The sequence below is a fragment of the Orbicella faveolata genome, unplaced genomic scaffold (assembly GCF_042242905.1).
Source record: "Orbicella faveolata isolate gen_17 unplaced genomic scaffold, um_ofav_v1 contig_12, whole genome shotgun sequence".
Lineage (NCBI taxonomy): Eukaryota > Metazoa > Cnidaria > Anthozoa > Scleractinia > Merulinidae > Orbicella > Orbicella faveolata.
Window position 1 is genome coordinate 11139235 of NW_028301539.1, and position 69759 is coordinate 11208993.

General features: G+C 38.9%; 8 protein-coding genes, 1 long non-coding RNA gene and 1 pseudogene across 11 annotated transcripts in view; 5 read left to right on the plus strand and 5 right to left on the minus strand.

Annotated features, from left to right (window-relative positions):
* The first annotated feature begins 5217 nt into the window (after positions 1-5217).
* Positions 5218-7193, plus strand: LOC149116621 (uncharacterized; annotated as a pseudogene).
* Positions 7194-7349: 156 nt separating this feature from the next.
* On the plus strand, positions 7350-7940 carry LOC149116622 (uncharacterized). The gene has a single exon (XM_089283469.1). It carries the CDS (start codon positions 7350-7352, stop codon positions 7938-7940), a length of 591 nt encoding a protein of 196 aa, XP_089139595.1.
* A 5338-nt stretch (positions 7941-13278) lies between these two features.
* Positions 13279-17108, minus strand: LOC110063038 (tetratricopeptide repeat protein 36 homolog). The gene is made up of 2 exons (XM_020769991.2): positions 16774-17108; positions 13279-14233 (listed from the first exon to the last, which is right to left on the minus strand). The coding sequence occupies exons 1-2, from the start codon at positions 17066-17068 to the stop codon at positions 13965-13967; spliced, it is 564 nt and encodes a 187-aa protein (XP_020625650.2). The 5' UTR covers positions 17069-17108; the 3' UTR covers positions 13279-13964.
* Positions 17109-17166: 58 nt separating this feature from the next.
* On the plus strand, positions 17167-25759 carry LOC110063039 (type-1 angiotensin II receptor-associated protein-like). Of its 2 annotated transcripts, XM_020769992.2 has the most exons (8): positions 17167-17510; positions 17694-17728; positions 19053-19164; positions 19584-19650; positions 20830-20860; positions 21881-21908; positions 22918-22987; positions 24290-25759. In XM_020769992.2, the coding sequence occupies exons 1-8, from the start codon at positions 17466-17468 to the stop codon at positions 24382-24384; spliced, it is 483 nt and encodes a 160-aa protein (XP_020625651.1). In that variant the 5' UTR covers positions 17167-17465; the 3' UTR covers positions 24385-25759. The 2 variants fall into 2 exon arrangements, with proteins under 2 accessions (XP_020625651.1, XP_089138475.1); XM_089282349.1 differs by lacking the exons at positions 17167-17510; positions 17694-17728 and having other exon boundaries at positions 17749-19164.
* A 1371-nt stretch (positions 25760-27130) lies between these two features.
* Positions 27131-29627, minus strand: LOC110063047 (uncharacterized). 2 transcript variants are annotated; one of them, XM_020770001.2, is made up of 3 exons: positions 29484-29604; positions 28752-28830; positions 27131-27851 (listed from the first exon to the last, which is right to left on the minus strand). In XM_020770001.2, the coding sequence occupies exons 2-3, from the start codon at positions 28792-28794 to the stop codon at positions 27379-27381; spliced, it is 516 nt and encodes a 171-aa protein (XP_020625660.1). In that variant the 5' UTR covers positions 28795-28830; positions 29484-29604; the 3' UTR covers positions 27131-27378. The 2 variants fall into 2 exon arrangements, with proteins under 2 accessions (XP_020625660.1, XP_020625659.1); XM_020770000.2 differs by lacking the exon at positions 28752-28830 and having other exon boundaries at positions 29484-29627.
* Positions 29628-30656: 1029 nt separating this feature from the next.
* On the minus strand, positions 30657-33100 carry LOC149116623 (uncharacterized). Its single transcript, XR_016205410.1, has 2 exons — positions 32849-33100; positions 30657-31083 (listed from the first exon to the last, which is right to left on the minus strand). It is a non-coding gene; the product is annotated as an uncharacterized LOC149116623 (long non-coding RNA).
* Positions 33101-36031: 2931 nt separating this feature from the next.
* On the minus strand, positions 36032-40067 carry LOC149116624 (uncharacterized). The gene is made up of 2 exons (XM_089282362.1): positions 39952-40067; positions 36032-39874 (listed from the first exon to the last, which is right to left on the minus strand). The coding sequence occupies exon 2, from the start codon at positions 39844-39846 to the stop codon at positions 38929-38931; it is 918 nt and encodes a 305-aa protein (XP_089138488.1). The 5' UTR covers positions 39847-39874; positions 39952-40067; the 3' UTR covers positions 36032-38928.
* An 8660-nt stretch (positions 40068-48727) lies between these two features.
* On the minus strand, positions 48728-52432 carry LOC110063045 (uncharacterized). Its single transcript, XM_020769998.2, has 2 exons — positions 52138-52432; positions 48728-49375 (listed from the first exon to the last, which is right to left on the minus strand). Exons 1-2 carry the CDS (start codon positions 52360-52362, stop codon positions 49022-49024), a joined length of 579 nt encoding a protein of 192 aa, XP_020625657.1. The 5' UTR covers positions 52363-52432; the 3' UTR covers positions 48728-49021.
* A 1283-nt stretch (positions 52433-53715) lies between these two features.
* Positions 53716-54946, plus strand: LOC110063028 (membrane progestin receptor gamma-like). The gene has a single exon (XM_020769982.2). It carries the CDS (start codon positions 53768-53770, stop codon positions 54818-54820), a length of 1053 nt encoding a protein of 350 aa, XP_020625641.2. The 5' UTR covers positions 53716-53767; the 3' UTR covers positions 54821-54946.
* A 5760-nt stretch (positions 54947-60706) lies between these two features.
* LOC110063025 (anoctamin-7-like) overlaps positions 60707-69759 on the plus strand; it is a 24921-nt gene continuing 15868 nt past the window's right edge. The window contains exons 1-13 of the mRNA XM_020769979.2: positions 60707-60968; positions 63451-63574; positions 64696-64835; positions 65170-65277; positions 65553-65613; positions 65691-65833; positions 66885-66995; positions 67302-67380; positions 67699-67835; positions 68295-68429; positions 68725-68794; positions 68970-69082; positions 69610-69717. Of these exons, the coding sequence (XP_020625638.2) occupies positions 60957-60968; positions 63451-63574; positions 64696-64835; positions 65170-65277; positions 65553-65613; positions 65691-65833; positions 66885-66995; positions 67302-67380; positions 67699-67835; positions 68295-68429; positions 68725-68794; positions 68970-69082; positions 69610-69717 (1341 nt within the window). The 5' untranslated portion in view covers positions 60707-60956. The remainder of the gene's footprint in view (positions 60969-63450; positions 63575-64695; positions 64836-65169; positions 65278-65552; positions 65614-65690; positions 65834-66884; positions 66996-67301; positions 67381-67698; positions 67836-68294; positions 68430-68724; positions 68795-68969; positions 69083-69609; positions 69718-69759) is intronic.

Here is a 69759-nt window from a genome sequence, read left to right on the forward strand (position 1 = left end):
AGTTTGAAGAGCTCGAACAGTTCTGTTTTCAGTGAACAATTTCTCGAAATTAGTGCAGACGATAGGGCTAACTGTAGAAATGAAAATCCGTTTTGATCTGATTTTGATTTGATTGGATATTTGACTTTAAAATCAAAGCCAAGTTAACATCAATGGATGTTACCTGTTTCGCACCCAATCGAGTTTGCGTCCACCGAGCGGTTCGCACCCCTGTACTCATTATAAACTTCCTATTTCGAGCTCGCCTTCACCTTCAGTGGATTAAAGAACGAGAAATAAACATGTTGTGTGTGATTATGTTTCATTATGCCAACGTGTTGTCTTTTTTGCTAGGTAAGAGAGAGAGATATTTCAAGCACCTGATCGCTAGTTGATGTGGGGCGCGAACTCGCTCAGGTGCGAAACTCCAGCTACTATATCAATTTCTTTACATGATCCACGATGATTGAGAAATTGACCCCGGCCACTTAAAAAGTTCTCGTATCGTCACTAGTACAAATTATTGACTTAGATAAAATTAATTATAATTGTATCTAGTTTTCTTATTTTATTTCTTATAACTTCAGAAGGAGGATAGATAAGTAAAAGTAGATACTATTTCTTCCTGTAGAAAGGACATGGACTATCCCCTGTCATTAAAAGTCAATTCACGCAATCCGAGTTATTGTCTAACAGGTTTTTTAACTCATGGATAGGCAAAGTTGAACATGCTTAACCTATTTTTTCGGCCGCAAACATTAATAGACGCGGCTCGGGAAAGGAGCCCGCGCTCCTCTCCTGAAGGTACCGCTGGACACGTGACGATTCTTTTTTTAGTCTTAGCCCGTCAGATAACCGCCGGCATAAATTATCTCCTCATATCAATGGCGGACGATGTGGAGTTGATGAAAGTGACATGCGAGAGAACTTAAGAGACGTTTAAGACCGAAAGTGTAAGCCTCCAGAGGCCAAAGCTGAACCAAGACAAAAGTTGCGTTAGGCAAAAATATGGGTTCTGTCAGAGGTCTGATATCACTAATAGACCTTTTCGGCATTCCACTTCAGTGTGTGTGAACCTGATACTACCAGAGCGAGGTTGGGGTGGACATTTTCATACATTTGCAGGGAGCATACAATCCACTTTAGACTGAATAAAGAATAGTTTATCTGCAAATCTTTGTCTCCCGCTATTGTCATCTCTTACGATCTCTTTTAGGGAAAACCGCTGCCCACATGTCCAGCAAACTAGAACCTAGGCCCCCAGGATCGCGCTTTACAAAAGTTTTTTTGTCTGGCAAGGGAGGCAACTCTGCTACACCCAAACATTTTGAACGCAATGCCATAACTCTCGCGAATCTCTAAATTGCTTCGCTCCCAGGAAACCAGGCAAACAAAACGACGACGAAAGATTTTTTGACAACTTTGTCGAATCAGTTGGTGTCGAATACTTTCACGACAGTCCCAGAATTTTAGCGCCTTTCGCATCGCATTTATGATCGTACCGTTACCCTTGGCCGATACAAATGTTATTGCAGAATCTCAAACTTCCGACTTATATTAACTTGCGGTATTTTGTTTCCTGCGGAGATCGGGCGACGTCGGATGTACAACAAATGCTACGAGCTGTCAGCCCGGTTTTTCCGGCTCTTTTTTCACGCGCGAGAAAATCGAAAATACCCTGAATACCAGATGCTCTCGCTTGCCAACAAGCTGGAGGAGGGTTTTATCAAGATAAGCTGCGTCAAAAATGAAAAACGTGTGAAAGAGGGAGGGGAGCGCGAGCACAAACAAAGTTTTACAAGGGGTTTAAAATCAACACCTTACCTTTTAGTATACCAGTGAGACAGAAAAGGTATCCTTTACGTATACTAGTAATACCTTTCAATGAAATGAGGTACCCTTTCGCATACCTGTTTAACAACACAGCATCCCTTCTCTAAACTCTTGGAACTGAAGTTAATGAACAAGCTACGGGAGAACATCAAGCATAACAAAATACAGCCATAAGGCGTGTCTGTTCTAAATATTCTAATTAAAGGCGCTTTTAAATACCTAAATAACAGATTTCCCTACCCCTTCATATACCTCAATTTGTGAAATCTCTACCCTTTTATATACTTGAAACCTGAACAAGGGACCCCTTTTGGGCGGAGCCTCGCTGCATAGGCCATAACAAGGAGTACCTTCTGGGCGCGGGAGGTATCGGCGAAGGGTAACGGCACTAACGGCCACTGGTTCGAGTGAAAAGAGATATAAAGGAAAGACAAGACAGGCAAATCTTATGTTTTGATAGAATATGTGTACAATAATTGTCGGAATTCGGTTTCAAAAAAAAAGAAGATCAAGGTGACTCTCTTACCTTGATCTTCTCTTGGTTCTTTCGAGGAAGACGTGTGAGTGATTCTGCAGTGTGACGCCCAAGAACAGAAGGAAAACAAGCCATACCGCAGCCTTTTAATATTTTCAATCAAACTGAAAAACATGTCTACTGATTGTTCCGATGACGGAATAAGCTCCGAGGAAGGTTTTTTCCTGAAGATGCTGCAGATGACAGCAGACGGATAGCCATACGCGTGTACGGCGTTGGTAACAGAATTGATCTCACATGATTTCCCTTCTGTACGTGTTGAGCTAAGCGGATTAGAAACACGATTTATCTCAAGGGTACATGGAGTACTAATGTTGTCTCTTTTCGTGATTGTAATTGAAACAGGATGTTACTAAGACAAGTAGGGGGATTGGGAACTTACATAAAGAATCATATGCATGGAGTCGACAAGTTAAAATTGTTGTGTCCAATTCTGATACGGATTTTCTTAAGTTCTTGATGATATGATAAAGCTGTCATTGACATAGCGTTTCCAGCCTTCAGGAGGAACTATTACAGATGTTGTTACTGATTCTTCAACAACGTCGATACAGAGGTTAGGGACGATTGGAAAGGCAGGGCCACCCGCTATATCGAACTGATTTCCATCTCCCTTGGCCCAAAGTCAACCCCATTTATTTCGAACTCCATATTGGTAGGGTTGAAAAATAACTGACGTGAGACCATGTTGGAACTTAGCAGGAAAATTACAGTTTGGTCTTTACATAGCACTTTAATGTGCCTTTCAATAAAATGCGGACTCCAGAATTCAAAGCTCAACCGACAAATGCGTTTTTTGCTACCGGCAATCAAATGTTCGGCGGCTCCTCCTAACTCCCGACTACTGCCAGTAGCATGAGATGTTCCAAGTTAGCCGATCTGGACCTCTCTTTTTTAATTTATTCAAAACGGCCGCCAATTAAAGTTCGAGAAATGATGACGTTACTAGCTAAAGGCGTTCGAGTAGGAGCTCGGAGGGGTCTAAGGCGGCTAATCGAGTGGGAGGTCGGAGAGGACAAGTAAGAGGGAGGGGTCTGGTGACGAAGTCGGGGGCACCGGTTCCAGGCGCGCTCGAGTGGGAGGTCGGACCCGCTTCGAAGAGGCCGGCCACCCTCTCGGAGCACCCCCTCTGGCCACCCCCTGCTCGGGGGTGGGTTGACGTCGTGGCCGGGGGCAAACCATTTGGCTATTTACAAGCGTGGCCGAGGATTTGAACCCGGGACTACCGAGAAACAAACGGCCAGGTAGTGATCTGAGTGGGGGTGCTTACCATTTAGCAAAAAAATCCGGAAATTTTGGTTGAAAGTCAAATGGAACAGTAATTTTCCGGAAAATCCGTTCGGAAATTGTAGACTATCTTCAGAAGTAGTCCTCTTAAGGACGGTGCCTACTTTTGTTAGTGCGCACATGTTCTGCGCATCACGCAAGACATGCTTTATGCGCCACGCGCGCGCTGGGTTGACATTGACGCAATCGACTACGCTACCAAGTACACGACTAAAATGAAAGCAAAATTTTGCTACTGTGACCACATCAAGTTTAATGAACCTGTACTTAAACCAGGAACACCAGAATAGCAGCATATCGCTAAACACTAACGGTTAACGTCTTCCAGCTGAAAAACTAGCTGTTATCTGTTGAAAATTATACTGAAATCGAACTGTAAACATCATGGATACTATCCATGGTAAACATGTACATGCAGATGGCGTAGTGTGCGCGCAAAACAAGTGCGAGATACGCAAATGTTTTACTTACTGGGAAGGTGACAGGAAAAATGTAACGGGCACCATAAAACTTTTCAAAAAAGATCAATAAGTTTAAAAAACGCGTGGTTACCCCTACATTTTACGCTATGAAATGGAAGTGGCAAGCCTATTCAACACGTGATTAGTTTCTGGTTGAGAGCAAAAGGTATTTAGATTGTATTTTAGGTGAACAAGGGGAAGGCTGTCAGGGACGCCAAAAGCGCTGTTGCAACGATTTTGTTATTAAAAACATACCAAAAATGGTTCTTATGTTACCATTTACCATGTAGTTTTAAGATCTTTATAACTGTGTTTGCTTTTCTGTATGCGAAGGCGAATTCTAAGGAAATCTGTGAAGAAATATGCTTTCCTTCTTTTTTCAGAAAAATGTTGATGTCAGCATTTTTGCTGAGATTCAAGGCTAATTATCTCGAAAAAATGCGTGGTTGCCCCCATTTTTCTTTGTGGATTCTAGTAGCCTTTACAAGGATCTATTTTTTCCGCATGATCCTAACTTGGCGCAAAAATCTTTGTATTGAGTAGGCACCGTCCTTAATGACTTTTAGGCTGATTTAGCAAGAGAACGGGAACGTCACTTGACGACGGCGCGCCCAGTACAAATACCCAAATATGGTTAGATGACGACTGCAGGGCGCGCGGAATAACCTGGATTCTGTTCTAATTCTGTTCTAATATTTGGGTGTTTGTTCTGCGCGCGCCGTCGTCAAGTGACGTTCCCGTTCTCTTGCTAAATCAGCCTAATAACCGAGAGTGAGATCATTACGGGAAAATCTCAAACTGAGGCCTTGCCGTATTGACCGAGCGATAGCGAGGTCAATACGGTAGGCCAAGGTTTGAAATTTTCCCGTAACGACCGAACGGTCGAGGATATTATATGGCTCATGAATAAACTCATGAATAGAGAAAAAAATCATTCGAACGGAAGTCGTCAATTTTCATCCGGCGATGCGCGCGTTTACTGATTTGTACGGGTCCGCAAGTGATCCCAGAACCGCAATTGATCCCGGACCGCAAATGATCCCCAAATTGGACCGCAAATGATCCTGGACCGGAAATGATCCCCGATAGGGACCGCAAATGATCTCGACTAAAAAATAACGAATGGCATGGATGGTGGGATGGGTCGATAGGGAATTGGCGTACGTGAATACCGATGTTTTTATTAAAGCCATCCTATAATTATAATGGCTTACAACTTGCTTTTTTTCATACTTTCGGCTAAATTTTGTTGCTAACTACGATATTATGAATATCACCACTCAATCATCAAAACACGACTTGGCTTGCATTTCTTTGCAATTCTCAGTAAAATTATGATCCGTGCAACATACGCTACATATTCTCATTTGTTAAGCATTGATGTTTCGGTGTTATAGTTAAATCACATTTTATCACCCATTAACGCCATTCGTCTAAAGTTTTAAACTAAAATCTAACCATGAAGCAACTATTAAGGAAGACGCTGTCACCTGAGTAGACCCTCAAGCCCACAACGCTCACTCTGTAAAACACCTAGTGTGTAGCACTGGAAATTTGAACAAATTTATTTTGTAATTTTTCCTTGGTCGTATTTTGGTTTTGATTCCTCGGAAATGACTACTTGAGTATTCTAAGAAGCCAAAATTCCAAGCTATAGTTATGAAGTTCAGCTTCATGACCAGGCAACGCCAAGGCTTGCGCTTCGTTTTGACAAGTTAGCTGTTTGATAGATGTTTGATACTATCGCCACCGGGATTTCGAGAATGTTTACAAGTATGTGTTTTTCCAAGACTTCTGATTCAATAGACCGTCTTCACGTAACGTGTTTTTATCCTCATTAGGCATAAGAGGCGCCATCTTGGAATAGCAAGCGCGCAAACACCACATCGAGGCTAACGTTGACCCGGGAAACAAAAACAAAGAGAAATCACAGCTGTTTTGCTCGCGCGTTCCTCTCTGTAGCTATTTTCTTCGATCAAAATTCTCATAAAGTACAAAGACAAGGAAATTACGACCCTTGAGGATATACAGAAACTCTCAGTGAAAGATCTGAGGGATATTTTGAAGAGTAATTCGGAAAGAGCCGGCGGAATAAAGGCGGACTTGGTGCTGAAAGTGTACGCTTTGATTATGCGGAACGTGACAACGCCGGCTGATAACGCCCAGGAAAGTGTGGAAATCACTGGCGACTTCAAATACGACGAAATCCTAAGACAAATCTCCGCTCTTGGATGGTCTACTGACTTGCGTCAGCTTCCAGAACTGAAATTTATTCAGCTGTACGATTACCTTGTCGTGTCTACACGCAAGTACCGCCACATTGTGCTAAAAGGCACAAACTACAAGAAGCTGAAAAGTTACCAATTTTTCTTCGAAGGCAACGTTAAACAGCTGGAAAGCAAAGCTTATCAAGGCAAGACCTATGTTGAGGCCAGCGTTCTTCCTTCAATGAAGAAGAATCCGTAGAGTTTTAGTGGAGTTCTCGCCTCAGTGTGACATTTTGCGAGCAGCGTGCACGTGTCCGGATGGACTTGGCAGACTCGACAAAGGCAAATGCAACCACGTAGGAGGCGTACTGTATGCTATCGAAGATTTCACAAGGAGAGGATTGCAAAAACACGCTGAACCATTGTCCTGCACGTCACGGCTGTCTGTATGGGTTGTGCCGCGCAACCAAAGTGTCGCAGCAAAGCCACTAGACCAGGTCTTGATTAGAAAGATACGATTCGGCAAGAAAAACATTCGTCCGCAACCCAAGATCATAAAATTTGACCCAAGAGCGCCAAATCAGGGAACAAGAGAGGAAGAGAGTTTCAAAACCTTCAGTGAAAGTCTTCAGAATTGTCTCCCTGCCAGATCATTCTTCTTGTTTCACGACATCAAGTCAAACTGTCTAGAGGCGTCTGACCCCGAAGAGCAAGAGGAGGAGCCAGAGGGTGTGCCCTTTACAGATAGTTACGATATAGCTACCAAGCACTTAAAATCTATGGTTGATGAAGACATTTCTAACTTAACTATCACCCAGGAAGAGATCCAGGAAACAGAAAGATTGACACGATGACAAAAGCAAAACAATCTTTGGTTTGAAAAAAGGAAAACTCTCTTGACAGCCTCAAATTTTAGAAAAGCTGCCAAGACTTAAAGTGGAACCCTCAAATAAAGTAAAATCAATTCTCTATTCAATCTTCACAACAGATTCTGTTCAATATGGCATTGAAAGTGAACCAATAGCAGTGAACTTATATATTAGGGAAATGCGAACAGCTGGGATTGATTTCACAATTGAGGAAGTTGGGCTACTGGTGTCTAAGGACAAACCATACCTAGGAGCCAGCATAGACAGAATTTTCACCTTCACGCACACCCAAGAAAAATGGGGAATGGAAATTAAATCCCCCTTAAGCAAAGCTAGCATGACTATTGAAGAGGCATGCAAAAATAAAACCTTTTTTCTGGAGAAACTTTCTGATGGAACTGTAAGGCTTAAAAGAAATCATGACTACTATATTCAAATTCAAGGGCAGCTCTACTGTTCTAACTTGGATCTGAAAGGTATTATTCTCACAGTGTACTTTGGAGAGGACAGGCCACTACTTCTGGAGAAGATTTGCTTAGACAATACTTGGTCCAGTGACTTTCTGCCCAAGATTGACTTCTTCTACAGAAGGGCACTTTGCCCTGAGCTTCTTACCAAACGAGTACAACGGGGAAAGATTCTCTACCTGCATGGTGGCTGGCTGGCTATTTCCGTTGTTTATTATCCAAAAAACTTCCAACACACCCAAACGAAAGCGAATAAAAGCGAAGAAAGGCGTCGTTTCCTGTACAAATTACACCAAATGTAACATACGACTCAACGTTAGCTTCGTTGTGGTGTTTGCGCGGCTGCTATTCCAAGATGGCGCGGGAACCGTGAAAAGGGCTATTAGCGTGCTTCCTTTAGAAACCAGGGCATTTTGAATTTCAGGGTTATGTAGGTTGCGTGACACAAAGTTACGATCGAGTTTGTTGAAAAATATACTTATCTCATGATTTTGAGCCTTTTTAGAAGTTAGAGCATTAGGAAAAGTGCTTATGTAAATGCTTGTTTGTTTAGTACTGATAATTAGTCGCCTGGAAAGCCAAAGTAAGTTCCAGATGTTTACACTATATTCCGGCCGCCATATTGGTGTACCACGGATGTATACCAACATGGCGTTTTCTTACTGGGCTCTGTAAATTTCTGGGAAACATTTACGACGAATTTCTGAAGTTTGGGGAAACGCGCAGGGCTAAAACTTGGAGAAGTGTCTTATTTAGTTATCTTCTATAGCGTAAATCACAATTTCTTAGCTTTTTCAATTGGTTGGTTTTCGATTTACTAATTTTTTTATTACGTGACAGTGAAAACGATCTGAACCGTTCGAAGAACAAAACAGCAGCTGTGAAATATTTTTTTGTAAAATGATAAAACATGTTTTTTAGTTTATAATTTTTGTATATGTTTTCACCTTCCTCTGATATAAACCCATGCCATTCCTTATTTTTTGATCGGGATCATTTGCGGTCCAATATGGGGATCATTTCCGGTCCGGGATCATTTGCGGTTCACTTTGGGGATCATTTACCGTCCGGGATCAATTCGGCATGTCTCTTTCACAGGTCACAGGTCACAGGTCACAGGTCACAGGTCACAGGTCACACTCAAAACACTCAGTAAAACTCGCGATATAACAATTACCCGAGATTCCCAAGAGGTTTATCGATGTTTCCATGCAACAAACCCTAACTTAAAATGTTTTACTGTATAATTTTAATGAAAAAAATTCTAGGGGTGGTATATGTACGAAATGGGTTGAAATGTAGCTTTCAGACATGTAGTGTTAATCAGTATTTTATCGTAATAAGATAATTCATTATGATAGCAAATTGAACTGTTTTATTTCTCTTTTTTTTGAAATCTTTACAACGAGTATGTACTAAACAGAAACAAGACGGTCCCCTATACCTCCTCTGAAAACAATTTCACGCATAAGTAATTGGCCTTTTCACGCATCACAAAAAATTCGAAAACAGTTTCACCTTCACAGAAAAAAAGAAGCAATCACTTTTCACGTAAACATGCAAAGGCTAAATCATGTGTCACATAAAAATACAAATTTTATCCACGTTTCTCAAAACATACAGAACCCTCCATTTTGATGCATCGAAATGCCGTGTGTGACACATCGTGACAGACTAGATTCTAGGCCCTCCTGGTTCACTGTCGCTGGGGTTAGTTTCTCAGTCTTCCAGCCGCAAGCGCGTGGAATGGGCAGGTTTTACATCTAGTTTGGTGTACTTTACGAGCTTTAATGATGCTAAAATCTCCGAAAAAAAGTGAACAATTATTCCCGCAAAAGTCGTTGGTTCACAAATCACGCGTAAGTAAATGCATAATTCACGGATCAGTGTAAGCCTCTTTCGTTTTCATGTTATATTGAAAGGCTACAAACAATTTATGTTTTCAACAGAAATAAGTCTTGGCTTTCGTTGGATCAATTTTTTTTTTATTTCAGTGCTATAGCTGATTTCCCCTATGCGTTTTTTTTTTTCAGAAAAGAGCCGTTATAGTTACACTTAGGACGCACTTGTATGCATCTGTTTCATGACGTTTAGGCATATTTTTTGGTGACCTGTGACCTGTGACCTGTGACCTGTGACCTGTGAAAGAAACCTGCCGGGATCAATTGCGGTCCTGGGATCATTTGCGGACCCGTACAGATTCATTCATCGTCTCAAACCCAGGGCAGAACAACACAGTCAGTGAACTTCACCACTGTATTACGTATTCCGTTAAAAACACTCATTTCTTTACGGGAAAAGTGACTGTCACAGCCTCAAAAAGGTATTTTAGTATCGTGGTACCACAAGTTGATGGGGGAGTTTTTCGGACTTTTGTGGCGAAACGTCAACGCATATAGAAAAGACAGCAAGTGCTTCAAAATTGTCCAAACCAACGCTCTTTCGGTGAAAGAAAATACTATGCTTCAGAATGCACTGCTCAAAATGAGCTTAACTCGATCTCCGCATTCGCTTTCGACAACATATCTTCGCCTTCTTCATTCTGGGATTTATGGATGAACTTTTCAAGCCTTGTGAACGTCTGCAGTTATCAGAAACACTGCTACCGACAGAAACCGTCCGATTGTTTACATCTGATGATCTTGGAAGCTGATTCACAATTGCTTGTGTTAAAGCGAGGGAATCTATTTCATGAGAACTTTGACGGAGTTCAATACTTCGTTAATTGTTGTGACTAAGATGATAACTTATAAATTTCTTCGTGGTGTTCTGCTCAGGATACGAGAGAGATCTGACGATGGTGTTTTCACTTAGCGATTTCGATAAACTTTGATTGTTTTTCACTAGTGCCCGCCAAGGTTACCGGCTGGTAAGTCAAAAACGACTTCTATGTAAATTTTATTAAGGAAATATCTCTAAACTTTTAGCCACTTTCATTCTCTTACTGATTTTAATCGGCTTTCATCGCTTCAATGCGCTTGAATTTTCAGAGTCGGGCTCTTCCTAATTTGCATAATCCGTAATCGGCCCGTGGGCATGCTTATTATATGGCTGTGTCTCACAAAGACTGGGAACTACCGAATTCACGAATTTGATTGGCTGAAATCGATATTGACCGCGGTCTAAATTTTCCCATCTACACCGGCATCTCGACCGGTTTCATTTTGTGAAATGAGTGAGTGAGTGCGTGCGTGCGTGCGTGCGTGCGTCTTACTCTCCAAAGGGAGGTAGTGGTCTGTTTACAATAACAGTTTAACATTAACTAGTACAATAAGAAATAACATTCACTTGATTCTTTTATAATTCAAATAAAATTAAATAAAAATTATAATGCTCATTTCGTTTGTAAGTTGAGAGTCTCTTTTTTTTTTTTAAACATTAAGTTGATATATTTACCTATTATTTTTGATGTAACTCTATTGTCAGCTCTAAGTAAGTACTTAGTTCTCTTGTTATCGCTCAGATTTGCGTAAAGTGCATCTTTGTTTGAAATGTGAGAATGGAGCTCAACTCTTATGGTAGCGTACCCCTGGCAATACATCAAGAAATGCTGTTCGTGTTCTACACAATTTTCTTTGCATACTAAGCATGTTCTTTCCTCTACTGGGATTGATGCTCCTTTATTTGAGTGAGTGAGTGAGTGAGCGAGCGAGTGAGCAAGCGAGGAAACGAGGGAGGGGGGCAGGGAGGGAGGGGGGAGGGAGGGAGGGAGGGAGGGAGGGAGTGAGGGAGGGAGTGAGTGAGTGAGTGAGAGATGTATGTGTGTCACACCAATCAGATTGGATCTACTATAAACAGCCAATCAAATTTCTTGCTGTAAAGGTAAATGGTATGCGAGAAGATTTGATCCCGACACAGTTTAGAACAGCTATATTTATTCTTCCATAAGAGAGGAGGAAGTATTCATATATTGGGTTTACTTCCACATTTTCTGTGGGTTAGGCCGAGGATTTTAGTTAAATGAACGAGATGAGCCTTGAAGTTTGAAACAATTCGTGAGTTAGTAGTATGCAAATTGAACGAGATATTTTCATTTTTAGTTACAAAGGTAACTTGATACTTTTGTTTTTCACAAGAAGTAAATTCAGTTAGAGGTCACGAATTGTCGCTTCTAGTTCTTACAACATGTTTTAGAGGCGACGAGACTTTAGATTTGAAACAGTTTACAATAGTAAGTGCAGGTGACGATTGTTTTGTTCTTGTTGCATGCAAATATAACGAGATATTTTTATTTTTTAGTTACAAAGGGTAATTTGACAATCTTGTTTTTCACAAGGAAGTAATTCAATTAGAACTGGCGAATCATCACCACTCTTTCCCACGAGATGTTTGCTATCTTTAGTTACAAATGGTAACTTAACACTTGTTTAGAGCTGACAAGTTATCAACTATTGTTTCCAGGATATTAAACAAAAAAGAGGCTTTCATTTCTGGACGGTTTTTACGTCTTTGCAGTAGCAGTTTAATACTTTTACTTGATGACATTCATTTCAGTCCGATATTTTTAAAGGTAAAAAGTATGAAAACTGTTCAAATGTTCTTTGAAGACTGCACGGCACCAAGTTAAAGTGCAATTTAATTAACTCAGATTTTCAACGTGTCAGAGAGGATTTTTTTATCTTTCTTTCTATTTTCGGTGAGGTAGTGTTGTGTCGTGTTGTGTAAAATGGGTAAACTTGCGACTCGTATAAAATGCGAAAAGGTCTCTTATTTAACTTGAGTATTTTTGAGCAAGAGTTCCTCTTAAGGGTTGGAAGGGCTATGTGATCGGTGAGTGACGGAGTTATGCATGTGCGAGTGTCACACCAATCACAGTGTGGGTTGTACCAAAGAACGAAACAAATTGCCTGTTGGAAAATAAGATGGTATCTTCATTAATCTGGAGACGTGTCAGATTACTGTAGTTTGTTCAGTCAAACATTTTATGGCTTACTATTTAGCTACCTTACCATGACCGATGTAACATCGCATGTACATCATAAATTCCCAGTTTCTTTCTTGCTGTACATCGCAACCAAAAAACTTGTCAAATTAACCAAATCATTACTGTAAACAGCTCCATGAATGCTCCTATCTCCGACACTTCACAAAAAAATAATAACTCTTGCATGCCTTGCGTGCCTATGTTTTTCGGAAAGGCGATAAGACCTAAGGTTTTCGGGAAATGGACAAAAAAGCCCTAATAAATTCAAGAGTACTCAAGTTCCCCTAGGATAACCGAACAGGTAAATTTTTTTAGTGCAACCTTAAATTAACCTACCAAGCTTTAAAAGTACTCCAGATAGCCTAAAACAGCATTTAAAAGCATTCGAGAGAAAACGGTTGTTGGGTGCCCCTCAAAACGGGCCAGTAATGTTACTCACTCTTTTCTTTTGATCATTCCAGAATATAAGGATGATGGGCCAAAAAATATGAGTCAGCTGTGTTACTGTGTAGTTTTCCATCAGTCAGTTGTGCTATCCAGCCACATTTTCTCATCATTTTGTTCCCTGACTTTACAGCACCGAGAAGCTTGGTTATTGGTCCATGATATGGGGAGTACTCCCTTATATAAGCTATTAAAAAAAATAGTTATGTCTGGTTCCAAAGGGTATGGATTTGGAGTCATTTTGGTCTGAAATATGGTATAGATTTTAACCATTTTGATTTTAACCATATTATGCTTTATTCAAAATTATTAATATTTAAATATTTTGTCATTGTTGCTGTTTGTTTTCGCTGTTGTTGTTGTTGTTGTTGTTGTTGTTGTTGTTGTTGTTGTTGAAGACCATTATGTCTTAGGGTGCGTTTCTTTAAGAAAATCCAAGATTGGATTCTTAAATCTCAAAGAATCTGAAAACGGATTTTGCGTTTCTTTACTAAACAGATCAATCCAAGATCCCTGGGATCATGGTGCGTTAAAGGAACTGAAGAATCCACACTGGGAGTGGATTCTAAAGTTCCTTTGATGCACCATGATCCCAGAGATCTTGGATTAATCTGTTTAGTAAAGAAATGCAAATTCCGTTTTCGGATTCTTTCAGATTTAAGAATGCAATCTTGGATAATTTTTCTTAAAGAAACGCACCCTTAATTCTCAGTACTGTAATCCCCTGATGAGTTTCACAGATATTCACAATTTAAATAATGCATACCCAGTTTAAGATGGAAAACAATGAACACTTGTCACCCTTTCAGTGCCATGTTCCAATGTAGGCCTAAGGGGTACCCAGTGATCTAAGTGTCGCACTTTGAAGTCATGTCATGTTCTTTATCACAAGCTCTCTGTCCATACCAGACAGTCTGGAAATTAAAATAATTCATACATATACAGAAGCCATAAACTATTACTGTGATTCTCCTTTCAGTTTGTTGATAGCCTCGGCAAGCATTTTGTTGCACATGGCGGCATAGGGATTCATTTGCACAACCATTGTTTTAGCAAATGTACTACCAAGCTCTGCAGCCTTGCTGAAGTCTTCAAGAGCTTTTTCCTCCACTCCATTTAACCTGTGGATTAAGCCTCGCTGAGTGTAAGCCTGGGCTGCAGCAGCTCCTTTGTCTCTACTCAGTTCAATAGCTTTGTTCAAGTCTTCCAAAGCACTGCTGATATCCCCTAAAGATAAAAACAAGATACCCCATAACTCAAGTGTATTACTGACACAAGCAAATAACTACTTCTCTAAGTGGCAGTCCATCTGTTATGTTTCACAGTCTTTAATTTTATAAATTTCAGTCTGCAATATTGTGAAAATAACCCAGCTGGCCAAAATTCCTCCATAAGATGAGTTAGTATAGGTAATTGTATAAATGCAAGTGCAATTAAGGATTTAAACTATGGGTAATATTTAAAATTCTCCCAAAATTACATGAACCTTTAGGCAAATGCAATTTGAAAGAATTTTCTAATATCACGAGTAGTGTAAATCCTTTATCGCTCGAGCTTTCATATGATTACTCATTTAATATATGACAGAGAAAATTACAAACACGCAAATTAATTTGTATATGATTACTCATTTATTATATGACTGAGAAAATTACAAATGCATAAATTAATTTGCACCGCAGTGCAAATTAAAAATTAACGATAAATATCTCTCCTCCCAGCCAGTCACAGTGAAGTGATATTAAAGTTCTCTGCCAGTTTGCTAACAATGCAATTCCTGAGATGACACATTTGCCATAAACATTTGAAGATGACCTAGTGTAGAAAATGTTCAGTGCTTTTTACTTTTAACTTTTTTAGCCTTGGAACTAGAAATTATTTTAAAATCAAAGCAAATATTATGGACATCAACATTTATATCTCAAGTAATTGTTCTGAGTCACCTAAGCCTACTTGAAACAGCCTTCACCACCTCACATCCAAGAGATTGAGCATCTGGAATACTAGGTGATGGTACCTTTGTAAGGATATCCAGTTGCAAGTTGTTATAGCAAATGCAGGGGCAACACTGAAGTCTAGGATTATATTAAGACTCAGAAGCACCAGAAAGCAATTTTATCCATAACATTCATGTTCTTTAGTAGTTAGTTTGCACTGCTTATAAATACTTTAGCTTTAAAGTGCTTACAACCCAGAAATGGTGACCCCATTTCTATTCCATGCATACCATTAATAAATTTACTATTCTTGTATTATGACTATTATGATTTAACTTATTTAAAGGTTAAACAAAAGCCATGGAAAAGATTCAGACCCCCGGGGGATACTTGACCCATGTTTGGGTATAGGGGTGCCGCTGAGGGTTTGAAATAAAACCCTGACCCTGTTTAGGACAAAAATACCCTAAAAACCCTTCCCTGTGTAGGCAACACCCTTTTTTTTAAGACCCTGTTTAGGACAAAAGACAAAATACACACTCTCTCATTTTACAGGAATTAAACTGTTCAGTAAGCCATTCCAGTCAGTGAAATCATGTTTGATGCATCTAAAACTCAGTTATTGCATCTCTACACTTGAACTAAACAAAAGGCCATCAATCATCAAGCTCTAAATTATTTAAATTAAAGGACACCAACAACAATAGCATTCTTGTCCAGAAAATGATCTGATGTTGATTGATGGCCTTGTAATGGCTGGTTAACGTCTCTCAGCTTGTAATACCATACCCTGTTTAGGACAGGTTCTGACCATGTTTAGGACAGAGGCGAGTAAAATTGCATGCCCTGTTCAGGACAGCAAGGCCAAAAAATCACACCCTGTCCAACAGCACATCCCAGTGTAGACCAAATAAGGGAGTACCCTCCGCCAATTAATGGTTGTACTCTTTGTACCACTTGTGACGTCATCAATTTAAATGTCACCAGATATTATTGATAAGCAGATGGTAGAGCTAGGATAGGCCTTTTCCGTATAATGGTCAGGTTTAGATATCGACAACATTCCGACGTCACAAATCGAAAAACAACATTTTCAGTTTTGGTGCAAAAACGGTGGTAAAATGGTCCACTATGCCTATGATTGATCAAGGTCCATTTCTAGGCTTCACCTGTAGTTAACATCCAACTTTTCAGGACAGCCAGAGAGAACATGAAACACAAAAGGTGGCCAGAGTAAAAGGGCCGGGAAAAAAAGGAAAGGGGCAACAAACAAAATTGAGAACGGGTAATGGCAAAAAAAAAGAAAAGTCCAAATTTTGGCTTATGTGCATGCCCAGAATTGAAATATTGTTCAATTTTGTACGTAATCCTCGAAAAATCTCTCTTTTTGGTAAAAAAAAACGCTATCTTAGCAAAATTTAGGCTTATTTAGCGTCATGGCAACCAAAAAACCTGACTAAACGGTAAAAAACGGTAGTGTTTGGCAAACGTTTAGTATTCAAAGGGTTAATAACTTATTCCAGAAATATGTTTGCCCAGGCCTAATTCGCTTGAAAACGTAACTATACCCAGGGGCTAAAATGTGAAATGATTACATGAACTACAAGCTGAACTGAAAGAAATATTGAAAACCCTAACCAGTACTAATAGTCCTAAATCGTAACATGAACATCCCCCTCCGTATCATATAGAGAGACCCTCCTACCCCCTCCCCTGATAGATATCTTGGTGAATATTCAAAATAGAAAATTGTCTACAACCCATTACGGGTGTAAGTTTCGATGAACTTGTAAGGACGTTAGCAAACAAGCACCGCCTCGATATAACTACCTTTTAACCTCCACAGCTGAGCCCTGTTATTGAAACAAGACGGACGAGAAGGACAGATTTCACAAGCTTCGTTGAAACACTCCAATGCTCCTTCCAAATCCCCTTGTTCCGCTTTCTCAACACCGGATGTTTCTAAATCTTTCGCTCGTTTGGACTCCTCCGTGTTTTCGACGTTAATTTCATTTTCATTTTCATTTTCATTTTCAATTTCATGCTTTGGAGGAATGTCACCAAGGGGTAACAAAGGATTAAAAATGCTTTGCAAAACAGCTCGATCTTTCTCGCTGGTCGCCATTTTTTTCTGGAACGGAAGGCCCTGGAAACCACTGCTTTCCCGTATCCCGTCGTATCCCGTCGTATCCCGTATCCCGGATTAGGTAGATCCCGAAAACTCCTCTACTTGTAGGCTTTCTGTCATGATTTAGGCTCATTCCTCCGACACCTCGTGATTACATTCGATTCGTTAGTTACAATAATTTCGCAATGATTTGCCTTTCGTTTCGTTTAATTTTGTTTCTTTTTTCTACGGTCAATTTAAGCCTCAAGCTCAGGTTACACGAACTTCCGGTAGTTTTCCTAAGACTGGGTTCTAATATTCTCTATTCTCGTGACTTGTACAATTATTTCGTGAACTATTCCATGTCTATTTGTGATTTTTGAAGTCCGTGGTTGTCTTGCATGCACGATTTGATATGGAGGGAGCTATTAGAGTTACTTTGCCAGCAGTTTCATTAAAGGTGAGTGGTGCTTTATTGAAATCGTATTTTCTGTACATGCCATACCATGTAAGTCTCACAATAATACCCACATATTTCTGTAATGGGTCTAATTAATCTATTTAGTCTATTTAACCTTTGTTCTGCAAATTGTGAATAGGTATGTCAAGCCCGTGTTCATTTGCGTTCTTTCTACATTTGCAGATTGTTGTGTCAGTTCATTTCATTTTAACTATATGGTAAGTTCAACACCCCTTGAGAAAACTATGGCTGCACACGTACAGCTGAATTGCGGCGAGTACTTTTAAAAAAATACAATCAATTTTATGGTAATTAGCTAATGAACTTGTATGATTTAATGTAAGAAGTGTATATTGGTAGATTAACAGTAGTATGATTAATATCCTGACCACCTACATGTATGTGGTTGTATATATGTTACACATATGGTTTGAAATAAATTTTATTGTTACGTTCATGTAGAAACTGCAAAGTGTGCTCCCCAAAATTTTCATTATGAAGCAAAACAAAGTCATTATTCATGACAAGTTCTGGAAGTAGGCAAGATGAATGAAATCCTGCACTGAGTGAGCAAGATGGGGCTATCTTACCCACTTGGGAATACCTGCTCACTCAGCTTCCCTGCAAGAAAATGGGCTGGTGGTTTTTATACCATATAATTAATAACTACTTTTTGACCAAACTTGTTCAGTCAAACGGTTCAATGTTGGTCTTGTTCTTTTTTTACCCATGTTCATGGATTTCTCAACTGCCTAGCTCAATTCAAAAACACCCAAAAAAAGAACTTTGGCCAAATTTATCCAGGTATCTTGTCTGACCTAGATGATACATGGTCAATACCTCATGCTGTATATATTAGACTTGGAAACCTCACAAAACTTAGGTAGTGTCACAGTCGGTTGCACTTATAATTGTCATTATTACACTGAACCAAATAGCTAATTTTTGTGGACGGCGATTACCAGTATTTCATTCTTTGTTTGGTTTGGTTAATGGAGCCACAATATTTTTGTGTTTCATGGCTGTCCATTTGCCTGCTGCTTTGAACCTAGTACAGTATTGTTAGGAATACAGCATGGAGAGCAACAAATTTGTATACGGCATTGATGGCTGTTGCTTCACTACATGCCAGCAGGCATAAGCAGGGCTCTCATTAAGTTTTGAGTTACCTGTAGTCTCATTCTCCACACCCACAGCAAACTTGTTACTTTGTGGGTGAATTCTATCAACAACAGGCAATTTCACCCATAGCATCGAGGGAAAATCAAGCATACTCAGCCATAACAGGTGTTACGAGTTACAGTCCTTAATGACAGCCATGCATAAGGGCAGTAAGTAAGTAAGTAACTGATAGTCATAGTTCAGACTAGGAGATTATTAATGTTTGTAATTATTGCAGTGTAATGAGAAACATAGAATTGATCAGTATAAGTTCTGATGGCATGGACCACTAATGGCCAGACATAGACTTAATTTACCTTTATATGCAGTAGAAGTAAAAGCAGCTCATTATTGTTCAATCTATTCTTTATTTTTATCAAGGGGCGATCAGTTGAAGTGGTTACCGGAAACATATCTCTTTTGTAATTTGCTCGTACTAGCTGTAGGAGTTTGGGCAATAGCATCACCAGAGAATGAAGATGCATCACAGCTGGTATGTACATGTACACACAATATTAATCAGTTTAAACTACCACATAGATGCAAACCCTATCCAAAGAGACAAAAAAGGGACAGCACTTAACTACCAGAAACATAATATTACGTTGCTACTGCCAATTATTCCCTTCAAAGGTCTCAAAGTTAGTAATGTGCAGTGTCAGGAAATATCCATACCCACCCAATAAAGTTTGAAAATTCATCATGGGAGGGGTTCAAAAATTATTTTAAAAATTTTTTAAATTTTTAAAATTTTTGAAAGTATATGACACTTAACTATAATTTCTGGAGGGGCTGGGGTTCAAATCAAAAAACGTCCCATATGAGTATGGATATTTTCTATAACGGTGCAATGCAAAGTATTATTAATTTTGACATTTATTAACATTGATATTTTCTTCTTGTTTTATGCAGTTTTTGTGTGGAATGTTGTTTACAATACTACATGATATCATAGTTTTTTCTATTTTTTATACTCCAGGTAAGATGTATGTTCTCTCTAGCCACCCCAAAATATCTTAGTACATTTAAAACCTCCCTTCACCCTTTGGAATTTCCTATGATTCTTTTTTCAGGAGTGGATAAATGGTTATTTCCTGGAACTGCATGCAATATGACTGGTACCCTCTATGGGGATGTCATGGCTCAACTATATTCTGATTAATTTCTCCAAAGAAGGGTTAATTCATACTAAGCATTGTTCATGTACATGTAGTTTATTAATTAAGATGTTATTGTCCCATTAAAATCTGATAAGCTCAGTTAATGTACAGACTTTCAGAAAATATTCATTCTGCACCCCATGAAAGGTCATTGAAGATTCAGATGGGGTGAAAGCGCAAAATTTAAAAGGAACGTATATCAAATCTGAACTAGCTAGAATATTTTCCAGGGGAGTGAAGTAGGGAGGGGTGCCTCAAACTGAAACCCCTTCAAAGGGGTGGTTATGGATATTTTCTGTAACATTAACACATTGTATCACCAATTGGGTGATAACAGTCAGAAGAAAACCTTTGTAGCCTTAATTTGTTTGCCCTTCCCGGCCCTATAATCCATTTTTTGTTAGAGATATGCAAAATGATCCTTTGATGCTAAACCAGCAGCTTTTTAAGTGCTAACTTCTGCCTGGTTTTTTACTTCTTTGCCGAAAAGAACAGATACGGTTCTGGCTTCCTTCTCCTTATAGGTATAGAGAGACCCACTAATATAAAAATGGTGTTTGGCAGAAATACAGAAATTTATTAAAAATCACAAAACATGATGAAATGATCACAAGTTAAAGGAACAATAAAAATGCTTTGAAGCACATTGTCCACTCCAACTATCATTGTTACATAGAGTCTTATGTAAGTGAGGGTGGAGGGAAAAATGCTAGATGGCAGTCAATAATAATTATTATAGACATATCAGTGCAATGTACAATGGTCATAATTAACTACAAGTGGCACGTCATGACAATAAACAGCACTCTAGAATCCAATGAATACAACACCAACCCATGACATAAACCGGGTCAACTATCTACTGGCTATTTTAAATGAAATTTGGAAAATCTAGAAATACTCTTTAGAATTAAACCATGAAATTATAGGAAAATACGTGTAGAAGTATATGTTCGGATATGTCTAATGGTTATTAATTTTTTTTTTCTGTCTTTCAGTGCCTTCATCTCACTTTAGGTTTTGTGCTGGGTATCCTTTAAACATTTGTTTTTAAAACACTATTAATTAATCATTAGTAGTCCTTTAATCTCAGAATAATAAACTCCTCATAACAACATTCATCGCAAGTGAAGGTTAGGTGCTCAGGGAAAACAACCCAACGCTCACCCTGTAACCCCAGCCCCACAATGTAAGACCACTCACATGGCAGGCACTGCCTGCAACTCAACCACAAGCACCCTACAACTGCACAGAGCCCAGGCACCACTCATAATGAAACTAGAATTTCAGTGGAAAAGTAAAATAATAACCAGTAAGTACTACTAGATAATTTTGAATAAATCCTATAAAAATCCCCAGGGAAGGGCTGGGAGGGAAAAAATGCAAAGATCACACAAACACCCACCTGGTACAACGCAATGCACAAGGTAAACTGTAATATGAGCATACTGCAATGCAAGCCTGAGGTACAGAGAAGACAGCTGACCATTGCTAAGAACCAGCAACCAAAACTGCTGACCATGCAGTGGTGGAGTAGACCCTGAAGGCCCAAGTGCTAACCACAGGAATACATACATACCGAGACACACCTGGATGCCCCAACTGCTGAAAGACGCTTTAAACGCTAACCACTGATGCCAAGAGCTCAAGTTTCTTGTAGGGGGTGACAGTTATATGCCTTAACTGTGATCAATGGTAACACACAAACAAGTATATGTGCACTCAAAATGCACAGTTCTTTTAGTCCAATCTCTGTAATGTTGATTTTTGGCAACTTCTTGATCAAGGGCAATGCTGCTGTTTTAACTGGTGAGATTAAGAGGCATAATTGTCAACTGCCAAATATATTATATTACACTAGCTAAATAATGTAAACTGTGACCAGTATTGTCAAGCAGACTCACTGGTGATCACTAATGGGTAGAAAAAAAGAAGTTATTGGAAGATAGCTTTAAGTTATCAAATTCTCAGTAACATAACACATTCACTAACAATTTAGAGCACTTATGAAAATTACATATTTCCTTGACCTTTGATCCAACATTTTAGAATGGCAATCTTGAGTTTGATTTTGAAGGTAAGTAAATGCTGTGTCTTTGTTGTAAATACACAGTAGGCTCAAAAAGCAATCAAGCAATCAAAATTAGAGGAAGATATTTATGACTGAGCAGAAATGATTCAGGTACCCAGATTTTGGTGGTTGAATGTAAGTAGGGGTGACAAATGGCCCCTTAAAAACTCTGGGTCTCGCAAAATTTAGTCGAACTTCACAGGTCTCGCCGCATCATTTTGTTAGCAGTTATGTGCATGTCGAAGTCTCAGTTTTTTCACAAAGCTGAGTCTGGGTCTCAATTTTTTGCAAGGCTATCTCAGAAACCTTCTCACCTATAGGTTTTCTTTTTCAAATGTTTGCCCAACAATTTCTTTAAGAAAGAGTACAAATGCCACCTGAATAATCAAACTTGATTTTGCTACTACTATGTTTTATTTTGCTGTTTGATTTTGTTGCTATCAAATATAAGTGTGAATTTAGTGTATATATATATGTTGGTTGTAATGTATTGTATGTAGGTCTAACATAGCTGAATTAATTTTTTACGCTGTTATTTACTTGACCATGGCAGTGTCCAACCAGAAACCTCTTGCTATTTTGGTCACCACTCACTTATAAATTTTATTTCTTTACAGCTTAATAATATTTCTTAATTTTGACTTACTATTTTCATTACTTTACCACATAAAATGTATGTAAATGCCCTTTATAGTGTGAATAAAAAATTGAATCGAGTTGAAAGTCTGAATTCCACAAGACATATATACCGCCACATCATTCTGACCACGCTGTCTCACAATTGACTAAGTCTCACGTTTACCATCTGCCATCCCTGTTTACAAGTGCCTCATCATCAGCCAAGGTAAAATCTTACTTCTCAACTGTCTTCAAGCTGGTCTGATCTTCAGGGTGGTGTCAAAATGTTCACAGTGTACTTTGGAAATTGTTCTTAAAAAGAATCTTCAGTTGCTGTAAGAATGCTCCTGTCATGTGTTAAAAGATTTTGAATTTGTTTTGCTTTTCCTCATTGCAGCCTCTGTCTTGCTTGCTTATCTTTCAAAATCACCGTTGCCGAGGAGGAGCAGAGAGCTACAGCTGGTCAGGTAATCAGACAGATTTTGCAAATTAATTCGAGGGTGGTAAAGGGGAGGAGGGGGTCAAGATCATGTTTCAAGTACACGAACGTACATTACTTATGATATTTGAAACATTACGCCCAACAGCCTTGTTAAATGTCTTTGTCATCTGTCCGCTACTTGTTCTGCTTGCAGCAAAAAGAAATCCGAGCAACTAACACTAAGAGGGATGATTGTCCTGTCACAGTCACACAATATTGTTAATTACAGTCACAAATAATAGAAGACACAACCTAAATCACGGTTCACACAAATTAAATGCTTCTTTGTCATTTCATGGAGAATTATTTTGGAAAATCACGGTTCACGACTTCTAATGAAATCACAATTCACGAGAAAGTAACAAGCCATTTCACATTTCCTGGGAAAAAAATTAGGCCATTCACAACTCATGAAAATACTGTTTACCACCCTCTAATTTGTAATGTGTGTGAGCTGCGAAGCCTAATGGTTAATATGTGCTGGACTATGGAATGAGCTCTTTGAGCCCTGGTATGGTCATTGTGTTGTGATCTTGGGAAGACACTTTACTCTCAAAGTGCCTGGTACACCCAGGTGTGTAAATGGGTGCAGTGTTTAAAATGCTGGGGGGAAGTAACCACACAAATGGAATACCATCCCATCTAGGGGAAGGAGCAATACACATAGCTAGTCCCTTCAAACTACAGAAACCAGAGTTAAAAGTGTCAGTTGTTTGAGCCATTAGGCTTAAACGCAGACTTCTAACATTAATAACTAATTCAGTTATTTTATGTTATTTTTATATACATCCATACAGTATGTACCCAACTCATTGAAGTGTTCTGGTTCGATCACACTTTCCTTTAAGAACTTCAGTGGCATTTGAAACCTTCTCCCCCTTGCAACATTCAGTGAAGTTAAAGCTCCTTGGGGTGGCAGTATGGTCATTTCCTACGTCTAATGGTTTATTGCATATTCTCATCTGAGTTTGAATAAAATGCACAGTCATTCTTTAATCCTTGCCCTCCCATCCACTACATAACAACTACATAACAACTTTGTTACTCCATCTTCCAATTCGACCAGGATTGAGGATCCACATGAAAACCAGCTAAGGCTGATGTGGCTTCCTCTCTAAATATAGTAAATATTGTAGGTTTTACATGGTACCTTCACTAAATTTAGTTTTTCTGTTTAACCATGTGGAACTCAATTCTCTTATATTCCTATACTTTTAATTAAGAAGTTGTTATGTAGTAAACTTAAACAACCAGGTGTTTGTTTAATTTTAAAAAGTTTCAATTCTAGGTTCCCCTTATGCGACGATAGAGGGTCATACAAGCTCTAAACCTCCACCTGGTTATGGGCCTGTACCAGCCCCTGGAAACCATCCCCAGTCATAAGCCTGGACAAGAACACATGAACGTGATGCCATTCTCTGATCATATGTGAAAATAAACATTCAATTTTGCAAAAAGCTTGCTGAAATTTGTAGGCCTGTGACAATTTCTAGGAAAAGTTGATGACATTTCAGTATGTTGTAGTAAACAGGTATAATGATATATTGTTTATTATTTCCACGTGATGACAGAATTCAACACTCTTACATGGCTTTGGGATGGCTGTTTTATCTAACATATATGAGCATGTGTAGTTATGTCAATATTTTAATGTAGAGTGTGAAATAAAAGAATTTGTATTGATATACATTCACTGTCTGTGTGACCAACATGGAGGGGTGCTTACATGTACATGTTGTTAGACTGTTATTTGAGCTGTTAATTTTGATGAAATTCAGTGCAAATGAGGTAATACATTTTGCAACCAATGATTGACACAACCTGTTCCCTTATTTACAAAACTGTTACTTTTTTGTTATCTAAATACAGTGGAACCCAGTTAATCCAGTCACCAAAGAGAGGCCACAAAAATCTGGACATATTAACAGGGTGGCCTTAAAGAGGTTCTTGAAATAAAAAAATGGCTGGCTGAGCTTTCGCTCAGGCCAGAATAAAGTGGCTGTTGGCAGTAACGAGGTGGCCGTATTAATGAGGTGGTCGTAAGGCAGGGTTCCACTGTATTTACAAAATAATGAAGTTAGGCATTACAGCTATAATTGTCAATATCATCAATTTATCCCAAATTCCAAGGAGTGTATTAGCCAGGGGAGTGACTCCCCTTTAAAAAGGATGGGGGTGCGCATTGGAAATTTTGAAAAGAACCCCTAAGAGGTACCAAGATCTTGTTTTGTGGGCGTGGCTTGAATTTTGTTCACCCCTAAGGGGAACCAATTCTACAACAACACATTACCTCTTGTCAATATTTTATCAGCTTGTTACCCTAAAAGGTAGAGCAAAAGTTCCCGCTGTGGACCTTTTGAGGCTGAACACCCTAAGAGGTAGGAAAAACAGTTTTTTAACTCCTGAAAGGTACAATGAGCACCCCCATCATTTTTTATATGAGAGCCCCCCCACCCCCCACCCCTAAGTATATTTAGTACCTTTCAGTTGGCTAATTGTGAAGGAAGTTTCATACAAGAACGATATATTTTAATATATGAATTTCTAAGAGGAGATTTTTTATAGGTCTGCAGCTAATTTGTGATGCTTTGTTAAAGGCGCTCTTTATTTAGAACTATAGTATAATGATCATATCTTTTTATAACTATGACTGAAGTGTTAGGCAAGAAATGTAAGGGCTGGGCTAAAACAGACCATTATTGTGTGAAATTAGCTGTGTTTGTAATAAAATGTGATATCTCTGATATCCTTCAGGGCATGTTGAGACTGTCAACCATTCAAATGTTTATTTTGCAGGGAAAATGAATTTCATCATATCCTTGATGGATTCCACATACTGCAACGATAAAGATAACTGACCTTGTCAATCACAAAACAGTTGGTGGCACAAAATGGCCAGATACCAAGGTGTTTTGATTTGAGCCCCCAGGCACCCACACTTTATTTTGACAATTTTGACTTTTAAGCCACTTAGCCACCCCCTTGAGAGTTCCAATGGCCTTTCATGGAGTGGGTACAGGTCTTTGCCGGTGCCACACAATGATAATAGCATGATAAAACAATTGGCTAGTTTGCCAATTTCAAGACTGCCAGCATCCCTCACTGGCTTGCATGTTTGAAAAATTACCTTAAGATTTCTATGGAAAAATCTCTTGGCAAAAAAAGAAATATGAATAATCTAGTAAACAAGTATTAATACTAAAAGCCCAAATTTTCTTTGAGCAAATTAAGTCTACTCTCCTGTTCACCATTTTCCCCAGAAAAATGGAGCAAGTGGTCTAACCCTTTTTACCTTCAGTAGAATCTCTAAAGGATCGCAGACAAAAACCTACAATTTTTATGTAATCTTTGGGCACAAAGTGAAGTGAAGCAATCTGATTTCCACATTTCCAATAGAAAATGCCAAGTTTTTACTTCATTGAATAATGCACAATGACCCGAAAAACCCAAGTTATAGAGTTGTTGTTGTTTATGTTGCTTGGGTTGATCACAAGTTCCTCTTCCTGTTAAACATACTTCTGAAGAAAAGTTTGCATGATAAACCCAAGGAAAGATGAGTCTGCAAAGAAAGTCTATACAGTGGACCCTCTGTTAAGTGGCCACCCCTTATTAGGCAGCCAGTTATCAAAGTCCCAAATTAATTATCGTCAGTAAAATACTGCAAATAAAACCCCAATTAACTGGGCACCTCTGGCAGCAGCCATCTTTTGGTCGTTCCAATGAGTGTGTTCTCCATCATCCATACCTCTATTAAGTGACCAACCAAAATTTAATATACAATTTGGTTTTCTTTCAGAAAAGAGGATAACAGATAAGAGTCTGAGATATAATTTGATGACTGATAAAAACATTCAAATGCTTGTTTATTATGATTGTCTTGACGTGGTTGAATGTTAACGAAGCAGTTAACCCAATATAAAATATTAATATTCAAAGTACAGAAACACCTTTTCAGCAGCCACCTCCCATTTCCCTGAGGGTGGCCATTTCATGTGGGTTGGATTGTAGCCAGTATCAAACCAAACAAATGTCTGCCTTGACTAAATTATGATACGCACAGAAAAGAAGAGGTCATCAGAAATTTCTCCACTTGGGAATGAGCTTGAGTAAACATTAATCAAACTTGAAATTTGTCTGTGTAAGCAGGTCATTTTAATAAGGTTCATTCCATATTTATTACAAATGCCAGCTTCACAGCAGCAGATCACCAAAGGGCAGTAATGAGGAAAGTCTTATTAAACACCTCCATCACTGGAACATTTGGGTTCGACATCACATGTTGATAATTTCTGTAAACAACTTACAAAATCTCCCTAGACGTAATTATTAGTTTTTAATTCAAAGTTTCTTCTTGTTCACAATATCAAGTGCACATTGTCAGTCTGAATGAACCTTCTCCCACTCAATCTTCCGTTCTTCTTCTCTTTTCTCCTTCTTCTTCCTTTTCTCTCTAAGAATCTTTAAATTTCTGCGCTTGTACAAGTTTAGCTTCCTTCTTTTTCTATATTTATGCTTTTTCATCTTCTTACGACGTATTTTTAGGATCCTTTTGCAGTGTAAAGTTGTAGGAGCTCTTCTGGCATCTCCAATTGTAAGTTCATGACAAGCACGGTCACCAATGACTGTGCTGATACTTGAAGGGTAAAAGGGAAGAAACAATTCTTGTATTCTTTGCTCAGGACTTTCTGGTAATATAACATGAAAATTCTGATTTCTATAGTATGCTGCTTTGCCAGAATCACTTTTGCTAAGCAAACAGCAGTTGGGATTTTGCAACAAGAATGGGTAATTCTTGATGAAACTTGCTGCATTACTGTTGATTAGTTTTGCTGATCTTCCAAGTCGTAAATCTGAAAAGAAAAAGAAATACGAAATAACAACCAAGTGCCTAGGAGAGACTAGGCACTAGTAGGCTTAATGACGTTTTTCTCAAAATCTGCCCAGATGACCTCACCATGAGAATTCTGGAATTGGAAACTGGGTTGGATAAAACATTTATGTAAAGTAAATAAGATGGTATGGTCTAGGTTTTCCATGAAATCTTGAATCAAAGACAGGCTTTTACAACTTTCCATGAAACTGAACCATGCAGGCTGTTTATTTAGCTCATGCTCATGTGATGCCATTTATCAAATGCAAGAAACCAAAAGTAAATTAGAGCTCATTTATCAGTTGTTTATCTTTCTTCTCTGTTAAATTTTATCGGTCCTTGGCTTATAAAGACATATTTGAAAGCAGTTTGAATCTATCGCTTCCTATAACTAAGTGGTTTAACATGTTTCAAGGCTGACTTATTTGTTTGTTTGTTTTAAATTTTTGCCATTATAAATATACTTACAAAATATCAATATATAAGGCAAGGAAGCCCAGGCAATTGCAGGGTGTGCTACAGAGTCTCAGAAAAACTGTAGTAAGCCAACTTAAGCTTAAGTTACAGAAACTTTGTAGTGATCATAAATCTGTTGTTTCAGAACTGTTGTGAGAAGCACCCTGGAGGTAGATTTTGATGTTTTACTATAATAGAATAATATAAGGATGCTTCACTGACAACGTTTTTAGCAAATTCGAGTACTAACACATCAAAACTTATGTTGGAAAGTCGACTGTAAGCAAGAGAACTCACTCACATGCAAGCTCTTTTTTGCAAACCACAAGAGTGATTTTTGGTGCACGTGATCGAAAACAACAACATTGTTTATCAACAAGAATCATTGCTATACATTAATGCGTGGTTCAATTCCAACCGTTACCATCCTCTCCTGGGCAATCCCCACAACAAGTCCAGCCCTTCATGCCTGGGGGTGGGATATGGCAGTCTTCTTCCACAGTCTGGGCAGGGAAAGTAAAAAATTGCTTCATGCACAGTGTTTATCAAACGCAATGGCAACGCAGCATTTGTTGGACATTAATAGATTTTTTTGTAGGAAAGCCGCTACAGTTTGTTTCGCCTTGGCTGGAACAAAACAATGTATGGTAATGTATATTACTCTAAGTAGTATCCTTCGTTCACTAAACTCTTGAAAAACGTTGCATTCTTGACAAAACGTCTGTTTTTGCTATTGTACAGCAACCAATATTGCCACCATTTTTTTGTACATATTCAGACATAGTTGAGGTAGATAAGAGTCCCAGGGGTGGGAAATTGTCTCCTTTGTCGAGTCTGGGGGTGGGGAATAGACCGCCGAATAAGGTAAAAAATGTCAAATTCCCGAGTGTATGCCAAGATAACAGGTGGAATTGACCCACGCATTAACCCGCTGTTCAAACTAGTATACCCAATAAAACAGATACCAGACTTTGTTTTTCTTCACTAAACTTTCAAGACATTCCCATACACAGTCCATGACCTGATTTCAAACTTCTCCCTCGCCAGTTAAGGTTATGTTTGAACGAGAGACTCAAGCCTAGCTTATGCTGGCTTGTGCATTGAGCATGAGGATGATCGAAATAACCTTACTTAAAGTGTTATTAAGGTAAAATACCTTCTCTCGATACTCGCTGGGTTACTTTTCCATGGTGGCCGTGTACAGTCCGTAAATTCCAAGTTACCATTCTCGGAAAAAACTGCTTTTGGAGTAACTGCTTCATCCCCTTCGAAGCCGCCATGATGAAAAATGACTCGTTCTGAAACTATCGCGGCCAGAGACAAGGCGCGGCACCTCGGCATCTCAGAGAGGAGGGGGAGGGGGGGTTGGGGGAGGTGGTTGTCTTTTTAATTCCTCCTCTAGACTTCAGGGCTTGCAGTATGCCTGAGCAGTCAACGCGTATAAGACAAACTGCTTCTTTAACTGCTAATAAGCCAACAACCTCTATGCCACACCCGTCTACGATGCCAGAAATGCATTGACAAGGCTAGGTGTTTACTGATTGAACTATATTTGAAATTGGCAAAATTTCATACTTTCCTAGTTGGTGAAAAATCTGCTATACAGACTGTCATAATGTTATTTTGGATGAGCGTTAATAATATTTCTAATTCCTGAAATTTTGAGGTAGGGTCAGGAATGGGCAGATTTTTGAGAAAACAAGAGGAAACATCATTAAAACTACTAATGCCCAGTCTTCCCTTAAAATGCTTGGTTGTTCATTTTGACTGTTTATCGTTTGTATTTTTAAATTTTTGATTTGACAGTAACAGTAGTAAGAGAAATGAAAAAGGCATTGAGCTGGGCTCTTTTACTTCCTCAAATTCCCCCCCCCCCCCTCAGAGGAGGGGGTACTCCCAGAAAAATTTGGTGGGGGTGTGTGGCCCCCCTCCCAAAACCCTTACCCTATTTATGACTAAAATCTGTGATTTTTCCCAACCCTATTTATGACTGTTGCAGCTGACACAGTTGCCCTAAAACATAATTTTTTGGAGGGCTTTTGTTTGTGGTCTTATTGATAATGATGAAAGAGTAGCTTCTTCTAAAAAACATACCCAATTCAAGACTAGAGTACAAAAACCATATCCTATTAAAGACCAAAATGGCCAAATTGATACCCTATTTATAACCAAAACGGCGAAAAAAAGCACACCCTTCAGGGCCCCACATACCCATATAGTCTCCTCCCCCAGGCACAAAACTGTGGTAGACAAATTTAATGTGTAGATTACACAACTCAGTTTCAGTTCTGTCCAAAAAAACTTCTGTCCACAGAGATCAAAACACAGAGAGAGTTTACAGCTTTTATTTTTTGTGAACTTTTTCTCTGCTTCATGACTAAGTAGACATTTTACTATGACAAATATACACTGGCGCCAAGAATCATCCTCTAATCTCCGGACTTATGACGGTTCACATTTCAACTGACCGGCAGCTATGCGAAGCTCTCTTTCTCGTTGATTCTTGTTTAACCACATCCACCCCCACCATCACCCCAACCTCCACCATCACCTAGATCACCACCGCCACCGCCTTGTGATTCATTTCTTTGTCTCTCCTCCTCTCTCCATTCTTCCTCTCTTTTCCTTTCTTCTTCTCTTTTCCTTTCTTCCTCTCTTTTCCTTTCTTCCTCTCTTTTCCTTTCTTCTTCTCTTTTCCTTTCTTCCTCTCTTTTCCTTTCTTCTTCTCTTTTCCTTTCTTCTTCCTCCTTCTGTCTCTAAAAACATAATGATGGTCAAAGCTTGTCACAAACAGGATAGGGTCTTGAGTTTCATCATTACTCTTATGATTAACATCATTAAAAGGTAAACTAACAACAGCCAGATAAACAAATTGCTGAGACTCTCAATTTGTCGTACAAGTTACAAATATTTGAAAGAGGGCATGCCTAGTAATTGATCTAGCTCAATCAAACTGAAAAAAATATTGGTGAATATCAAATATCTCAGTATCCAATATCAACTATGGAGGAACATGAACATTAAAAAGATAACGTTTGCATCAGGCCAAAAGGACAATAATTCCATGGCTTATCCCATTTCCCCAAGGTTCCCAGGGTCCCCAAGCACCTAGTGACCAGGAGGATTTTTTAGTTCCCCCTTGATGGGATGCTAGTACATTGCAGGGTCACCCCTAATATTAATTTTGCCAGTACCCATTTATACACCTGGGTAAAGAGAGGAAGCAAAGTGTCTTGCCTAAGGACACAATGCAATGACCTCAGCTAGGGCTCAAACCCAAATCACCAGATCTGGGGCCTAGCACAATAACCATTAGAGCAGCACACCTCCCACGCTCCCAACTCAGCATGAACTAGGCATTATGTCCTGGACAATAGTATCAACTTTATTCTGTTTATGCACATGCTACATAGGTAGGTATGGGTTTTGAGACGGGGGCTTTCGAGAATAAAGAGCACCTGAAATCCCAACACAAATTCTCGGTATTACCCCTCCCCTCTGCACTTTATTGTAAGATTGACTGTATAGAACAGCCGGAAGGTAATTGAGTTGTAGCTCATGTGTCTGGCAAGCTTTATTCAATAATTTATTAAAAGGTAAACGTGTGAACAGTACTCTGCAAACTGCAGTTGTGAAACTTGTTTATTCTCCAACGCGTTTCGTCTGACTACAGTAAAAACCCGCGTGTAAGAACCTAGGGATTTAAGAACCTTCAGGCAGAAATTTGCTTTTTTAATACCCCAAAATATAAGAACCTGTTTAGCCAAACAAATTCCAACAGGTTCTTATACGTGGGGTTTAACTATTTAATTTATACATTTTTTTAACAAAAACCAAAAAGGTGATCGAGAGTTTAGAAAATTGAATTGTTAAATGAAACTCAAAATGTACAATGTATGTTAAATTTGAACTATTATTATGAAACAATTATTGCTACAATTTACAGAATATATCATTTCTATGTAATCTTGGTCTTGGTTGAAATGCTCCATGCATGTATCCTCTTGCAGTTTGATCATTGTTTGATAATCAACAACAATGTCTACTCTGTAGAAATTAAGAACCTAATTAAGAACCTACTTAGCCTAAACTGTCAAGAAGTACCCCATAATACAAGAGCCTGTTTTGCCAAAAGTAGGTTCTTACACGCGGGTTTTTACTGTATCGTAAACTTCTTCAAGGAGTTTTGCAAACAGACACTAAACGCCTGTAATTAAGCCGGCATACTGGCGGCTATTTCGATGACCACAAACCACAGAAGTTTGGCCGGATTTACGAAATGGAACAGGCGAAGCTGTGAAATATTTACGCAAGGCGTAAAAAAGATTTTTTGGGACTGACCGTTAATAGAACAGCCGGAAGGGAATTGAGTTGTAGCCCATGTTTTTGGCCAGCTTTATTCAGTTAAGTATCGTCATCAATAATTTATTAGCTGCTAGCAGAGTCGCTTTGATCATACTTAGGAGAGCGATCCGTTTGTGATGTATTGCTAGTAACACTGTGAAAAATAGTGAAACTTACCTCTTTTGATGAAGGAGAAGACCCCATGACAAATCACTGCAAATCAAGTCTTTTTGGATACGTTCCTCGAAACAAAGCGGCTAACGTGGGCCTTGATGAACTCACAATATTCTCACAGCACTGACACTTCAACAACCCAGATGACAAATACTTGTATACCTTGGTGACGATGAATGCTATTATACCTTGTGCATTGCCGACTGCTTCCGGGAGGCAATACAACCTCGTTCCCAGGGTTCTCTCCCTTCATGCACTACTACTACTTTCCTCGAGCCGATGTGTCAGCGGTTATTTCGTGGGTAATTTCTCGAGCGCTGATTGGTTCATTTTTATCATCAATAAGCGTACAGACTGATAAAGTTTTAATTTATGCAAGCTTTCAACAGTTCAACTTTCAGCTGTCGAACTGTCAACATTTTAACCAATGGGATTTTATTGACTTTTTTAAGTAGCCAATCAAAAAACGAGAAAAGCTATTGACAATTTTCGCGTCATTTTGAATAAACTTCACTTATTTTTGTTTACGGCAAGTTTACGGCGTCTTCTCCCTCATTTTATTTCCGGCATTTGACCATTTTGGGATCTTGTTATTCTAAAAAATAAATTGACGACATTTTTTTATGCGTCTGTCCTCTGATTGATGATAAATTGCTTCATAACATTGTCAAAGTTTATTGCGGAACCACTCGCCTGCGGCTCGTGGTTCCACGGCCAGTTTGACAATGTTATGACGCAATTTATCATCAATAAGAGGACAGACGTATAACTGACGTCAATTTGTTAAATTGTTATTAGTGTATTATTATTTCCACCAATCCACGATTTAACTAGCTTTATTTTAACACAGCGTTATTTCGTTGATTCTAAAATAAACTCCTACAATAAGGCTATACAAAATAACGAAATTTATGGAAGAAAATATTATATGGCAGAATGTAAACAAGATGGGTGTGGAATATGAAAAGCCAATAAAATGCGGTAATACATCATCTGAGCCGTAATTCAAAACGACTACACTACCAATCAGCGCGCTGTTTATAACTATCGCCGTTAAACTAAACCCTTTTTATGTTGCATTTCTTTCGATATTGATTCAGTTATGTTGATAACTTTCCTGTTTTTCTCAACAAAGGTGGCATTTGTCTCTGAAAGAGTTCTAACTGGCGTTCAAGCTGATTTCAAACGGAAGCCAAATATGTTACAATGATTATAAATGAGTCGAGAGCAAAACTCGACCGAGCATTCCGTCTGATATTTGCTTCACAAAAACAATTAAATGTTTACTTGATTTGTTAGTGAGTATGCGCTTTGCGATCAAGTTGGCTTCAATTTTCATACCAGAATGGCTACCTTTTTGGGAATAAAATCGATCAGGTTTTGGAAATGTAAAGGTAGAGAAATACCAACTGCAAAACACATTACATACAGGAAAATAGCCTTCTCAAAAAACTGAATTCCTGGAAATTCTTCTTCGACTAGTTGAAAATTAAACACTACACAACTAATGACATCCAAAAATATTTTTAAAACGATGGCTAGAACGATCAAAGTTGAGAAAAACACAACCGTCCTATTTTCGCTCAAGAAATCCAGCAGAGCGGATTTGTCTGTTGTTGTTTTCGGTGCGTCGCGGTCGACATATGTACACACCCTCCATAGCGCCCACAATATAAGCAGCATCAACAAAGAGCAGGCGACAGTCAAGGTTGTGTACGATGCACACAGTTCCGTCACGGAGAAAACAGAGATAGAGAACACAATACCAAAAGTGATAATTCCAAACATTAGCAATGCTACTTTGGGCGACGGCTCGCGTCTCAGGCCAACGATGGTGTGATGTTCAATGGCTAACATCGCCAGCACGTTGTAAATCATGAGCAAACCCACTGAAGTCATCAGTACACTATTAGTTCCGCACCATTCCTGACTGCGTTGTTTGCCAAATGCTCTTGTGGCCTCGTAAGCGTTTAAAGCGAGGAGAGCAACTTGAAGAATACATTGGCATATCATGAATGGTTTGCTCTTTTGAAGAATTGTGTACTTCGCCTTCTCTTTGAAGCAGCTTGTAAACATTCGCATGTTAAAGAAAAGTCCAATCAAGTGAAATGCCAGCAAAAGCAAATAGGTGGGACACATGATGGAGACGAGTTTGCTAAAAAAACAGCATCATTCGACGTTGTAGCTCTGAACAAGGAGAACCTAGTATCTTTTCTTAATTTGAAGTATACTACATTGTATTTATTATCTAACCGAGACAACATTCGTGAGAAACTGACAGATACACAATATTGCCTGTTTGGAGTTCTGCTCTGCTATTAGCTTGTTAGCTTCTGTTGCACGAAAGATAACATTTGGGCTCAGTTCGTCAACTGCCATTTTGCAAAGTGAAAAACGCATCTAGTTTTGGCAATTTTTGGTGGAAGATTAAACTGATACATTTTCGACCGATGCCACGAATTTCATGTCAATTTAGGTCAACTCCAGGTAGATCCTATATTAAGTGACTTCTGACTAGGAGTTCAACATTGCACGATATGTCTTAGTCACGGAATATGAACACTTTAATCTTTTTTATTCTAAATTAAAATAATTTGTCACGAAAAACCTATCTCCCGGTTGGTTTCGGGGGAGATTTTAGAGCCCCCTGCTTAAAGTTATAGCTGTTTTTTTTGGAAGAGGAAATTTAAACACTGAATTTCAACGAGGCTGTTTCCGGTGTTAGATAGAAAAAGTAGACGATCAGACTGAATTGGGAACCACGGAGGCGCTTAACCCAGTATCTTTAGCGCGGAATCTATAAGAAAGGATTGGTTGCAGTCACATAAAACGTTGTCAGCATTAATCATGCTGAATTTTTGATTCATTGAAGTTTTATCTATTTTACATATTTTGTAATACAAGTGAATATATGAAAAACCATATATGTATAACTGCGATGATCAATCATATCTTCATGTTTTGTAATTTTTAGCAACCATTGTAAATTTTACGACTGTTAGGATAAGTTCTAGATTAGATTTGTAACCGAGCCAGATGTTCAGTGTTAAGAGTAGGGATCTTATGGGATAGCAGTGTGCCACTTCTTGAGAAAATCCATTTCCAAATGAAACAAGCTAAGAATGTGACAGAGTGAGCGAAGGAGGACAAAAAGTATAAAAAACAAATAAATACAACAGACTCGGATCACTGAATTATAAAATGTACTTTTATTTCAAACCATGGAAAAGTATACTTTCGTCCCTTGCGTACTTGAGAAAAGATGTAATTGGTTATTGTACTGGGCTGAGAATGAAACTTTTACAAAACACAAAACCCACCTATGGAGCGTACGCACATGACCTCATGACAGCCATATTGGTGTTCCAAAACAATGATACAACGGCCATGTTGGTGTACCAAACCAGTCCTGTGGGAGTTCAACTCTTTTCTTATGTAAACACTTTCTTTTGTTCCAATAAATTTGCTTGGCTGCTGGACACGCGAGTGAATACGCTCTATAAGGACCAAGTGATTAAGAACCTGAGGTTAAAATCTTGGTAATTAAACCCCCTTTATACTTGTTGAGCTTGCAAATTGAACAGGTTTTTATTTTTTCCAGTACACCGAGGAAAAGGAGCGTAAAATATATCAGGAGACCTAGAGCAGGGTGCGACATTTCCTCATAGTGTTGCTTACTTCTTAAACATGATAATATGTTTCTCATATATTAGGTCGGACCACATACATTTAGACCTGAGAACCTGTTTAATAACCTAAACAGTCCAAATTCTATGTGGACACCAGAAATACAACAACTTCCTTAGAGTAACCTAGAAAAATTTAAGTCCTAATAGGTTTTAGTTAAATATTTTCCACGGCACCTACGTGTAGAAAGTTAAAACACAACTCTTAGACTGAGTTTAGCTGACATATATATTTCTTTCTAACTATTTTGTGTTGTCTTGTGTCCATGACAACCGCGAGAACTGTGTTACATATCCAAACCGTAAATGGAAACAGCGGCTGAATTTCGTCTATGACTGGAAAAATAGGCTACACTTCTTTAAAAAATAAAACTTAGCATCACTGGAAATGTTACCTTGTACACCTGGTGGTGTTTAAAAAATAGAAAACATGTTCTCCGAGTTTCTATCGGGTTTTAGTTTCACGAGTGGAAGTTTAGGAGAACGAGAAATGCTGTGGGAGCACGAGCTGTTTCCACGGCGGTTTTAGTTCAAGTTCTCCCAAACTTCCAGGAGTGTTTATATAGCTCGATAGAAACATGAAGAACATGTTTTCTATTACTTTCAGAAAATTCTGCGAAAAGTAAACAGCTTGCTTACTTTGATTATCAAAATGTAAACTCTCTTTTCTCACGCCATCATTACGTCAACAGCTTGGACTAGTTCTGTGTTTCTAATAATAATTTTAAACCAATCAGCACGCGTATTTTCTTTGGGTTGTTTTCTAAATAACAATATCAATCAGTTAACATTTCGTGATGTGTCGATCAAACACACGACTAATAGCTTTCCAAAATAGAACACAATATTGATATGACGACCTGCACTTGATAGTGTTGAGCCGATGCAGATTATCCACAATTTTCGATATCATTGCTAAACATGAATAACAACAGATTGTTGACTTCAATAATTTATAGGTTTTTATAATAAAGTTTCCATACAACGCGCGCTCTGATTGGCTGAAAGAACGTGCTTTATCAGAGAACAGAGCACGGGTTGATGACGGTAACTTGGCTTTCAAATTTTTGCTTCGGAATTTTGACAAATTTGACCCAAATTAAACATCCCCTGTGATTCAGACAAACGCAATGGAAACGAGCTATTTGTCTGTAGTAAATATGGCTCACAGAGACCATTCGGTTAGCAACAGTTAAAACTGTACTAAAATAAGAAGTTTTGCTAGATTCCCGCCGACAAAACACGTAGCGAAATAAACAAATTCTCAACCTAAACAGTGCTTCGATAAAAGACATTATATTTGTTACGAAGGCAGAAATTATACTTAAGAAGTAAAACAACGACAGAAAACAACAACTAAACTGTCTCTGTTTACGATGAGAAGCTTTATTTTTGTAAAAATGCTCAATTGCTCAAACAACACTTACATGTAGTGTGGTAATGCTCGTTCTCCGGTCATCGCAGCGAAGTGAACCGACGAGTGGTCAGTGCAAAGCTTGCTCTAATATTCTCTTCTGTGCTTGGAGTAGAGCCAGTGGGAGCCGTTTAGTCTTTCTAACTCTTACGCTAGTTCGGGCAATCTTGCTGCATGCGGCTACAAGCCGTAAATAACTGTAGCTCCGTTCAAATTCGACTCGGCATTTTGCATTTTCATCCGCAGGCTTTGAGCTCCCCGTTTCGTAATTTCCACTGGAAAAGTGCACGTTTTCATGGGCCACAATATGGCCGTATTCCTCTAGACTATAAACCTTCACCTGCCTTTAGATCCGTATTTAAAACTTAACTGAAAAGCGAACTTCGAAGGCATCGTTCTTCTCTCGAAAGCCGCTCAAACTACTCGAAACTGAAAGCTTAGCTGAAGGCCAGTTTGTGATTGACAGCTGTCGCTTCGTTAGCCAATCAAATTATTTGAACAATTCTAACAAGGATTCTGATTGGCTTATTTTAGCGTGCTTTATCAGAGAACAGTTCACGGCTGACGCCACTTTTGCTCGTTTGGAAAATAAAGTTTGGTTTGAAAAAATTCAGCCAAATTCGTGAGGAAATTATCGGATTCTTTATCATAAAACAAATAAAGAAGCCTCGACTGTGCTCTGTTCTGTTGTAAAGCACTTAGGAAGCGGAAGAGCACTCAAGAAGTAGGGAAAAACACTCGACTACGTCTCGTGTTTTCCCCTACACTTCTTTCGTGCTCTACCGCTTCCTAAGTGCTTTACAACAGAACAGAGCACAGTCGAGGCTTCTTTATTTGTTAAATAGACGTCTACGAAACAGAATTAAAATCTAACGTGTGACATTGGTCTACAAAACAACTTATGTATTACTCGATAAAATATTATCAACTATATCATTAACATTAATTAAATTCAGTGTTCTAGTGTACTAAATAAGTCACGGTTATGCCAAGATTGCTATTTTCGTACTGTGAAAGTGATTGTCTTCCGAGCAGTCTTTGGTATCAACGTTTGAATCAATCAATTGTCGAAAAATCACGGGAAGAACTATTCCCATTACAAACCAAATTATGTTCAGATAAAAAATCTTCTGTAGGAATCCAACTCCATGCGAAAACTCTGCATAATTTTCTTGAGTATAACCACTGGTTGCTACAGAAACACAGCTTACCACAGTGCCTAATGACTGAAAAACTGCCAAAGTAGTGCAAACCAACGCTAAGACTGCTACGAATGCTGTCAAAAAGACAGCCGTCTTGTTTTTGCTTAAAAAACTGAGTAGAAGGGATGTTTCCTCTGTCGATGACTTCACTGTATCTTGATCAGCCTGTGTGCAAATTCGAAAGGCTAACAACAATAAAAACAAAATCATGAGCGTGCTGGCAAAACTTGAAGCTATGTGGGATACACATAGAGCTGGCGAAGAGACAGCGCCGATCCAGAATAAAATACCACAGCTTGTAACTCCTGCACTTAATGTTCCTAACATGGCTACTTTGGGAGATAACTCGCGTTTAAGGCCAACTATGGTGTGATCTTCTACTGCTAGAATCGCCAACAAGTTGTAGATTATAAAGAGCCCCACTGAAGTCATCAGTATTTTATTTGTTTGGCACCATTCCGGCCCCTGTTCCCCGAAAGCTCTCGTGATTTCGTCGGCGTTCAAGACGAGAAGGGTGACTTGAAGAATACACTGCCATACCATGAATCGCCGAGATTTATGAAGAATTGTGTGGCTCGCCTTGTCTTTGAAGCAGCTTGCTAACATTCGTATGTTAAATAAAACACCGACAAGGTGGAGCGCCATCAGAATCAAATAACTTGGATTCATGACTGTAATAACCTTGCTGAAAACCGGCATCGATTCGCCGACTACACTGCACTCAGACCTGAAGAAGACAACAATATGGTACGGTTGTTGCGTTTGAAAGGGGTTTCAAAGGAGTAGTGATTACTCAGCATTCACCTGCCAGGCCAATATTTCCGGGTTTTGTTATTCTCTTTATGTGTGTGGCATGATCACGCAAACACAGAATTGGAATAAAGGATTAACAACATTGAACAAAATTAAAACGGAAATGGTGGATGCTAAAAACAAACTGACGTAAGACAATTATATCTGCATTTATTTCACGCTAGTTTCACAGACTATCACATGTGTTACCAATAAGTTTTATATAAAACGTTTTGACTAAACAAATTACGTCAGTGGTCGTAACAACAATGCTCGTAGTCCAAATATACAGCTGGTTTGCCTCATCTGATTTTCGGTTGATTACATGATAACATTGAAACTGAAGCTCTCATAAATAAGCGATTTATCTCTTTATCTCCCTTTGCTAATTTACATGTTATATTGAGCTCTTATTAACCGAGCAGGAGGTCTGTTTGCAGTGGGGTCTTGACTGAGGTCATGATTAACAGACCGAACGCAGTGTGGTCTGTTCACACATATCTTGTACGCGGTGACATATAAGATATGTCAACTGATCAAAACTCAACTTAACACTGAGGGAGGGCTAGGCCCTCGTCTCGTCTCGTCTCGTCTCGCCTTCTTCCCTACTCGGCCATACCGCCCTTGTCCCGCCTTCTTCCCCACTCGGCCACTGCCATACTGCCCTTTTTCGTTCGCGATAACTAAACATTCGTCCTAGCCGGACCCTTAGAGAAAAAACCGGCTGCCAGCAGACGACAATGAATGCACAGTTCTCACAGGAATAGTAATTAAGCTACCATTCGTGGCAGTGTTTTTTCGTTTGTTTTTGAAACAATTGCTGGTTTTTTTCGTTTAAATTTACGTATAAATAGCTTATTCTGTTATTCCTTCACTGTTTCCGAATGTAACCGTCGGAGATTGATTGTTCAACGTTGTGAAAACATAAGTTATGGCTGCTATATCATGTTAACTTGGCCGAATTTGGGTACGGTAAATACCTATTCGTACCTTTTTGGTACCATAAACTGCAAGGGACCGCATACGATAAACGCAACAGTGGACAGCTGTTTCGCCCTTCTTGGGGCTCGTCAGCACTGTGTAGCGAAGATATGTAACGCCAGCCCAACAGCCAACGCACATAAATTGCAAAATGTTGCGATCCTACTTTATCGGTTCTTGTCATGTTGGTGTCTCGAAACGTTTTTCACGTAGTATCAGCCTTGCAGTCTATTGCTTGTCTTCATACATTTTTTTTTTTTGGCTGATCAGATCTCTTGTAGATCCTACGTTGGCAGCGTTTATCGTATGCGGTCCCTTGCAGTTTATGGTTTCTCATTTATGTATTTTCGGACCGTAGGTCTTTTTAGATCCGATACGCTGCGTTTTTTAAGCATGGTACTGGCCATGCAGTTGAATGTTTAAATGTTTAGACTGGCCTTGTCCAACCACATTTATTCTTTTGCTTTTCGAGACACCAATCTTGACACTTTGTCTCCTTGCGCCCCGAAACATGTGATGTGGCAACGCGTGTTTCGGGACGCAAGTGAGTTCGAAGTACGGAACTTGATACAGTGCACGGGTCATTTTGCAATTTATGTGCGTTGGCTGTTGGGCTGACGTTACATATCTTCGCTACACAGTGCTGACGAGCCCCAAGAAGGGCGAAACAGCTGTCCACTGTTGTGATCCTACTTTATCGGTTCTTGTCATGTTGGTGTCTCGAAACGTTTTTCACGTAGTATCAGCCTTGCAGTCTATTGCTTGTCTTCATACTTTTTGGTACGCTTCGGCGGTATATCAGGTTCGTTTGGTCTCGCCATGGGTATTTTACGAAGCATGGCTCGACCAAACGCGCTTGATTTGTCACCGAAGCCTGCCAAAAAGGCACGATTAGGTACACGCCTGAAAAGAAGCGACGAAGTAGTATAAGCAAAGAAGTATCGACTAAAAGTTCCTAATTTCCCCAGAGTGGTAATTTCATTTCCTCTCATCCTGTCACAAAAGTAAACTTGAAGAAGCGGAATCCACTTTTATTCTAGTAATCCATACGCACTCCTTTCCCAAAACACTGGACGCGCCCCAAGTTGATCCTCGCCAACTCAAGCAGTTTAAGGTAACTCCATCGAAATAGAACTCACAATAGATTTTCTTTCAAACTTTGCCTGTTGGCTGCTTATATCAAGAGAACTTAAAATTTCAAATAAAAAAGGGGGATCCCCATATTCGTTTAGGAGCAAGAGGACCTTAAATAAACCCCATAACTCCTTAAATTATCTGCTTTCAAAAACGTTCATATTTGAACCATTCACCTTATGCTTTAAGAGAGCAGAAAATAGAGAGAAAGTCAAGGGAGAAATACAACAAAGGATGTATTATATAAATGCTACGGAGCAATTTGATGTACGTTTCATGATAAGGGCACTCATATTTAGTTGACAGAGATACAATATGTTCCAAGCACGCAGTGTTCTGGGGCCACATATTATCTTTTACGAGTGCTAGCTATGCTCTCATTTTCCGTGAAAATGTTTTACTCTGCAATAGAATTTGGTCCATATTCACTGTATAGAAAAAAGGTGATCTCTGCATTCAAACTAAATAAAAAAAATCGTTAGGTCACCGTACTCGTTTTCGAGAAAAAAACCATGATTTGTCTCTCGCAAACCAAGAGCCACCATATTGTATATGTTGTGTATGCGCACGCGCTCGTGAGCGCGCGCTAATGACGCGAAAATCTTGCGCAGTAGTTAAGGCCCGAGTCAGGAATGTAAAGTAGAATTGGTACTTCTGACAGCTTCTGGAATGACCGTCCCTCTTTTCACAGAAAAATTTTATAGGGTGAAAGGTCCTTTTTTTTTTCAACAAAATTCGATTTTTGATCATTTATATCTTCTATAAACGAAATCAAGGGAGATCATTCCAAACGTAGCAAGGTAGATAATTCAAAATTTGCATCGCAAATGCTCATTTATTGATCAATAGAATGAAAATTCTACAACAATTCGTCGATTTGCCAAATTTTAACAAAATGATCACTGGGTGCTAAATCTGGTTCCATTGCCATTTATACCTTCACAAATATAACTAATAAATTATTTTCACCAGTAAAAGCCTTTGACCCAGGCCTTAAACTACTTGAGAAATATTCTTCGCGTAATCATGGTAAAGCAACAGGTCCAAACAGGCCAGGGAAGTATTATTGGACCGAGGTCTACCACAATACTTGTTCCATTTTGCTCTGTAGAATCTTTCAGTATCCCAGTTGGCATTTGGAAATATAATTCGAAAACTAGTAACGAGAACATTCTGTCAAGTTAGCCGAGACACTGCACCTTTATATTTTTGGCCCCCAGAAATCTTATTCCACCTAATTTGGTCCCAACGTTCAAAATGTTTGACACCCCCTGCGATGATTTCCAAAAGTAAAACATCAGCGAGAATAGCTCACTGCTTCATCATCATCATCATCATTTCTCGTCGCGCCAGTAGGCGCATAAGACCGTCACGCTTTCCGACCAACACTCCCTGTTCCGTGCCACCGCTTTGGCTACTTCCCAGCTCTTCCACCCCGCCTTGTTTACATTCCAGCAACCGATGGTCGTCTGTCGCTTGGGGGCTACCATGGGGCCCATCGGCCTTTGGGCTTCCCGCTGGCTTTGACCCAAGAGCGTCATTGCAGCCTCAGCAGTGACACCCCCAGCTAGTGTTGTATCATTGTCCACGTTTCCAGTTTCTGTAACAAATTGTTTTTTATGGGGTAGGGTTGTCAGCCCTACGCCCAACCCCCAACCTGGAGGACCAGGGGGTCACTCTTTGTCTGGTCTCTACCCTTCGACCTGTTCGGCACTGGGTGGCCCTACCAGGAGTACAAGACTCCAGCCGGTTTGTGTGTCTCAATGACCCCTAGAGCTATGTCTGCTCACTGCTTGCGACTTTAGAAATAATCTCGTGGACGTACTTTTCATCAACGGTTGAATTCGGCTCACCGTAGAAGTGATGCTCAGTGAATACGAATTGAAGTTCCGGTCTGGATTGTTATTCAGTTACATTTCGCGTTGGTTATTCCGGGATTATTACATTTTGCAGCGTAACCTCCGTATCCATGGCAGCCCAAACCAACTCAAATTTAAAGGAGCGACTTTGTCGATGTAGTTGTCTGTAATAAAGCGAGTTTTATTTCACAGAGAGTTCTTTGTATCATCCGCGACAATTCGAAACGTACTATGCAATGAACAAACTAGTCTACGCAGTTTCGTGATACGTTAAAGGCCTGACTAAGCTCAACTGATTTGTAGATTTCTTTTAACGTCGTTAACATTACACTTTAAAGCAAACTTACGTTGCAATGTACATGTTTGCAAACAAAGCTACCTAAGGCACCTCCACCCTAAGAGTGTTTTTCATTGTTCATATTGCCAAATTTTGGACCTCTTATACGATCTTAGTAGGTGATTTCTCGGATATGTGTAGAGCATTTCAAAGGCCTCTTCATACTTCCGTTTACCGGGCTGGCTCGGTTCCCAGGGCAAATTTTGTTCCACCGGGATGAGATTCAAGAAACAAAGCCAAAATGGTCAGAATATACATTTGTATCGTTCGCGACTATCATAGCTTTGTGGATTCTTGTTACTTACTTATAAAGCTAATTCGCATACTTCTGAAGTCAGTGGAAACACATACAGGGCAAAGTACGCTATTTTGGCCGTTATGATGCGAAAGCGAAGCTATTTTGCTAAAGCGTTTCGTCCTTGTCACCCGAGTTAGAGTGTTCATATGGAAAAATTGTCATCCCGCCGAGGGGGGGGGGAGGGGGGGGGGTTACTGAAATCTCGGTCGCAAAAACCATGATCTCGGTATCCGGGCCAGCCCGGTCGACCGGGCTCATATGAAAAGACCTTTAGATTCTTTTATAATTAAGGATCAATTTTAGTATTTATGAGCCATTTGCATTGCTTCAGGTTAAGATGCTGATATAAAACTCAGTTTCAATATAATGCTTACCTTGCACGGTTTTCCTGTTTTAGTAATGTTGTACACAGTTTTTTAACGCAGCACGAGCTTAAAATGCTTCGATTACCAGTTAGCAATCTTTGTGTTATTGTTTTCACGTACCCACTTGAAATCTTCAATCGACGGTGACGTTGTCTGGATACTCTGTAGATCATAAAAGAATTTAAAACAATAACCGAGCAAAGACAAAAGAGACGTGATATTTTGTTCTGCAACGGAGTACACTCAACGCAGCCCTCCAAAGTTGCGCGTAGCGGAGGAGGGAGGTTTTATCTTTCGCCATATATCATGGCCTAAAATAGTTTCTTCTTTTCGTTTTCCCGACACAGTATTTTTTTTTCTTTTCTGAACTATACTTTGCATTTCAATAAGCTTTTTAGCCATTCTTTCTTAATCAGATCGATGTGAAAATTACATCACTTGTAGGAATATATGAAAAGGAAAGTCTCCCAGTTCGGCATATGACCAAGCTCTGGTATCAGCTTCAATAACTCAATTCGGAGTTTCAAGAATTAACGCGGTGTGCATGCGTTTTTATCCCTAATTTATTCTCTTCTTATGTTTATCAGGCATAAAAACGCATGCCCAATGCACTAATTCTTGAACTCCGAATCAGTGGCTTATCGTTCACTTGGTATAGGTACTCAAATGATTGCGAGTGCAATTTGGAAAAAATAAGCACAAGTAAATTAAAGTTTTAGCCCTAGAGGGAAATGTAGAATCAATTCAAGGTGTACGAAACAAGACGACGTATCTTAGAGGTGTATCACGGCGTTTTCACGTGACGCTAGCCCTGTTAATGTTCTCAAACGACGACATTTCCATTCTTTGGGAAATGAGTTATATTTTCTGACGCAAAATGTCTATTGTTGAGAGACACTAAAGTAGTAGGTTGAAGACTGTTGTGTAGCGACTCTGAGTCAGGAAAAAGGTTCCGCTGCAATGCATGGTAACACTGACTTGATTTGTATATGTCCCTCTGATGTCTAGATCTGTAAAATCACTCTGATGTCTTGTAAACATATGTGCCCCTGTCAGTTCTGACTCAGTCAAAGCTGTTAGCAGAACAATGTTGCTAAAAAAAACAAACGCAAAACTTACCCGCTGCATCTGTTTTGTGGAGGTGCTTTTTATTCAGTAAAAGTAGTATCATCTGATACCTTTTTAAACGAATTTACATTAGGGCGGGGGGGGGGGGGTTGGTCACCTGATCAGTTCAGATCAAGAGGGCGAAAAGTCCCTTTATTGATATTAAAAACCTATCAAGCTTTGGGACCTTATCTTTAATTTAACTGACAGCAATATGGCATGACAGGTCACTGTCTGGAAACTTTGTTTCCATGACGAACCGCGCCATATTTCGACAAGCATTTTTTCCAAGTTCTAGTTGTAACGCGACTGAATCAACAACGCTCTTTGCACGTTTTCGATGAATAACGAGATATCTCGTCGTCTCTTTGCCCCAGGGCCTTGCTATGTTGTGTGCATTCGAAACACCCACTGCGCTGCAGCGAGCGAAAGTTTTCAAGATGAAGGACGGTAGGTGCGTTAATGACTCTTTAAGGCAGTTTATCGGGTTGATTTGGTTAGGTTAACAACCAACGATCGCATAGATGGTTTGTTGTTTCCACTTATTATGTATCTATATTTTATTGATATTCTTATTATCGCCGTGTCTGCGTCGGTTGATATTGCCGGCCAATAAGTTAAGCAGCATGTGTACAATTGACATATTGTGGTCGCCGCAATTAGCAACTTTAATTTCCTTTTCGCTTTACAAAATCATCACCACAGAACGTTACAGTTTCAATAGCGAATGTTATTTAACAGTAGCTTTAAAATATTTTGCGAAGCACTGTATCCAGTAGGGGTGAAATTCGTAGAACGTTGCAATAGGTTGTCTTTTAATTTCTCACTGTTGATTGCTTATTTCAACATCCCTTGTAATACATCGATAATCACGAAGGCGCGCTTGTATACGAAAATTCTCAACTTAAAATTGTGACGCTTTGCAAAATGATAATTAGTTTTTAAAATTATGGGCGTTATGCGTAAACTTAGCTATGACGACTATAATTATTATTGCAGCAGAACGTAGTTTTATTTCAATTTAATAAGTTCTTTCTTTTCCTCCCCTGAAGATGACCTAGTGTCGAAAACGTTCGGTGTTTTTCACTTTTTAACCTTTTTAAGCCTTGTAAATAGAAATTATTTTAAATAATAAATAAACTTTAAGGTATATAAAAAAGATCCTCCTAAAACTTCTGTCAGTAAGAAACTTTATTGGGTGTTTGGGAGTTAGGTATTAAAATTAAGATTTTTGTCTAGAAACGCTCTTTCAGGTTGCAGAAAAACACACATTGTTTCTAGAAAGAACTAACATATATGCATAATTGGAAACGCTTCAAGCAAATAGGTTTTAACTGGTACCAAAGGGAAGATTTAGTTAGCAAGTACATTTTTTTAAGTCGATTGTGAATGTTTTCAAGAAAATTGTTTGGAATTAAAGGCATTTATTTCCAGAGAAAGTTCTGCAATCGCCATTTAATGTTGAATTAAATTGAATTTATTAACCAAATGGACAGAATAATGACAATACTGAACATACTTGTTAGGTTTTCAACAGATATACTTACATAATAACAAAAGCTAATAACAACAAAGAACAAAAAGAACGCCTCGCGTGACAGCCTCAGTTAAATTTCCACACACTGTTAAAGGTTGTCTAACAAAGGTTTTTTCTCAAACGTTGCACAAAACAGGATCATGGACGAAACCCCTGAAACGGTACTGTAGCAGTGTAGAAATTTTAGCTCCTTTTTTCTTTTCATAAAACTTGAAATATGTTTATTGTGAGAGAACAGAGACGTGGTGACCTATCGAGTTAGTGCACTGGTCTCTGTATGAAGTGATCTGGGTTCTAGCGCTACTGACTGGAGTGTTTTTGTTGTGTCTTTGGGCAAGACACTTCACTCTCGCACTGCCTCTCTCCACTTAATATCGTCGATCTGCTGTAGAAACTGAAAAAAATGCGGAGTGCGAACCAATGATGGACTAGCATCCCACAGAACCGGGATAGTTCCAGCATTATGGCCCAATTGGCCAAATGCCAATTTAGCTTTTAGCTTCGTGTGAAAGACTCAATCTTAGCAGAGCTCCGTATCAGGTCCCTTGAAAATTATTGCGTGCTTGTTGTAATGAAAGTTACATTGGCAAAACAACTCACCAGTGTGTCACGTGCCCGGGAGAATTTATTCTCGGACAAGAGGTCACACATTTATCAACGTGTACAGTGTTGTGACGTACGTGGTAGTTTGCAGAGAGTTTTCCTTAGGCTCCCCTGCCATGAGGTTTCAAATTAAACTCAACGAAGTGATGCACATTAATTGGAAGAAGACTATCTGAACCAGCATCTACATATATTAGATGAAGAATACAAAAGCAAAAACCGACACAACGTAGAATGATTTTTTGCATTATTTTTTCCTCTCTTTCTAAAACATTTTTGTTCTTTCATTTGTAGCGGGGGGGGGGGGGGGGGTGGAGGGAGTTATGTTATTTCTTATACCTGACATTGTTCTTCTTTTTTTAAACTTTTTTCATGATTCTTTCCATGTACGATACTCTGTTGAAAAAGTAACACCTATTGTGCTAGCTATAAAGAGGCTGACAAATTCAATTGTAACCGAAGATGACAGAAGTTGCTGCGGAAATATATCTTAGATATTCCCTTTTTTCTGAAAACTATTACGAGCTTACTTCGGTCACGCGCGATATACAAGACATTTCCCTGAAGCGAGGTGGAATATTTTTTTTATTGAAGTGCTTGCTAAAGTATGTTACTTTACAACTCATACTGTCCTAAAAACATTAATCTGACGAGAAACGTTTGGTTTACATACATATTCAAAATCTGAGACCGTAACAAAGAATTTTTTTGGCTATATGTATTTTAACGCCTCCACATGAATGATATAACAATATTTCTCAGGTCCGTCGTAAAAAAAAAAGTCAAAAGAATGCTTTCGAATCAAAACAAAACCGTTGTTACTTCAAAAAAAACAATTTACATGAAAAATACATTTAAATGTTAGTGTGCTTTCTCCTCCTGTCGCTTGTGGTGGTGTTTTCTGCGCATGTGCTGTCTCCGTTTGATCACTTTCATCAATCGTTTCAGCTTTTTCTCAGTTGGCATATTCGAGTTCAGCGCCAGCATTTCAGGGCTCAGGTTTTCTTTAGTGACTTTTACGTCGTTATGGTGACGTCCGCGGTTGCCATGGTTCCGCTTATGGAAGCGGTGTTTGAGGTGGGCATTGTCGAGTTTACTTCCGTCCTCTCGCCGGAAGTGGAAAGCTCCTTTTCCTCTATGGCCTCTGCGGTGTTTATTATGGGCGACATGATCATTTGGTACCTCTCCTCCATCCGCAATCAGGACGTCTTTCTTCTGAAGTGAAAAGATATTTTTTATTGCTCCCTTGTTTCTATGAAAATGAAGGGCTTGTCTTAATGTGAGCAACAACAACGACGACGACGCTGAGGACGACGCCTAATAAAAAATGAATTTATATTTTACAAACGAAATTCGCGATTGTCTAGATCTTTTCGGTACGCCAATGGGCTCTAAAAACGTGCTTAAGCTAAATATGCAACGACGACGTTCAATTCCAAATGGAAATACGAAAAAGTAGCCGTCGTCGTCCACATTCCGTAGACGACCCAGAACTTGATCATTTAACGTTGTTGTTTTGAAGAGGACGGCAAAGAAATGTGCAAAGATTTATAACGCACGTTCACAGTTATTGTTCTGCTCATTAAACCTTTTGTTTAGCGACGTTCTCGTTGCCGTCGTCGTCGTGGTTTGCTTAAGCTCCCTAATAGCAAATCCATAACAAATCCAGATGTATAAAGGCCGCATTTTGCTTTAAAATCTGCCTCACGAATATGAAAGAGAAGGTCCTTTTGAGTAGGTTTCATGGCTACCATTTTACAGTTTAATTCTGGTAGTGTCGGTAGGGCACTATAGTGTCGGTTGGTCGTCGGCAGATTGTCGGCCCAGTGTATTGTCAGCCGACAGTTGACCGACAGTCTGCAATTGTTAGCGTTTGAGGTTTGCACACATTTGTCTAAGAGAGTGCCTCGTCCTTTCCAACATAATAAACGGCAGTTTCTGAAATGTTTATTGCAAAGAATCTTGCATGTTTTGTAATCATTCAGAGCATTATCATATTGCAGTTTTGAAATTCTTACAAGCTGAATCAGTCATACTTAAAAGTATGATTCAGCAGGTAAGAATTTTTACCGCCAAACTCTTGGGAATAATTAAAGCACACTTAAAAAGTTTATGAATGGCAAGCCGCAAAGACGGAAAACAACGAGAAACAAAGTAGACTATTCGAGTTATTTGAACGTTTTCACTGTATTGTTTAGAAAACTGTTCGTCGTACAGACACGATTCATCCGTTGAATTCGTTGTTTACAAGTAACCTTTTGGCAGAGGCAATATCAAATTAAACGAGTTCTTCTTTTGCCGCCTCTTCCGCTGTCTTAAAAATGATGCACAGACCTCGTTTCCCAAGAGAGCCAGGATTTGACTGTATGGAACAATTGGTTTCTAATCTGTTTGCTTCCACTAATTTGAAAAGCCTTTTCCTATACTTAAGATTGAAATTCTGCGCTAAAGTAATGTAAAACATCAACTGTATTTTTCAAAAATGGAGAAAAAACACAGCTCTAAAATATGCAAATAAATGCCAAATTTTGGTCAAAAGAACTTCAAAACAGAACTAAACGACCAATCATGGGACGCATTGTTAATGGGATAGAAACAAACAGCGCTAACAGCTGGTTAAGTTATGCAAAACTTTGACGGCGACCAACTTTTCCCTCATCTTTCCATGTAGAATTTTTTGAAGTCTATATTTGAACTTACATGGCAAACGTGCAATATATGTTTCAAGCACCTAATTCTTCGTAAGAAACTCAATATTTGCTTATCGCTATATATATATAAAGAGTATAAAACCATTAACTATTAAAATCCAATATATATAGTTAGCCCTGCTTTTATCATTACAATTGCTCCAAAAACGCGTTTGTTATTTGCTTGAATAAGGAAAGAATCGCACCTACAAACAAATCGACCTACCACCTAGAATTCGAAAGGCACACTCCTTTCGAATGACTGTCACGGTAGAAATCAACAGTCCGTTCAGTGTAGATATATTGTAGACTCGATAATACAATAATATATAGACTTTTCACGCTTGAAACGAATTGGCGCCAGAGGCCTTTGAAGTGATATTCTTCTATGAACTGGCCTTAATTATACTGTTTCCATTGCAAACACGCTTCATAATCAAATATCTTTGTGTAACTTCAAGGCGAGATATTGTTAATATCTTTTAGAATTTTTCCTCGCAAATTTTTCACAACAGCGAGATTTTAGCGATTTTTCATCAACTGAAGGGTTTCAACATACTCATAGAGATTATTCAAAGCCTTATTTAAAGAGCACTTCTTTAAATGGCTTCTGTGCCGTTGCGGACCGTAGATATTCAAATGTACAGATTTTGACACAGCAAGAAACTATAATTTTATAAACCAAATGCACAATCTACAGTATTCAGCAGAGATGATTCTTTCAGGTCTTTTTTAAACCAGCTCCAAATTACTGCTGTGAGTGATAAAAGAACCCAGGGTCGAAATCAAAATTGTTTAATAAACGTTTTTCAAACATAATCAGTTCGGCTTGCAATCTTATTGTGAAGCAAAGGTAGTTCACCCGCTTCACCTTGAGGCAAAGAAACAAAAACCAGTATCAGCTGTAAATCGTATGCAAACTCCGCCAACAGCAAAATTTAACCACTGTACACTGAAGAACTTTGACTTCGTTTCGTAGTTTTTACATGTATTTCACAAAAATAACAGATGTGTGTAGTGTTTTCGCTTTATTGTGTGAGAAATCGGATTAAAGAAAGCTGAAAAACATACGTGAAAAGATTTTGGCATTTGAAGATTTTCAAGACGAACGACGACATGCAAATGACGAAGGCACATATTCCAGTACGCGGCATTTTGACGGAAATCTATAAATTTTAAAAAGCCGATCGATCTTGAAATTGATCGTTCACTGATACAGCACCTGACAGCAAGCCGCGTTAATACAGGTACTAAACCGTTTCTAGGCATTTCGCTTAGTTACTTTACCTGATTTTCTTCGTCTGCTCTGGCCTTGTTGTCTGCCTGAACTGCTTCAGTATTAGCTCGTGCGGTTTGTTGAACTTCGTGCCTCACTTTAGGCGCAATCTGTTCGTCGCCTTTTGATCGAACATTCTCTCCTTCACGCTTGCGATGGTGTTTTCTCCCATCGACAACTTGCGCGATCAAAACGCAGGAAACAAACAGGGAAATCAACCCCAAGAACTTCATCATCAAAGCTAGACGCTTCTTCCTTGACAAAGAACTCGACTCAAATTTATTCAGCTTTTAAAATATTAGGCAGCTGCGCATTCAAAGAGACGAGGCGATTACGTCATATCCGAATGTACTTATGCTCTATTCTCCTTTCTATCTTTACCGATGGCTCAATTTGGAGACTGAAGAGTATACGCAGAGAATTCATAAAATAGATATTTCCTCTTTTCAGGAAAATTTTGATACAGTTAAGCTATCTTGGACCAAACAAGTGACAAGAAGTTAGCCTCTGTCCCGCAAAGTGACAGCTAAAAAGTAAATAGGAACAACATTAAAATACCATAATCCTTACTCCTTTATAGTCTTTGTGGATGTCAGTTTTCGAAGGTCTTGTTATAATTCTTCAGCATTTTTAATTTGTATATTCGTTTATTTTCATTTTTTCGTTTTGTGGCCCTGACTTCTATGACTCATCGATACTCGTTCGTTTTCGTTAGGACGGCCAAAATACTATTTCTACAACAAAACTAAAATACAACAGTTCATTTGATCTTTTTGTGGCACCTGTTCTTAGCTTCACTGCGAAAGCTTTCCGCGAAACGAGACAGCTGACTAACGACATAATATTGAATGTAGCTTGCAGCGCGCTAATTTAATTTTGAGAACCAAGGGGTGCCAATTAATTTTAGTAGCTCAAGGGAGGGTGCTTATAAGAAAGGAAATAAGGAACTTTGTAGACAAAGGAACTAGTTTTTGTGATGTAAACTAATTCTGGGGTAATTATTGAACTCGATAGGCATGTGCCAATGGACAAATCAGATGACACGTCTCTTACTCGGACAAATTTAGGGGCAACAATTATTTTACGGCTTCTACTTATAAAAGAAGGCAAGGAAAAGCTGACAAGTGATCCACGCAGCCGAAGCTTAAGCCGATTTCTGTGGCATGAAGATACTAGGAGTGTCTCTACTCCCCCTGGATGGGATGCAAGGCTATCGCAGGTTTTCCCCCAGCATTAAATTCGCTAGTACCCATCTATATATCTGGGTGGAGAGAGGCACTGTGAGATCACAATGTCCCCTGCCGGGGCTCGAATTTGGACCGCTTGGTCCAGCGCGCTAATCATGAGGCTACCCCGGGGTCTTCCCTAACTCCGTTTCGGGGCCCATCGCCAACCCTATCCGACCCTACTACACAACGAAATTCTGTAAATTTTGCAATTAAGTCAAAGCAAAAGATATTTGGATTATGTTTCAGTTATCGTTTAGCCTGAAATGAGCAAGTGAGCAATCCGTAGCGTTAAAATAATTCAATGATTTGCGAAATGACAGGCCGTAATGACACGTTTTGCGGTATGCGCAGGCCCCGAGCTGTTGAAATTGACCTCAGCTGATAAGGTCAATGTTTCGGAGGAATCTCATGAATGAAATTTTCGAAGATGGGAAGTTGCGGCGAAATAACTTCAGATCTCAATGCCAATAGCGCCGAGGAAAATTTCGGCCTTCCTGATTACAAAGTGCCATTTGAGTTTCGTGAACCGTACATTTTGTCCGGCTATCGTCGCCCAAAGATATCTGCTTGGGAATGTTTCCACAGCCTCTTCAAGCGAACCAACGAAACCATCAATGTCTGGTCTCACGTTGCCGCCTTTACAGTCATCGTTTGGCGCTCGATCGTTGTTTTCACACAGCATAATCCACTTCACGATGCATTTGTTTATCCGTTGCTATCGTTTGCTGTTGGCACCTCCGCAATGTTCTTCATGAGTTCCGGAGCGCATCTGTTCAACTCGATGTCGAGCAAGACTCGCCATGTTTGCTTCTTCTTCGACTACGCTGCTATCAGTGTGTACGCCTTTTCTGTTGGACAAGCCTTTTACTTTTACTCAAGACCTCTGAGCACAGATCAGGTACTGTTCCTCTCTTATCCCGGTTATGTGGTTGTGTGTGTTTTCGTTGCCATTTTATCCACGTACGCTTGCTGTGCTTCGAGACATCGTTGGATCGACTTCAAGTTTTTAATTCGCACCGGAACCTTTTCTGCCTCTTTCTTTATAAACACTCTGCCATATTGGCTTCGAATGTATCAGTGTACGTCACAAGTGGACTGCAATGTTGTGTCTATCCCTTATTTCCAGCGCCAGTTCATGTTGTTTGCCATAGCTGCGGTCGCTAATGGTAGCAGGTTGCCTGAACGACTCCTGCCCGGTGTTTTCGACTTCTGTGGTCAAAGTCATCACTTTTTGCACGTTCTTTGCGCCATTGGTTCAATGGACGAGTTTACAGCCATATATCTAGACATGTCAGGAAGGAGGAAAGCTCTGGAAGATTTGTCAGCTCTTCCCACGTTTACAAACAGTCTTCTGCTGACATTGCTTGTGCTAGTTGGTAATGTTGTTGTTGTATTATACTTTACAAAGTCCATCAAACCAGTTGACAATGCAGAGAAAAGAAAGGCTCGAGGTAAAGGCAATTGAATTACCAGATTCTGGGCTTTGGAGGAAAAAATTAGCTTTACATGTAAATAGTGAATTCTGGATTTTCCTCAAAGGAGAAAGAGATATTCCCTTTAACCACCTCCCCCCCTCTCCCATCCTTTTAAAACTATTTGTGTCTGACTCGTAAGGCCTTCCAAGGGGGTAGCCGTGTCACCATGTCACATACTTTTGTGTACCAATGTTACCTAATCAGCGGAACCAAATGTTGCAGTTGTTTTTCTACATGAACTCATATGTCGCTGTCACTATTTGATTTTTTCCTGTTTTTCCTGCAGTGTACGCTCTCTCAAATAATGCAGCTCATGGTTTTAAAATACCTTTTTCAATGTTTATGTTCATCATCTGTGTTTCCTGTCCAAAAGGGTCAATGTCACTGTCTTTTCTAGTGCTTCTCTTGTCACTGTCAAATTTTAGCAGCGTATTCGACTCGCTTGTTACTAATTAGAAATTCCCATGTCGTTGGTTTTCAGGGTCGTGTCACTTGTCCCTTTTACCCTTGGAAGGCCTCACTCATGTTATGTTGGTTTTCGTAGATAAATCAGAGGTGTTACTGTGTTACAGAGCCTGTGTGCAGCCACATGTTCTCCTCAAGAAAATTAACAGGAGTTAGTGGGGTAACATTGATCATTATGTTTCTCACATGAATTATCATTGCATTAAAACCATTTCAGTAGAGACATCAAAGGGGATGCTGTCTGCGCATGTTCAGGGGCGTGCGTAGCTAGGGGGGTCCAGGGGTGCCCGTGATCCCCCCTTTTGTAAGCCTTTTTTAAGCGAGCAACCTACAGCAGGTGGCAAAAGTGACATTACAATCTGGTGAGTACCCTCACTTTGACACAGTGTAACCTCCCTCGCCCCCCCCCCCCTTCCCTTTGAAAAATCCTGGCTATGCCCCTGATGTTGTTTACAGTGTTCCCTTAATTACCTTTGATGTTGTTCATACATGAAAAAGCACATGAAGTGGTGTCTGAAGTAAAAACCCAAGTGCCTTCAGATAAATTGTTAGATTCTCTTTCCAGATTGCCTTGTATTCCTGAGTGAAACACAAGGAGAGTTTGATGTTACATTGACAGTCACTTATGCCCTTGTTCTGTGCACGCCTTCACATAAGATGCTGTTTACTCAGCTATGTGGCTTGTAAACTTGGCAGCCCTGGGCAGTTAGCTCAGTAATTCAATCAATCAATCAGAGTATTTTCCACCCATAAGCCACTTGACCTTAAACAGCATGGTAAAAACACAAACATACATGTACTACTGACATTTTCCTAGAGGAGAGTGAGTTGCTGTGCATGAGCTAATACTCATGTAGGTGGTCATGTCGGCCAAAAAACAAATAATTTGAATCCATGGATAGATAATCGCTTGATGTCATGGTCAAGTGCAAATTAGGTCAGAAGAACAGTGTGTCAACAGAAGTCATAAAAATACAAATGTTTGAGGATCTGTGTAAGATTAAATGATGTAAGTTGCTGCTTTAACTTAATAAGCACAGGCTCATCAAAACAGGTCATTTTGAACAATTTTAGTAGCCAAGCTAGCAAGTTTTGCGTTTTGTACATTAAACTGGAGGGAATCCCCTTCAGGTTTGCAATCCAAGCAAAATAGTGAATTGCACAAGTTTATACTTAAGGCTAGTTAGCGCTGGGACTTGGGGGAGGGGGGGGGGGAATGGGAAGGATAATTCCTTACGTAACAAAACATGTGCTTCCTGACAAAGGGTTGGTTTTTGAAGCATCCTGTGTACCCCTTCCTATAACAAGGGATAAAAAGATATTTCTTAACTTATGTATCAATGCCACAATTATCTTTACTCCAGAAATTACAAAACTATCATTATATTGGGAAATTACCATTTGATGATTTGACTTCATATTTGATTCTAGAATTTTATTTTATGTTGTAGTATAAAATTATTGTTTTGTGTATTTATTCAAGTATAATCTCATTATTTCCAATATTAATAGACAAATGATTAAAACCTATGAAAATAGACTGAAATTATTTTGTCTATTTATTTTTAAGACTTATTTATTTCAGTAAGGGACACTGTCATGAACACAACTTTGACATTTTTTGGTGTCCCCATTTAGTAGATTTCCTGTGGGAATAGTTGGCCAGTAATCTTGACACAAAAGTTAAGTTGATTGATTGATTGATTGATTGATTGATTGATTGATTGATTGATTGATTGATTGATTGATTGATTGATTGATTGGTTGATTGATTGGTTGATTGATTGGTTGGTTGATGACGATGATTTAACAGAAATTTAGCTGCTGCAACAGCTAAATTTCTAATAATACAACAAATACTTATGAGCAAAAAAATTTGTGATGCCAAAGTTTTGATTTTAGTACCAAATTTGTAATATTTAAATGTGGAAAGGAGAAAATTTGAAGTTGTCCATATAAAACTTTGATATTTTTAACTCCCTGATTAGCATATTTCCTTTTTTGTGAATATTAGACTTAAAGTAATTTTGTGTGGTTTGAAGATATTTTTGTAATCAATTTGTTATACATGCTTAGGAGTGATTGTGAGTGATGATGTCTGATTTAGTCAAATATATTTTGTCAGTATCATAGTGATTCACTTTAATGAATTAAAATTTAATACCTCTATTTTAATTTGGTTGATTTACTGTTCTAATACAGGACTAGCTTTTATCATATATTTTAAAATTATTGTTATAATATAATAGAATTGTTTTAAGAGAGCATCTTGGAGTTGGTCACAGGCTTGCCGCCTTCGGCAGTGTCGAATTCAGATTTGCTTTGATGTTATCATTACAACTCTAGGCGATTGGCTCAGAAAAACTCACACCACTTTGTCATCCAATAGAACTTAAGCCAAAACCAATCGTGATTGGCTCATCCAAGTTTTTCCATACTTCACATCAGCTACATGTCCTTGTCTCGAGTTTTAATTGAATCAATGGATTGTATCCATTGTGATTGGCTAGAGTGTTTGCTTTGGTTAAGATACACTGTACTCAATTGACAACCACTCTGTTATCATGGTGAAATTAAATCATAGCTTACAGTTGTTAGGTATAAGGTATATTGTTAAAGGTCCTTTTGTGATGGCATCCCTAGTTGTGTCAACATCCCTAGTTTTGTATTGGCAAATGAAATTTTCAGTAAAGGTATTCAAGATTGTTGTCTGCCCTTGTGACTAGTCTCTTATCTCACTATTCCTCCTATTTGTGTTGTTTCGAAAAGAAATATAGATACCTTTTTGGTTCTTTGCCAGGTAAGACCAGATTAAGTCTCCTTGTATTACTAAAATTACTTCAGCCAGTGTCACTAGCACTGAATTTTACATTGTGCAACTTGATGTACTAGTGACAGACTTGTCCAGGACTTGTAGTTTCGCGCTAACTTACGACAGGCTGGCGTGTTGGTTTGGTGGTAAACTTCAAATCGAATTATTGTTTTTATGTTTAGAGAGGACATCATTGTCCTTGGCGTTCGTCCCAAAATGTACAAATACCATTGAGTGATTGTTTTTTCGTTATCTTCTGATGACTTTCCAGTAAAGCTATATCGCATAGCTGGTTATGCCCAATCAATGTTCTTGAGGCCAGAACCGTTTGACTTAGTTGGCTGATGGGACCAAGGCAAGAAAAATACAATAATTCACTTGTCATCAGGGTTTTGTGCAACCAGCCCCCAAGAAAAAAAGGGGGAAACAGAGGGACTGGGACCGGGAGTGGTCTTTCTACAAGGCCTTAGCTGCCACAGGAGCCTCCACGGGGCCGTTAACCCCCCCCCCCCCCCCCCCCGTAGATGTTTACTCTATGTTGCTCATTTTAAGTGAATAGATCAATCAAGTGGGACACTTTCTAGTGAATTTTTTTTAACTCGATCTCTATACAAGAAGGATAAATCATGTATTTACCCCTTTTTTACCGCGTGTCTTCGTGATGCAGTGTAACGTTCGTACCCTTACCTCTTTCGTTACTTTCTATCTGTGCCTCCCGGGCTGCCTGTGCGGTTTCTTTCCTTAACCAGGAAAATTTTTTGATCGAAGTCTTTTTACACAACTAAAGAATTTTAACTAAGTTACACGAAGGATGCAGCATCACAATTTGTAGTCCTTTCGCCGGATTTCGATAATCGCGTTCGACGAAGTGGAACGCAAACCTAATTTTGACCTGTGGCTTTTCAGAGTTGGTCGCCCTGTGCACGGTTCTAGGCTGAAAAAAACACATTCCTGTAAGGACACCAAAATGGCCACCCCGCTTGATTTTTGCAGGGGCATGTCACGGCCAGTAAACTGGTACCGTTTAATGCTAAGACATGTGATAAGACATGTGGCGAACATGTGAGTATGTAAGCAGGCCATGTGAGCTCGTCTTTCCCATGGATCGTTTCTTGACTTCTTCCCATTCAGTCGCCGTACGCCTCGTCATTATGTGCTCTCAGCGTTAGATTTTGGCGTTAGATTTAAACGCTTCGACGGCAGCATTTATCGCAATCTGAGGGAATTGTCCTTGTTTATTAACACGACTTGGCTTTGGGATGATAACCGTGGGAACAGCTACATTTTGATTGCATTTGTTGATTAGTTCTAGTCTGGGTTGCCAGACGCAGACCTGCCTCATCAAAAATATATGTCTGTCTGTCTGTCTGTCTGTCTGTCTGTCTGTCTGTATGTATGTATGTATGTATGTATGTATGTCGCGACAGATAGCTCAGTCTTTATCCGGTCGAAATTTTATTGTTTGGAATCGGTGAAAAAGTGCTCTGAAGGCAAGATCTATAAGACTACTTTATTCATCAGGGGAAATACTTGAATTAGTCGCGAAACGAGCACGCGACTGCAAATGCTAGCTTAGAATAATGTACGTAATTTAAATATTCTATGAAACTTGAGAGACTGCATAAACTGGCAGCGTCACGCAACGTATCAACAAATCGTGACCTCTTCACTAGCATGGACTTTCACACTATGCATATCTGACTGTAAAACCTCGGTTGCTGCTGGAAAATGTTGATTTTAGCAATAGACAAAGGTTGAAAATCAGCTAGTGAAATCATTTATTTACGATATATAATTATATATTAAAGTGACAGCGTCGAACGCACTCTCATAATGTCTGATTACTACTAGTCTAAGTAGTGTAGAGTTTTGCCAATGATTCAGTTCAACAAAAAGACTGACTTGTAGTAGTATAACAGATCTTCGTGATCTCATAAGATCACGGCTTGTAAGATTCTTATAAGGTCAGGGCTTATAACGGTACGGACGTCAGCTCATGTCAAAGTATTTTTGCGTCGTAAACTTGCGCTACAATAGCTCTAGAACTCTGCATTCATCTGAATTCGAAGTATCACTTCAGAAACTTCAATTGAGAACTAATATTAATTTATTAAACTTTTTTCGATTACCAAAATCAAGCGTAAGTTTGCATTCCTCGGCGCAGCACTAGCGGTAGAAACAGATTTCCAATGGCCTTTTTTGCGGTGATACCAGCTGTTTCATTCGTCAAGTTAATTCTTTTCTTAGTAGCGTGATCGTTTTAGCAAAGAGTTGTTGACTTCACAACAAATTCTCTTTAACAGTATTTTAGGAAATGTTAGATAAGTAGTTGCAAGAATTTGAATGTCAATCTTTTTACTGGATGAGCTCATGGACTTAAAAGGAACGACCATTCACAAAATACGCGTTCTCCGTTTTCAAGTCAAACTTTTAACTGTCGGATGAGCAATGATGCACCTTCTAACTGAGATCTGCATAAATTTAAATTTCGACATTTCGCGCGCAAACTAACTTCATTAATTATGCGAATAATTTGCGCTGGATAACAAACTGACACGCTCTATTTGGGGACGAGGAATAATTTAAGAACCCTTTGTTTTAAGAGTCATTTCCATGCAAAATGAACACGAGCAATTTGCATTTGAAATCAGAGTTGTGCAATAATAAGCCGAACTTTCACTGACAAGTCAACCACCAGGAATCTAATAGAATAACTCCTCAATATGAAATGATAAAAAATGGCAAAGTTACAGAATTTAAGATGACAGAAGGAAGATTAAGAAGTAACTCGTTGATTTTAGCGGCTTGCTTGATTCAGTGAAGGAATTTCGAACACTTTACGCCCAGCAATGGCTGACGAGGTAGGTCTGGCGCGAAACAATACACACAACCGTAAAGAAATAACAGTTAACACGAAGTCCTGTTTATAATTTTCAAGTTTCAATTTTTAACGTGAGATGTACTTAAGAGTTTCCAAGCTACGGTGTACCTCCAGAAGCGAAAATGGCGCCTCATTAACCGTTTGCCTGGAGCTTAAGATAGTTGAATTTTAATGAGCAATTAATACATCATGAACGTACGTAATCTGAAAGATTCGAGATAACACTTTTTCCGCGTTGAAAGCGTCGATTGTTTTCCATTTATGTTGCTATAATGCTGTAATATGGCGCCTGATAACTGAAAAATTACAAATTTCTCCGTATATTACCTAGCCGGGCAAAACGAACAGCGAATATCCAATATCAATTCGAACGGTCAACTGCATGGCGAAGCAGTTGACTTGCAATTGAAACCAGGGTAGAATCTATTCTGCAAGCAAAAGTTTCTTTTAGCTTAGCTTATAATTAAATTTGGCCTCCTCAGACTAGTACGCAAAAATGAATTTCTGAAAGCACGGTTTATTCAACGGAAATCGGCAAACATGAAAAACAAACTGGACTCTGGTTGATTAAGTAATGATATTATTCAATGTAATACTGATAAATGCACTTGTTTACCAAAGTTATTCAAGTTTGCTCACTAATCATAGCAACACACTCGAAAGACTAGGAAACTTTTCATAACTTAGTGGCAGATGAACATAACAGAGTGTTTCTGTGCTTTTTGTATATAAATGAACATCCATTCTATTTCTTTTGAGGAGTTTCGAGCGATTGAGCGTGCTTGCGTGCAAGATCTGGTGGATTCTAGTATCATTCTACCGAAAGCAGAGAGATTTGGCCTTTCAGTTCCACCCACAGAGGTTCTTCCACTCTCTGCCAAACCGCAAGTTGGCAAATTTCTTGTTCTCAACCAACGCGTATGGAATTCTGAAACAAATACAGATCAGTTCACTTTGACGAAGTCAAGGTTCCGTTTTAACGAGACTTTGAATATTCATGTAAGATTGTTTATCTCAGTCGCACTGAAAAAACTGCATGGTTTCAACTACTTATTTATGTATTCCTCTTACAATATGAGGTACTTAACGTTCTGTCAAGACTGATAAAAGAGTGTACCAACAGGCTGATTTGGAGTATCGCCCGAAAACTCTGCGATTGTTTTCCGTTAATGCCCAGAGGAATTTCTTCATTTGGAAAAGATTTGCATTACAAAACATCTACCAACAGACTTAAGCCAACATTTTTGCTCAGTCAGTGTGTACGTGTCTTCGCCTTAAACGATATTTTGATCCTAACGACAAACTGTTTCGTACAGTGTTTAACTAACATAGACTCAATTGACTTGTTGCCAGAAAGAAAACGGTGAAACCTGTTGACTTTCGGTCTCAGTGGTGTTAATGGGTAACAATAGGTTGCATGTTTCCCTTTGAACTGGGGAAAAAATTTGATAATCCTTAAGGGAGTAATGTCCGCTTGAAGCTCAATGCCACTTTATACCAATGTTCAGTGATCCGACAGACGTTGCTTGCATTACAGACAAGAAAGTGTTTACCAATATACAGGGTCCATAACTGTTTTGAAGCCAGTTGCATTTGTTTTGTCAACCCCTGTATGCCAATTTCATCGAATTTTCCATACTTTCTTCCCGAACAGTAAAACAAAACCTGTTGGGAAAAACTCCAAATATCTTAAAATTACCAAGTTGGTAAAGTTTGGTCAGTGATCTTCACTTTCTCGGAGTACAAGCTAAGGCAATTACATCCAAGCAAAGATTTAAGTAAAAACCTTCTTTCGAAATGCCCATGGCACTAGCAAGAGTCGAGGGTCGTTACTCCTTTAAATGTTGTTGCTTCAATAAATTGGTGACACATTTTTACATATACAAAAGCCAAAATGCATTGTTTCTCTCCTTGCGACTGAAATAGGAGAGGAATGTCTTGAAACCGTTTTTAAATATTCATCAATCTATGAAATAACTCAAGAGTTCGCTGCACTTCAAGTGGCTGAATAACACTTGGCCTTCATAGTGATTCATAAGATTATGTTGATTTCATTCGTGTTAAACTAACATAGTTTTGCCTTTTGCCGGATCAAAATACTCTTAAATTATTAGGGCTACCAGTTTAAATAACATGAAAACATCGATCAAGAACAGAGTCGTGGAGCTACTGTTTTTATTTAGGGTATAAGAATTACTCGGGAACTTTTTTGTTTGACTCCGTTATCATCTGTTTTCATCTTACAAACTATGCGTGATTACGCGAGATCTCATTTTATGCGTGCTTATGCTTTCACATCTGGCCATTTCCACCACGTATAAGCGGCTCAAGAATATCTTTATTTACTTCTACAAACAGAAAACAGAAGGTCATTGACGCTATTTGTGACAATACTTTTGACATTCCTTTGTTGTATAATTGTTACCTACCCTCTTAAACACTCTTATGAACTGTTCTTTCAGGAGTCGATTCTTTTGGCTGAGGAGCCGAGCTCCGCTGAACCTGCCGAGGCTGACGAAGCAGAGGCGCCGGCTCCAGTCGAAGAACCCATGGAAACTGTAACCGTCTCGCTTACTAAAAAGAAAGGTGAGATCATTCAAAAAACTAATGTATGGCTGAATTGGTGCGGTATGAAAAGGAGAATTCTGATCGGTTTCCTTAGCAGTTTGAATTTTATTTTGCAATACGGACCGCTCACGAACTAATTTAGGCAATTGCTCTTTCAATTCATTGCACAAAGTAAACAGTTTTTTTAAACTTAGAACTCTTTCATTTCTCGAATACGGACCTCACACTAGTTCAATAATATATGTGTATAGCTCTAAAAAAAAAACTTTAAAAGAAATGTTTAAGGGCTTAATTTTTATAGACTTTTTTTTTTCTTCTGTCTATTGAGATGTTCGTGTGGACATCGGGGAATCAGTTATGCTTATACTTGGTTCAACGTTCTTGTGGTTTCGAAAACGTAACCGTAATTTTATGATTTATTACATGACTGAGAAACCTACGTTACTGTGATTGGCTGAGAGCAAGCCAATTTATCGTTAATTTTTCATTTGCACTACAGTGCAAATTAACGCACTTAAATCCACTTCTCGTCGTGTAAATTCTTAGTTACACGCGCATTCGTGCGATTGGCTTTACTAATACCATTCTGCACGCAGTCAATAATTGTCGTGCAGTTCCGGCAATGTCCTCTTTTGTACTTTGTCATCTCTTCAGGACTAAGGCTATTTTCTACAACAAAAAATGGTGTTGGACAATAAAGCAGCGCAAAGATTAACCATAGCACCTTATAAAAACTTGAAAAAATTGCGGGAATAATGCTTGTTTGTTTTTTTTGTCTGTTTGTTTGTTTTTCAACTTGGCATATTGCAAGCTTAGAAAATAAAAAAGATAAAGAAATATATAGAGGACAGTCGGCATAAGCAATATTAGGTTGTTAGCTTGTGTTGTCATGATTATTTCGATTTCTGCGGAACTTTCTCAAAATAATTAGTCTTAACTGAAGTAATGCTTTAAATGTTAATTTTCTAACGTTAAAATATAAAACAACCAATCAAGAACAACTTATTATCGCCTTCGACGTCTCTATAGCGTATCAAATAAGCGAGCTGCATGTTTTTATAATTCGATTATGCTCCGGCCATATTTTTACAACACTGTAAGACTTTTCTTTTTCTTTTCTTTTCTTTTTTTGTGCAAAGGTGGCTATGGGTTCAATATCAAAGGGGGCCGAGACAAGCCGTTCAGAGAAGGAGACACTTGTGTATACATCACCAGGCTCAGACCTGGAGCCGCCGCAGAGAAAGATGGCCGCTTGTCCCCTGGAGATAGAATTGTGGAGGTTCGTGGGACATCACTTTTGCGTTGTTTGTTCGCGACTCGGTAAACAGTTTCAGCTTAAACGAACCAATACAAGACCTTCGTCTTTCGTCTCACAAGCTACAGACGGTTGAAAACCAACCTCCATATAAATTAATAAACAACATTTCAGGAAGAATAAATATTTCACCAAACTCTACAAGAGCGGTTTACACCTTGGGTAGTGAAAGTCATCCTGTGAATGTCCGTTTCGGTGATAAAGCGCAATGATGAACAATAAATACAAACGGAAAAGAATATTGAATGAACTTCAAAGCCGTGTCAGTTATAATTTTCTTTTTCTATTATTTCCATAGATCAATGGTACTGATGTCCGTGACGTCACGCACGCTGAAGCACTGGACCTGGTGCGGAAAACAAAAGGAGGAAAACTGACATTATTGGTGCAAAAAAAAGCTGTTAAGGTACAAAGAACAGTACATCATAACAGATGATGGTATCCTAAGTCATTTTTTCGCCAGCTACGAAATTACACAAACTTAATTAAGTTTGCAAACACCAGAGATACTGAAAGCCAAATATTCAGTGATGATTTGCAACTGTTATCCAGAAAGCTAGTGCCATTATCCCGGTTTTGTAGCGGAGTAAAGTAGTTATCAATAATCTCTTGAAAATCCGGTTGGTTGAAACTTCGTTGTTGTTTTTTTTTTTGTTTGTTTGTTTTTGTTTTTTGCCACAGATTGTTGAAGATGATGATGGTCAGGGCGTCATGAGAATTGAATTGCAACGGGAAAAGAAAGGTAATTCAAGAAACTATTAAATAAACGTTTTTTGGTAAAATCGCTTACATTCCATCATGTTTATACTTTCTTTTCAGGGAGAGGGCTGGGTTTTAACATCCGGGGAGGTAAAGATAGCCCGTATGTACCTGGGGATCCAAGTATTTTCGTCACCAGGATCAACGGAGAAGGCGCGGCCGCACGGGACGGGAGACTTAGTGTCGGTGACAAACTTCTTGAAGTAAGAACACTTTCAAAACCTTTTTAAACAATAGAGTGTTTCTGTCGAGGAACTATCGGCTGATAGTTGCCCTTTGGAGATTTTCTTAAATATTCTTACAACAATTTAAGAACCTCATATTTCCAAGGGACAACTATCAGACCGATAGTTCCGAGACATTAACATTCTATTGTCTGTATTGTTCACCACTAAATTTTCTTCCGAGCGCCAGTTCATAAATCATACTGAATTATTTTCAACTTCGTTAGATGAAAGCTGTGAGTGACAAAATTTAATGTAAAATTGAAAAGAAAACAATCAGATCCCCACTAAATGCAGGTCAATCAGTCTCTCAATCTTTATATATATATATATATATATATATATATATATATATATATATATATATATATATATAAAACGGTTATAAAATGCCTCAAGCCAACAAAGAATGCCACTGCGTCAGGAGGATCAATGAAGATTCACAGTCCAAGCCTCACCGCAAAAATGAATTTAAAAACGTTTGATAAAGCAAGGACGGACAACTTCTGACGGTAAAAAATGTTAAAAAGTTAAAAATTTAATAGAAAAACGTTTCGGTCTTAGACCTTCATCAGTTAGGTAACTGATGAAGGTCTAAGACCGAAACGTTTTTCTATTAAATTTTTAACTTTTTAACATTTTTTACCGTCAGAAGTTGTCCGTCCTTGCTTTATCAAACGTTTTTATATATATATATATATATATATATATATATATATATATATATATATATATATATATATATGTCAGCTTGTTTACGGAAACAAATTTTCACGGACGAGCTCTATCCGCTCCGGTATTTTCTTCAGATTGGCACTATGGGGAGATAGTGTCTCCGCCGGTGACCACAAAATGTTTTCAGCTAGCAGTAGGCGAGGACGTGTTTTTTATTGCCAATAAAATTTTCTACACGAAAAGAGTGCTTTGAAGTTAAAAGCAGTGGTATATTTTTGAAACAAAGTGATAGGTAGACAAAAAATAAGTAAGCAAACAAACAAGTTAATGGTCACATATATTTTCAATCCAACAGATCAACAATGTCAATGTAGAGAACTCCACAATAGACCGCGCAATTGATCTCATTCAATCCAAGAAAAAACTCCTGCTGCTGGTAGAGAAAAAGGCGCTTCAGCAAGTTGTGGTAAGACTGCAAATTATGAAGTTGTAATGAGTTCGGATGACAACACAAATGTTGAAGTGATGAATTAAAGTTGACAAAGTAACGACTCCTTCCAACTTGTTTCACTGTTGTGTAGCATCTTTTCAAAAACGCCACATCAACGTTTCTCGTTTTGCCTGCGAACACACTTTCAACCAATGTTAAAACCGGCGATGTTCAATCGTTTTACATGGTTCCAAGACATGTAAGATGAGTTTTCTTCCTGGGCTCTGGTTTGGCTTTTTATTCAAAGTGTAACTCACCGTAAATACTGACATTCCTTAACAGAAAACCGTACGGGAAGGAGCGGTGGATGGTGTCAGAGGTGTTGAGGCAGCCATTGAGTTGTACAAGGATCCTGAATATGGTACGTGAAGAAGCCAGTTAGGGCTTTTATTCTTTCTTTTCACTCCAGTTTTTCGTCCGTCGATTTTTGTTTTGTTCCTCGGCCACCTCACAGCCGAAACAGTCTAAAAAAACTTGCAGAACTAATTTCGGAACGACTGTTGTTCAATGAGATAACTTACAATGACGTATAACACCTTTCGGAGCCCTTTGGCTACAATAACGTCTGTAATGTAAGTAGTTTTTCTAGCGTGTTGCAGTAAAGTTTGCAGTTTATCACTTACCCGTGCCCCGAGCGATCAAGGAGTGTATTTATTTAACCTCTATTGAGTCTACTCAGGTCTTGGCTTCAACATCCGGGGAGGCAGTGATGCTAATTACCTTCGGGGGCATCCGGGAATCTTTGTCACGTCAATCAAACCAGGAGGCTCCGCTGATCGTGATAGCCGCCTCAAGATAGGAGACAGACTTCTTGAGGTAAAATACAATTACCGTACAACTTTATCAAACTAAGAATAATTAAATTTTGCGCTTTAGTGGGAAATTTCCTGAACCGGCGTTTTCAGTTGTTTGTGGTTTTCTTTTTTCTATGAGAAAGAACAGTAGTAACTGTGTTTACACACGTCTAAGTAAGAGCTAAGTAAGCTCGAACGTGTATGCAAAAAAAATAAATTATAAAATAAATTATATTGTCACAAAAACAATACAGTTAAATATCTATAATTTAAAATCAACTTTTCCTAAGACCTCTATCACGAGTTTCTAAACGACACCCATAACAAATGCAAGCAGATACCAAAACCTCATGAACTGAACATTTCACTAGGACGTTTTGTTTTGTTGCACGATATTTTCAAACTGTTTAATCCTTACAACTGAACAGCTGTTCCTGATCGATTAACAGCTTTTCAAAGCTCAAGTCTTTCCTTTTTTCAGATAAATGGTGTAGACGTTCGCTCAGTTCCTCAAGATGCTGCAGTCCAACTTGTACAGCGGTCCGTTGACAAAGTGACGCTATTGGTTGAAAAAGATGCAGAGCAACAATTTAAAAACTCCGAGTTTTACAGCTTGGTAAGAAACAGTAGGTCCTAGTTTTAGCTTACTTTTAAGGGATCTTCTTCACGGTTTACACATCGTGAAAAAATTAGCCAAAATTTTTCAAGTTCGGCGTTTGTAATTCATATAAAGCGTTTTAACCGCCTCGCCCTGGGTATCATGATAGCGATTGAAAAGTTTTGTCAATGCTTCTTTAACCTGTGTTCTCCGTTTATCCACTGTTAAAAGAAAAAAATCTCGTTGAAAGCACTCTAGCATTTGGTGGACGTGAGTTAATATTCTTATTTTTTATTATTTTTTTTTCTTTCAGAGTGACTTTGATGAGATTGACATGAGTGGAGAAGCAGGCTGTTTCTTTAGAGATCAGAAAAGAAGAATCGGTGAGTACAACTGCATTTTAATGTTCTCCGTGAAAAGTAAGTTACTTTCGAAAATGTTCATGAACTCAGACTTCCTTCCTTTGCTATTCAGCTTTTGCTACCTGGATTGAAATAAATAAAGTTTTCTGGTGTGTGTCTTCTTACAAGTTGTCTGTCTTGTGTCATTTCTTGTTAGATTTTGTGTTGGTTTACGAAGAAATCGACAGTGAGCCTCCAACTAAAGAAGTCTTAAGATTCCGGAACAGATACATGAAAAACCTGCAGAAATCTCAGCTGGAGTTTGAAGAGGTTTGCTTGTTTTCGTGCTTGAACTTTCTATTGAAAATTCCCAGACTTAAAATATTCGATTAGAAGAACTGGAAGCTGCTGAATTTTTGTGCTTCTGGTTCAATGAGCTGTGAACGGAGTTCAAAGCAAACATAACCTGCGTGTTTTTAAGTTCCAATGGACTATAACTTACAAGTCGAGATATTCTTCTACACAGTCAATAGCCTACTGGTGTTTTTCACTTCCTCGTCACAGGTCTGCTTGAAATAGACCATTTCACAGTTGTCTGTTCAGTGACCTGGTCTTTGAATGGCAGCGAGGCTGGAGGTGACGTTGTTTTGAAACAGACCTCACTGCTTTTGTTGTGTAAATCAAGTTGTTCTTATGCTAACTAGCTGCCATTTAAACAAGAAAAGCAGAGAAGTTTGTATTAAAATAAGGTCACCTCCAGCCTCGCTTGTATTCATAGGCCAGGTAACTAAGCAAACAACTGTATAATGGCCTATTGTGACTCACTACTGACTGAACTCTTTTTTTACTTCCTAAAGGAAAAATCGGCCACGAAAAAAGGTCAACTTCACTTTATCAAAGTTCACATTCCGTGGGAGGTGATGCTGTTTTACGCAGAAGAGCTAAATTTTAAAGGACCGCTGAAGGTAAGAACACTAATGACACGGTGTTTCAGAGCGGACAGCAAG

What these genes read in the sequence shown, in the direction of transcription:
- LOC110063039 (XM_089282349.1), top strand. Translation starts at nt 18,964, where the DNA reads ATGGCCAGACATAGACTTAATTTACCTTTATATGCAGTAGAAGTAAAA. An exon ending in TTCTATTTTTTATACTCCAG is followed by an intron (nt 19,651 to 20,829) that starts GTAAGATGTATG and finishes TCTGTCTTTCAG; the next exon opens with TGCCTTCATCTCACTTTAGG. An exon ending in AGAGAGCTACAGCTGGTCAG is followed by an intron (nt 22,988 to 24,289) that starts GTAATCAGACAG and finishes TTTCAATTCTAG; the next exon opens with GTTCCCCTTATGCGACGATA.
- LOC110063028 (XM_020769982.2), top strand. Translation starts at nt 53,768, where the DNA reads ATGAAATTTTCGAAGATGGGAAGTTGCGGCGAAATAACTTCAGATCTC.
- LOC110063038 (XM_020769991.2), bottom strand. Translation starts at nt 17,068, where the DNA reads ATGGCGACCAGCGAGAAAGATCGAGCTGTTTTGCAAAGCATTTTTAAT. An exon ending in TCAGCTGTGGAGGTTAAAAG is followed by an intron (nt 14,234 to 16,773) that starts GTAGTTATATCG and finishes TTTTATCTTTAG; the next exon opens with GGGATATCAGCAGTGCTTTG.
- LOC149116622 (XM_089283469.1), top strand. Translation starts at nt 7,350, where the DNA reads ATGCGAACAGCTGGGATTGATTTCACAATTGAGGAAGTTGGGCTACTG.
- LOC149116624 (XM_089282362.1), bottom strand. Translation starts at nt 39,846, where the DNA reads ATGCCGGTTTTCAGCAAGGTTATTACAGTCATGAATCCAAGTTATTTG.
- LOC110063047 (XM_020770000.2), bottom strand. Translation starts at nt 29,607, where the DNA reads ATGGCGGCTTCGAAGGGGATGAAGCAGTTACTCCAAAAGCAGTTTTTT. An exon ending in CCAGCGAGTATCGAGAGAAG is followed by an intron (nt 27,852 to 29,483) that starts GTATTTTACCTT and finishes TTTTCTTTTCAG; the next exon opens with ATTTACGACTTGGAAGATCA.
- LOC110063045 (XM_020769998.2), bottom strand. Translation starts at nt 52,362, where the DNA reads ATGATGAAGTTCTTGGGGTTGATTTCCCTGTTTGTTTCCTGCGTTTTG. An exon ending in GAGCAGACGAAGAAAATCAG is followed by an intron (nt 49,376 to 52,137) that starts GTAAAGTAACTA and finishes TTTTCACTTCAG; the next exon opens with AAGAAAGACGTCCTGATTGC.